We start from the raw sequence: 72,089 nt of genomic DNA, 5'->3' as shown, positions 1-72,089 counted from the left end.
AGTTGGATTGCGCAAATATGATCTGTAATCATTCAGTGCAAACACGGCCAATGATTGAACGAGAATTAATTCGCTTCTTGCTCATTGTTTATTTTAGGGCAGATTCACATGAGCGTTTTTGCGCGTGCAAAACACAGAGAAGAGAACCTATTGAGTTCAATGGATGCATTCTCATTACTTGTTTTTGCACACGCATTTCGCGGTCATGAAAAAAAAACGCAGCATGCTCTATTTTTGTGTGCATTTCCGCACCAAAGGTCCCCATCAAAGTATACGGGAGTTGCCCAAATGCGTACTCAATACGCCCGAAAGCGTGCAATACACTGCGCAATTCCGCAGGAAAAAACACATTTTGAGCTCATTAGGTTTAAATAGCGTTCAAAATCACGAAGGGGGTGTGTCGGCAACCATATGAAATGGCCAGCAAGTGCAAAAAGTACAGTATGAACAAAAACATCCACAAAAGTGCAAATACGTTGTGTTTACACAAGCGTTTTTGCACATGCGAAAGCGTGAATCCGCCCTTTGCAGGCATATTAATCATTCGCTCTTTTACACGTCGTTGTGTGTGAACAGTAAATATGAACGACTGAACAATTCTTGAGCAAATGGGTGAACAATTTATCTGCCTGTATAAACAGGCTGCGGGAGTGAACGAGCGAACTCTGTTATCGTTCACTTGTGCGAACGATAACTCACTCCGTGTAAAAGGAACCTGAGTCGTGCCGTCCCGGACAAACAGCGATTTGTAGATTAATATGTCTGAATTCATTTTCCATAGACAATCACTTCTCATTGTGCTCAATCCATCCACAGCGATCCAGCTTATGACATGCTGCCTGTTCTGCAGGTAGCCACTAGATGGCAGCAGGGGACGCTTAGACACACATATACATAGAATAGACTACACTGGAGTTGTATTAAATACACTGAACAGCCACCTTATTAGAGACCCCCATCTAGAAGCCTATTGGACTTTCTGTGGCCTTCAGAACTGCAACAATTCGTTGTGGTGTAGATCCCACAAAGTGATGGAAGAGATCATTTTGAAGGAATTTTTGCCCATACAAAAGCCCAGTGTTTTTAATTAAGTGGGCATTCAATATATACAGCATATCAAATACACAAACTGAAGTGAGACTTCACAATAGTGAAATGTGACCAGTAACCTATCTGCTGATATAGTTGAAAGTCCCGGAGATGTGACCTGCATCTATCAGACTTTTAGGCTGCGTTCACACAGGGCGGATTCCTGTTGGAAATCTCGCGGTTTGGCCGCAGCAAAAACCGCGAGTTTTCCGCTGGGAGAGCCGCCGCGGTTTAAGCCACGGCGGCTTTGAAGCGGCCCGGCCACTTGCTTTTCCGTTGCGGCCGGCGAAAATAAACAAAAAAGGAAAGGTAAATAGACATGCTGCATCTTCTGAAACCGCGGCGGCTGCTGGCGCGGTTTCAGCTGGATTTACTGCAGCGGATTGGCTGTCCCGTGTGGATGAGGTTTCTGAGAAATCTCGTCCACATGGCTGGCTAATCCCGAGATTAACGGCCGCGGCAAATCCGCCCTGTGTGAACCCAGCCTTATAGCATGTCCTGTGGATATATGATAAAAGTCCAAGATGGGAATACCCCTTCAGGGCTATATATACAGCATGTTTAGCGCAGAGGCGTAACTTGAAGCTCCCGGGCCCCAATGCAAAACCTGTAACAGGGCCCCCAACTATGATGCTTTTATTCATAGTACTGGGCTCCCTATATGGAGAAGAGAGGCCTTATGGGCCCCCTAAGGCTCCTGGGCCCGGGTGCAACCGCATCCCCTGCAACCTCTATAGTTACGCCCCTGGTTCAGCGTGCACATTCCAGTACCCGATGGAAACCAAAAAAGATTTCCTCTTGGCATCCAATGGGCAGGTAGATGTCCGTACACCTATTCGCACTGCATGGGGAAGTGTAGCCTGCTGTGTATTTCTAAATAGTCAGCCAGTGCAAAAAACACGGGGTCCATAGGGGATTATTTTTAACATAAGGGTCTATGGGTGATGTATGTTATTGTATAATGTACAGCAGGGCCGTAACTATAGAGGGTGCAGGGGATGCGTTGCACCCAGGCCCAGGAGCCTTAGGGGGCCCATAAGGCCTCTCTTCTCCATATAGGGAGCCCAGTACTATGAATAAAGCGTTATAGTTGGGGGCCTTGTTACAGATTTTGCATTGGGGCCCGGGAGCTTCAAGTTACCCCTCTGATGTACAGTGATGTAAATCAGGGCTTTACAAACATCAAGGGACTTCCCTAGTACATGCAGCCCCTTAACATGATGTAACAGAGCCCAACACAACATCCGATGGAGCATGACATCATAACCCAGGACATACTTGTCACTTGTGCTGTCCTGCAGCTCTTTTACAGGCGTCTGTTCAAGAGAGGTGGAGAAGATTCCAGTGATGCACAATGAGACCTTCATTCAGCCAATATATCAACCCTATCTGACGACGTGTCGGGGCCAGCGCACCTGCAGCACTTACAGGTGAGACGGAGTTACAAGCAGGTAGACATGGAGCATTAAGGCATCCTTCACATAATTTGGCCGCGACATATTGACTGAGTAATTGCTGGTATTTTCCGTAAAAATGGCCTAAGGGCGCCTGCAAACTTGCGTTTTTCTTGCACGTTTTTTCCTTGCAATTTTAGCACTAAAGTCAATAGGACTTTCTAATGTTAAAAACAGGTTGCGAGTGTGTGAAGGCGGCCTGAATGTTATGCTGTCTTTTACTTTATGTTCAAATGTAGCAAAAATGCTGCCGATTTTCATTGGTTTTTAGAAAATTCGGAGCACTAGACCAACTTCACATGGCCCAATATTGCGCTAACAACATGCGATTTCCCCGCAAATGTGAGGCGTTTTTATCTTAAAACCGTCTTCCATCACTTCAGGGAAGTAACAATCCTCTGGGATGGCTGACAGCCATGGTGGAGGATTGTGGAGTTTCTCCCATTGTTATCAATGTGGAGACCTCGCATTGCACCCTGTGCACCTAGCAAATGGTGCGCTGCCGCCGGTTCCATTGAAAACAATGGGCGATGTGAGGGTGCACCCAACGATAGGACGTGCTGCGATTTCTTTTGCAGAATGTGGTTCATATTCTCGCAACACATAAATCTTACACAGATCTGTGTGAAAATGGCCTAACAACCACAATTTGGAGGTCGTAAAAAATTCACCACAACTTGTTTTTTTTTTTTTTTTTTTTAATAATCTGCAGGTCGTTGAAACTTGTGACTTGCACTGCGACACAACTGACTTCAATAGCAGCGTTAGTTTGTAGGGCTACACAGCAGGCTGTGGTTACGCAGCCCCTGTCGTGGCCAGAGTCACTGAGTAGTTCTTGCCGAATACCGCAAACTTTCTGCGCATATTTCACCTCCATGTGTGAAGTCTGTCAAAAACAACGCCAAACTCTGCATGTTGCCTGTGAATTTTATCATGGATACACACAAAAATCTTTTTGCCTTTACGAAAAATCCACTACATGTGAAAGGCAATCTACAGGTCTGTACCAACTCAGATCTGACACTTATGGCTCAAACAGATGGGCACATGCGCTAATATGCTTGCCGCTACTGAGCGTATTAGCGCATAATCCGGGGGTTTTTTTAGACTCCGCTTTATTGCATGCGAATTTGAAAAAAAAGCAGGAGGAGGATGGGTCCTGCCCTATTTTTTTTTCTTGCACGTAGTAAAACTACATGCAAGGAGGAGAGGGCAAGTCCTATCTTTTCTTGTGCGTAGTATTAATGTGTAAGAATCCCACTAGTCAAAACATAATGGTTTCGGTATGTCCCATTTTGTGGCCGTGGTCTTCACGGCCACAAAACGTTACAAAATCACGCCCATGTGTTTAAGCCCTAAACCTGCAGCAGAAATCCAAGGTTGGGTCTCAGAATTTTGATGCAAATTGGTATGTACATCCGCAAGCAGACATAGCCTCATGCAATGATGCAGCTTCTGGTGGATTCAGCATCAAATCGACATGTCAATTATTTTTTGACATGACGCGGATATCAAAATCTGCACATTGAGAGATCTGCATTATATGGACTACGGCGTGGATTTACATTACAGTCAACATAAGGCTAAAATGGCACGCATTCTAACGTTGATTGTGCAAGGAATCCACTCTGAATACATGGCCTATAATCATGGCCTTAAAGTCCCGGATTAGCGATAAAGGCTGATTTAGACAACGATTCTTGCTCAAAAATCATTCAAAGGCCTCTTTTGAGTGATAATCGTTGTATGTAACTGTACTGACATCGTGCAGTTTTCGTTAAGCAGTTGCTAATCGTTCTCGATCAGCCTTATCAGGAGTTCACAGCGGGATACAGCTGATACTATTGTTTCAGCTGTATCCCGCTCCCTGAACACAGGCTGGGTATGAAGAACACAGTGCTCCAGCTGTGTTCTTCATACTCTACACGGAGTGCACAGCTGTATACCAGCTGAGTGCTCCGTGAGCAGCACTGGTATGAAGAACACAGTGGTCCAGCTGTCTTCTGCATACCCCCCTTGAGTGCTCAGCTGTATGACAGCTGAGCACTCTGAGAAGAGAACAGCGGGATGCAGAAGACAAGCGGCCCAGCTTGTCTTCTACATACCCCGCTCGGAGCACTCAGCTGTATACCAGCTGAGTGCTCCGTGTAGAGAACAGCTGGATGCAGAAGACAAGCGGCCCTGGAGCGCAAAGTGATCGCTCAATGTTTGAGCGATCACCTTGCCCTGTAAATGCACACAATGATTATCGCTCAAAAGTCGCTCAAAAGAAATCTTTTGAGCGATAATCGTTGTGTCTAAACCAGGCTTTAGTGTATGATTTTGTTTCTAGAAACAGCGCCAGTCTTACTTTTACAGGCTGTGTCTGGTATTGCAGCTCAGCCTCACACAAGTTAAGGTGGTGGAACAGCAGGACACTGTACATATCCAAGAGTACAACTGTGCAGGAGTAGATAAAGAACATTCTAGGATAGGTCATTGCCATCAGGAACACTATTATTAGGGGTACTGGGCACAGACCGTCTTTCTGAATTCCAGTTCTAGAGCTCTTTGCTCTTGCAGTCAGTTGACTTTGTGCCCAAGTCTTCACCAATGTCTTCCTCCGATGTATTGTATGTGTCTCTGTGTTTCAGGACAGTGTACTCCGTGTCAGTCCGGCAAGTCAAAAGGGAAATCTTAAAAGTACATTCCATATGTTGCCCTGGATGGAAGAAAAAGGAACCAAATTCTGAGTCCTGTGAGGAAGGTGAGACCTGGGAGGAATTACTGACGGTCATATAAAGTGAAGCTACGAATATAAATTTCTTCTAAGAAACCAGCAACACAAATCATTTGGAACATTTTTCTAATATATCTTGCACTGACATGCCAAAAGTCAAAGTGAAGTGCAAGAACCCAGCGTGTCATTGATTTCACAAGTGGACAGAAGACATCTGGAGGGAGGTTCAGCCATGCCATCTGGATTGCCAACCATAACTCTGTAGTATTAGTAGGTGCAGGATGTCTCCTCCACATCCCATAAATGTTATGTTAGATTCATGTCGGGGAAATATGCTGGCAACACCATTTGTAGGAACTCTCCAGAATGCTCCTTGAGCAAATTCTGGACAAATTGGGCCCAATGACACCAAGTATTATTCTGCTGGAATATTTCATCATTGTGACATGAAGTCCATGAAGGGCTGCAAACAGTCACCATACAGTGGGCATCAGTCAATGACATATTTAGACAGACCAATGGGCCCAACCTATGCAATTAGAACACATCCCAAACTAGTATAGAGCCACCACCACCAGTGTCTTGTTGAAAACTAGGAGCCTTAGTTACATGGGGTCTGAGCCACACACAAACTCTACCATAAGCCCAAAACAATTGGTACCATGACTCATTGAACCTTGCCACATGTTGCTAGCCCTCTGCGGTCCAGTTAGCTACCTCGAGAGCCCGGTGTAGTGGTGCTAACAGAGGCTCTCTGATGGGTCTTCTGCATCCATATACCATGGAAGATAAAGAACGCTGCACTGACCTGCAGGTTATACATGTGGGGCTCCTGCATTGAATGTGCATGTGATTTCTACCAGAGCCATTTGTCTGCTCGCATGGACAATTCTAGCCAAGTGCCACTGGTGGCAATCATTAAGCATCCGTGGCAGCCACTACACTGTCCCCTGTGGGTGATAATGTTTTAAACTATGGATTCGTGGTACACTCATGACACTGCGGATCGGGGAGTGTTGAATGCCTGCACTACTTCGGATATGGAATGTCCCATCTGTCTGGCACCCACTATCACGCCTCGTTCCAACTCCCCTTTTCTTCCCATGAGAATGCTGGCCCGGGTTCAACCTCATAAGATAACACCTCACAACTTCTACAGGTGTGAGCGTGCCCAATCCATCACCGGAGGTAACACCACTTCATAATCAAATTACATACTGCTATCCCAGGACTTTTGAGATCGCCCCCTAGTGATGAATGAGTGATAATACAACAGTATTCTGTACTGAAGAAACAGAACGTTGTGGCATCATCCAGTATTTGAGAAAAGCGTTCAAAATCATGTTTGTTTAGAAAAAAAGAATTGTAGAGTAGATTCACTTTAAGGGTGCATTCAGACAACTGTATATCGGCCAGGTATTCACGCCGTCCGATATACGGCGTCTCTCTCTGCAGGGGGAGGAGGCTGGAAGAGCCGGGAGCAGTGCACTGAGCTCCCGCCCCCTCTCTGCCTCCTCTCCACCCCCTCTCCGCCCCTCTGCACTATTTGCAATAAGAAGAGGCAGAGCAGGGCGGGGCTAAGTTTTGGGAATTAGCTCCACCCCTGTCCCACCTCTCCTCATTAAAAATAGTGCAGGGGGGGTGGAGAGGAGGCAGAGAGGGATTTGTGCAACCCCAGTGACTTCTATGGGGACCTTTGGTGCAAATGCGCAGTTTTTTTGTGTGAAATCAATGGGTTCAATTCTCTGCGTATTACGGGCACAAATTTTGCACGCACAAAAATGCGTGTATGATGCTGGTCTAACAATGGATATGCTTTAAGTCTTTCAGTCCTCTCGTGCGCAACTCAGACACATGGTACCTTAGGCCACTTGCACATTTGCCATCTATCCGAGTTGCACCTGAGGATTCTTTCCTGGATTTGGTTTAAAAACGACATCAAATCTGCATCTGTGAATCCAGTCTAAAAGTATTAACACAGAAAGCTATGAGCAGCTCTTATTAGAACTGCCGATCCCCGTGTTTGCTGCCTCCTGCAGGTTTTGTAGACTCTTGCAGGTTTTTATAAACTGATGCTTATGCTTCTTCTCTCACGCTTTATTGTTCTTTTTTGCATTCAGCTGTTTGCCGTAAACCTTGCCAGAATGGTGGGACTTGTGTCAAACCCAACATGTGTCGCTGCCCTCCGGGGTGGGGAGGAAGACACTGCCACGTGGGTAAGTCTCGGCTTGTAATCCTTCCTCATAAAGCCATTTCATTTTTATTTAAATAGAACTGGGACATGAAATGATTATAGCTAGTTCACATAATACTATGGCCTTTAGGGGCGCTGTTTAATCCAAAATTATACATGTTGCTACTTCTTAAAGGGGTAATACATGAAAAAGTCATCTTCCGTTTCAGACACAGGCTTTAAAATTTTAGATATGCCCAAAGGTCTATGGCCTGGAGATTTTTAACACAATATTGTAAACCAAGTGAAATGATACTAGCTGGAAGATAAACAGCAAAACGTAGCTTCACCTACAACAGTCACTTTTCCTGGGTGCTATTGGGTGTCTTCAAATATTCAGATACACTTAGGACTTACTGGAGAGCCGAACAGTGTGACAAAGAGACATCACAAGACAATATGAAGCAAGTCTCGGCACAGTGAAAACACAAATGCAACCAGGTGCTCACCATTAGATGACAGGGGCAGTGAGTAATAGTAACTGGATAATAAAGATGATGAAAAGTAATAAAACTGGCAGTGGATATGGGAACACCACTGTCCCCAAACAGCCATAAGGTGTTCCTATGGATGACCCTGTCTAAACACTATCCCTAAGAACAGGAAGGCATTAGCGCCTAGAAAAGAAGTTAATGAAGCACAGGTTGAAATGACCCAAGGCTAACAAAATAAACAAGGACAGTTAGACAAATTAGGAAACACAAACTGGACTAGAAAATGCAAGACATACTAAGTGAACAGACAATACTGGACTAGTACTAGGTACTTGGACCTAAAACAAGGAATAAAGGACAGAACACATGTTATCACAGCTATCAACTGCACCACACTGCTGAAGCTAAAAGTATTTATAGAGCCGCTAGGCAATCAGACACTGGTGTGCTGAATCTCTATAATAGGTCATAGCAACTAACCCAAAAACAACTTAAGGCGGCCTTACATGGGCGTATTTGTGCGTGCAATATGCAGAGAGTAGAACCCATTGATTTCAATGGGTTCACTCTGATGACACATTTTTTGCACCTGCATTTCGCATGCATGAAAAAAACCGCAGCATGCTCTAATCTTGTACACATTTGCACACCAAAGGCCCCATAGAGATCTATGGGAGGTGCGCAAATTTGCACATTCAATACTCACACAGTTGCACAATATGCTGCATAATGCCACAGGAAAAAGAACACATGTGGAACTAATTAGGCTAAAGAGCTTTTAAATCACAGCGTGGGTATGTCCCACGCCCATGTGAAATGGTCCTGCAAGCGCAAACAGTGCAGAATGCACAAAACGTTCACTGCGCAAGTGTGCTGTGCTTACACGAGTGTTTCTGCACATGCGTTCATGTGAGGTCGCCTCTAGCAGGAGATAACAATGCAGCAAGACACCTCCTGTTTCTAACACTAAGGCCGGCTTTACACGGCCAAGAAAATCGCGCAGGTTTTGTGCGTTGTGAGACGCACAAATCTCAACCCCACCGTGATGTGATGCTATGCAGGAAACAAATTGCAGCATGTTCTATCTTGTGTGTGATCTCACATCTCCCTGACCATTGTTTTCAGCGGAACCAGCGACAGCAGCGTTGGCCCCATGGAAAGCAATGGGCAGAACTCTGCGATCCCTCGCCGTGGCTGCGCCGGAAAATCACTGCATGCCCGAAGTGATTCAAGGCTGTTTTACCATGGAAATGCCTTGCATCCTCAGGGATTTCACATGGTGGGCAGCGCGATATGGGGGCGCAATTCACAGCCTCTTATCGCGCTCACTCGTGTGAATTTAGCCTAAGGCTGTGTTCCCATGCAGCAAAAAATACTTGCAGCTGAATATCTACTAAACCATAGCTACCAATTGCTGCACAATCTTGCCGGAATGATCGGCAAGGTCCTTCAGCCATTGGCTGCCATGATTGGACGGGGTTTCAGCCGCAAGTGTTTTTTGTTGTGTGGGAATGCAGTTTAAGGAGCTATTCCAATCAATAGTGCCATGTTTGGTCTCGTATGGCAGAGATCTTTAGTAATGGAAATCTCTGCTAATGGGATTTTGCAGATTTTTATCCCCTTTGCCCCTGTTGCGACTTCCAGTTGTCAGAATAAAGAACACCGGATCTTGGTTTTTTAATGCCAAACATTTGTGAAGTGTATTCCATAGTTGGCTATGTCTGACCATTGACATTTATTGTCAAAGAATACATTTACTTTATGTTCCAATTGTAAAGTGAATAGAGTCCGAACCCCCAATTGATTGTGGAGGACCTCAGGTGAAGGGGCAGTGTGGGGGAGGAAGAGAAGGAGATCACTGAGAGAAAAGTCTGATCATTTGTCATCTATATTTCTTTACAAATCTTTGGTACGTTCCAAAAATATCTGCAATTAGACTTAATATCTATCTCACGCTATGTAAGACAATTTGCAGTTGTCATCAATGTTCCGTCTTCTTCACTTAGATATAGATGAGTGTCGGCGCCCGACTCGTTATTGCCCCCAAGTGTGCATCAATACGAGGGGCAGCTACCGCTGTGGATGTAACACAGGCTATACTCTGGAGGAAGATGGCAGATCCTGTATAAGAAACAAGGAGTACAAGCCTCAAGTGTCTGTCCTGGCACAGCAACCTGAAGGTAACCAAGGTCATATTTTGATGGAGGTCCTTGTGGGGTGCTATGGCCAAGAGTCTATGAATAGTGACTGTAAAGATAGCTTCACCAGTGGACATGCTAGATATGTGTCACATCTGCTACGAACGTGCAGTAACTGTATTCCTGAAAAAAAAAGCTTGGGAACTGTTCACACCACAGAACCCAAAAAGTGGTAAAAAGAATACAAAGAAGAGAACTATCCCTATGGAACTCTAGCAAATGATAGTCCCTACCTAAATAATGAATGGATCGTCCTGATAAGGACGCACTCACGCTGGAACCTGTGGTGCTCACTATCCCTGACCTAGAGATGAATATACCCCAAAACCAGTGTACACACTCCACTATAAATTAAACACAGAACTTATATTTTAAGGTTGCTGGAAGGGACACAGAATCAAAACTCGGGATGAGCCACTGGGCACAGCAATTGCCTCATACACTGCCTGAGACTCCAATAACAATTGACTAGCACAAAACCATGGCTAAGGAGGAAATAGAAACCCTCCCTGATAGCGCTCAGGTGTGCTACAACGTAACAACCCACAACCACTTCCATCAGTGTCAGAGAGACACCAATGCACAGAAAAACCAAACCACCAGCAGAGTGCAACTCAAACCGACACAACAATATGGATCATCTCACATACATTAAGCGGATCCTGTACTCCATTCAAGTAGTGTAATTAATCATGAAACATTAGTGTCTAACTTTTTCTATAGGAATGCTCCTGGATAGACTTCTTCTATCATCAGGCAATCTGAGACTTTGAAAGAATTTCTTAAAGGGGTTGTCCCGCGAAAGCAAGTGGCGGTATACACTTCTGTATGGCCATATTAATGCACTTTGTAATATACATCGTGCATTACATATGAGCCAAACAGAAGTTATTCACTTACCTGCTCCGTTGCTAGCGTCCTCGTCTCCATGGTGCCGTCTAATTTCAGCGTCTAATCTCCCGATTAGACGCGCTTGCGCAGTCCGGTCTTCTCCCTTCTGAATGGGGCCGCTCGTGCAGGAGAGCTGCTCCTCGTAGCTCCGTCACGTGTGCCGATTCCAGCCAATCAGGAGGCTGGAATCGGCAATGGAACGCACAGAGCCCACGGTGCACCATGGGAGAAGACCTGCGGTCCACCGTGGGTGAAGATCCCGGCGGCCATCTTCGCAAGGTAAGTAAGAAGTCACCGGAGCGCGGGGATTCGGGTAAGTACTATCCGTTTTTTTGTTTTCTTTTTAAACCCCTGCATCGGGTTTGTCTCGCGCCGAACGGGGGGGCTATTGAAAAAAAAATACCCGTTTCGGCGCGGGACAACCCCTTTAAGTGAGCAGACAACTTTTCTAAATTTCTGATAAGAGATATAGCATGGAGCTCCTGCAGAGTAGATGGAAGTCCCCTTTAACCTCTTCCCGCCCCATGACGTAAGGGTACGTCATGGCAGGGTGGTACTTCCCGCAAAATGACGTACCCTTACGTCATAGGAATAGCGCGAGATCATGACTGATCTCGCACTATCCCGCAGCGGGAGCCGGCTGTCAGTGATAGCCGGCCTCCGGCTACAGCAGCGGGGGTGCATCGGAGATGCGCCCCCTGCTGTTAACCCCTTCCCTGCCGCGATCTAAGTAGATCGCAGCAAGGGAAGGGTTCACAGGCGCCCTGTGTTGCCAGAGCCTATGATCGCTGATCACAGCGATCATCAGTACAGTGTTGTAAATCTCTCAGAGGGACACAAGTTGTGTGAAAAAAAAAAGAAAAGAAAAATGTAAAAACAAGAAAAATACACAAAAAAATGTAAAAAAAAACCCTTTTTTGTGCTTTTTCTAATATTAGCATAGAAAAAGGTAAAAAAAAAAACTTAAAGGTACATATTTGGTATTGACGCGTCCGTAACAATGTGTACAAAAAGTTGAACATGCTTTTTTGCTGTACAAAATAAAAAGGGTAAAAAAAAACCCGCTAAAGAACAGAGGCAAAATGCTAATTTTTAGCATTTTGCCTCCCAAAAAATGTAATAAAAGTGATCAAAAAAGCCGTATATTCCCCAAAATGGTACCAATAAAAACTACAGCTCGTCTCGCAAAAAATAAGCCCTCATAGAGCTCCGTACATAAAAAAAAATTAAAAAGTTACAGGACTTTGAATGCAGCGATATAGAAAAAAATTTCCCAAAAAGGGGTTTTATTGCAAAAAAGCCAAAAAACCTAAAAAAAATGTAAGAATTTTGGTATCGTTGTAATCGTACCGGCCTGCAGAAAAAATGTATTGTCATTTATGCTGCATGATTAACACTGTAAAAAGAAAAAATCTATGGCAGAATTAATGCGTTTTCTCTCCCTGCTATCATAAAAAAAATAATAAATGTTTTACAATATAGTCTATGTACCCAAAAATGGCACCATCAAAAACTACAGTTCGCCACGCAAAAAACAAGCCTTTATACGGCCGCGTCGACGGAAAAATAAAAAAGTTATGGCTTTTGAAAAATGGAGATGAAAATCCGCCAAAAATCGTTGCGTCCTTAAGCCCAAAATAGGCCATGTCATGAAAGGGTTGAATACTAAAGTGACACTTTTGTTGAATGATACAACTGGTTCCAAGATTGCTGGACTCTACATGGCTTCTAGTTCTAATTCTTTTTGATAGTTACATATTTTTGGATGTTTTCTTTACAGATTCTTCAAACAAGCTTTCTAATGAGGTGCAGGATCTCCGCGGCCTTGTTACATCCTTGGAGCAGGTTAGTGTGGTGGACTCTTTGTCTTTGCTCCAAAAGAATAGGTCATAAATATCCGATTGATGGGGGTCTGCTAAATAAAATCTATATATGTGATAAGTGTTCCTAAATTGAACTGTAACATCCCAAATCAATTAGAGACTTTAATGTCCGGGGCCTGTCTCTCCGCTGCACCCATGCTTAGAAGGCCTGGACTCTGGGAGTGTAAGGCTGGGGTCACACGGGACCGAAATCCCGCAGAAATCTCATGGAATGACCGCTAAGAAATACCACAAGATTTCCGTAGGAGAAATGCAGCTTTAAAACCCACGGCCTTTCACCGCGGATTTTGGAGCTGCTCCGCCACCTGCATTCCGCTGTGGCCATCTCTCCCCATATAGAAGAGAGCGGCCGCCGCAGGCAGAAACGGGGAAAGAATTGACATGCCGTGTCTTTGAATTCCGCATGGCTTGGCCGCAACGGATCAGCCGCAGAGTATTGTCGAGATTTTTGCAAATCTCATCCACTTTGCTGCTTCATCCTGGGCTAAAAAGCCACAGGCGGAATTTCCGTGCAGAAAGTCTGCACAGAAATTCCACGGCAATTATGCCCAGTGTGAACCCAGCCTAGAAGCAGCACAGTAGAAAAATTCCAACATTGTTGTTCCTCTTAAAGGGGCAAATCACTGTTCTCTGCAGCCCATCTCCATGGCGGATGTGCTGCCGAGAATGAATAAAACACTCTCACCGTGCGCATATTTACTGGCATGTTATCAAAGAAAAGCTCTGATCCTGGGCACCTATTCATCATGTGATCGCTACATGGAACGCCAGTGCTGCGCTGCACGGATTTGCAGTAGACGTCACATGATGGATGGCAGTCGTGATTGGAGCTTTTTTTTAATAGACTGCCAGGTAAGTGCCCGGCGTTAGTCATTACAAGTGAGCCAAGACATCCCCTCTTCCAACAAAAAACTCTAAGTGAATAGATTATGCAATTGTTCATTCTCTGTATCGGCCTGTGCAAAAAGTCTGTTAAATAAACGCTGATTTCAATGACTGGCACTCATTTAAGAATGACATTGTCCCGTGTAAAGGGACCTTAGTTGCTGCCTTATTGAATTTTCTCGGCTGCATTTACTGAGCTGCTAGCCGGCTGTAGATAAGGTCAGTTCCGTTCTTTGGATATAATTGTGTCTACACAGCAGGTCTGTTCTCATATCAAAACGCAACAAAAACAATCAAATCTTCATATGCAATAGCAGATTGCATTCAGTGAAGGTGGAGTTCCCCTTTAAGAGTAATGCTAACAGGAAAATGAAGCCCGGCCAATAAATTACAGGAAGTCGTGACTGCAGTTACTGGAAGCTGATGCTGCTGAGGAGGTTTCCCTTCATCAGTTCTAGCTTTATATAGAAAAAAAAAATTTAAATAAATATATATATATATATATATATATATATATATATATATATATATATATACACATACACACACATACAGAGCCCAGAGCAGTTGGGGAAACCAAGACCAGCTTCACTTGGGCGTAAGCGCATTTACGCGCTCATTTATGTGATGAGTGTTGCGTCTTTTGAATGCATTTGTGCGTATTTTACTGTATTTTTTGCGTGCACAGGCCCTGCGTATTTGCGCGCACAAAAAAACATGCAAGCATGCTACCATTGATTTCTATGGCAAATTAAGTTGAATTAGTTTAATATGCGCTATTTTCGTGCTGCATTTTTTTGCGTGAATTAAATGCGCACCCAAAAAATTGCACGTGACCAAACCCATAAAAATCAATGGGTTCTATTCACTGTGTATTGCAGGCGCAAACTTTGCACGCGTAATATGTTGCACAAAGGCATTTGAAGAAGCCATAAGGGTTTTTATGCGGTTTTCGGCGCGGGTCTGCATTCAGAATTTGCCTTGTCAATGAGCAAAATACACATGCAGAAATCTGATGCAGAAAATCGCCTTTATATGCATTTGCTCATCAGTAAATGCACAGAAATAGGATTTTTCACATTGAAATTCGACATGCGGATTTTGCCCATTGAGGGGGCAAATTTTGCATGTGGATCCTTGTGAAAGATATGCGCTGAAAAGATGCAGAATTTGACATGAAATTTAGAGGTGGAATTCACCTGGTATTTTTCCCCAATGAATTCCATTGTGTGAACATACCCTAAATGCAGACATAGACCCCTGGAATTTGCATAGTGATTAAAGGGGATCTCTCTTTGAGCAATCCTTTCTTTTTAAAGGGTCTCTCTGTAAGCCGGTCATGTGGTATCCAGTAATCAGCTTAAATCTGCAGGAAAGTCTGGCAGTAAAGGCTCGTCACTCGGCCATATATGTGTGTTTCTAAACGCACAATTAGGACTCGGGACCTCCTGCTCCATATACAGTATCAATCCTGGCTCCAAGACTCCAAGACAATTGCCGCTATCGATCCGTTTTTAGAGCCAACACTCCACTTATTGTGCCTGTTTTACATTTTCTTCTTCTAGCCCACCCCTTCTGAGCAGGGGTGTAGCTAAAGGCTCATGGGCCCGGGTGCAAAAGTTTATCTTGGGGGCCCCCCAACTTCTCTTAACTCCTAAATGCAGAGGCGTAACTTGAAGCTCCTGGGGCCCAATGCAAAACCTGTAACAGGGCCCCCAATTATAATGCTTTATTCATAGTACTGGGCTCCCTATATGGAGCAGAGAAGCCTTATGGGCCCCCTAAGGCTCCTGGGCCTGGGTGCAACTGCATCCCCTATAGTAACGCCAGTGGTTCTGATCAATTGGTGTCATTAGTTTCAGCGCCTGATATGCAAATGAAGCCTTATACTGTCAAGGGGGCAGTCACTGGCATGAGTTCCCAAGGGGAACGGAACCTATCACCTGGAGCTCATGCCTGTGTCTGCCCCCGTTGACAGGAAATTACCGAATTTGCATATTGGACCCAAAAATTAAAGGGGTTTAATTGCTTCAACAATATCCAGCACTGACATTGAAGTGAATGGAGCACTGGTGTGCCTGCGTGAGCTCCGCTTCATTCAATTAGGGACATTAATATCTGAATCAAAGGCTTCACTCAGAGTCTTCGGCACAAAATCCTGGATGAAACCCCGCCTCATGCTATTTCAGTGGAAAAATCTTGGGCAGCTTTCTGAGATCTGGACGGAGCCCATTGTAGTCAGTAGGGTTCTTCTGGGACTGTTCAGGTCCAGCATGCGCATGATCCAGTTTTATTTCGTTTTTTGGCTTGTATGATAAAGCTTAACCATGGAAATTATCCTGGAAGACAAAAGCTGATGTGAATGTGGCCTAAACTACAATTTCCATAGAGTCCACAAAATATCCCAAGGTCTACGTCACCAACGCAGGACCAGTAATCCTACCAGGAGCAGCTGTCCTTGAGGGTGGAAGTGGTTGCCTTAGGACAAACCATCTGCAATAGCTCCCCTTACAGACCCATCTTGCTTCAGCAGTCTCACTGGCTAACAGTCTCCAGATTCAAGTGGTCTCTTAGTTTGCAGCTCTTTAGGTTGAGCCACAGGCCACCATTACAAGATGTCTCTATTCCACAGAAGTTGGACAGTGCCCTCTCCGCTCTGCAGAGACTCTTCCCCATTAAACTGTCGGAGATCCGCTCGGAGCAGGTGCAAGAATTCTGGGAGAGGATTCGTAGTTTGGATCGGGTGGATTTTCTGAGTGATCAACTGATGTATATGGAGGAGAAAATCGGAGAATGTAAGTAACCGTTGTCCATGAACCTGAAAGTCCATTGACTACTCTTCTTTTTTGTACTACACTATCCTACCAAAAGTAATTAGACACCCGAGTAAGATTCAAAAATAGTATTTATTTGCATATGTTAATACTTAGTGGGTTCCTTTGGCCCTAATGACATTGGATACTCTCCGTTACATACCTTCTACTTTACCATGTGATACGCTTCAGCTGGTATTTCCCCCCATTCACCCTGCAAACATCTGGCAAGTTCTCTCAAAGAAGATAGACGTTTATGTTTCCTGACTTGATGTTTCAGTCCATCCCAAAGATGTTCAGTAGGGTTCAGGTCGGGACTCTGCAGAATGGTCCAATCGTGCAATATCCATATCCTTAAACCAACAGAAAACACCACCGGATTTGTGACAAGATGCGTTGTCTTGTTGGAAGTATTGCTGTCTATTCCCAGAGTATTGTCACACTGTTGGCAGAACATTATTATCTAGAACGTCAGGGTACACCTCTGTGTTCATGGTTGTTGTCACTACAACCATCGGACAAAGACCATGGCACGTAAAACATCCCCAGGCCATACTTAATTGTTGGCACAACACACTTAAGTAAAAGGTGTTCCCAGCATCCTCCACACCCAGGTAAGTCCATCTGATGTGAAGATGTAGTAGTGTGATTCGTTACTCCATTAAACGGTCTTCCATTGCTCAACTGTCCAATGACGTCGCTCCTTGCACCATTGTAGATGGCCAATGCTTTGCACTTTTTGATAGCCGGCTTATATATCTAATAGCATACAGTCCCCATCACAAACTATGGCTGACACCTCCAAGGGTCTTCATCTTATGTAGACTGGTTTAGGTCAGGTGACATGCTAATAGGACACAATCCATTCCACTGACAGGGGTGTCAAAATACTTTTGCTAGGACATTGTATGTTCAACCCAACATCCGTCACCTAGACAGTCATTGCATGTTTTTCCTCCCACCATCCATTGTATCCTATGATTGCCTATTGTCTGTTCTGTTTCCCCAGTGCGGCTCTATCTGATTTCTCTCTTGTCTTTTCCAGGTTCCTGCCGCAGTAACGACATTGAGATACCTGTTGATCTGAAGCGCTGACCCTTCAGAGTCCCCAGAATTATTTATATTCCCCCTGTGGAACACACTTATTTATAGTCCCTTTTTCCTATTTATAACCCTCATTCCTTTACATCATGCCATGATAATCAATAAAATGCTATTTGTATATAATATGGATTTCCTACAGTTTCTGGAAAGGGATTCATCTGATTGTTACAAATGATGAAATCTCCCATAATGCATTGCACCCTTTGGAGGAAGAACCAGCTGAATTTTGAAGTAGCTTTGAATGTGAATGGAGTATAAAATAACTCCATATCACCATCATGCAGGGAACATAACACATATGACACCTGTCATACAGCTGCAGACACTTCGACCAGAAGCAATGTCTTATGAATTGGAAATGCGTTGCTGCCAATGCAGTTATTTTCCCTTCACCCCTGCTCTCTGGTCCTGCTCAGCGCGCCTGATCCAATTTTATATGTGAGAACAATGCCACAGAATATAGCTTGTATCTTTGTGAGCTGTCTCTGTTTGGCAGAGCATAATTGAATTCCCCAAATCCCATTAATAGATGTATAAAACCTGCAAATAATTTGTAGTGGAGAGTGGAGTCACTTGTGACTGTACAACGTCTAAGGCAGCCGACACGCACTGTGTGTATTTGCTGTTTCCCTGTTTGGTTTTCCTTTTGTTTTATATTAAAAGAAAAACACTACCGCCAACTAAATAAGCTACAATCCGAAGGAGGCAGGATATCTGAGAACAGAAGGACACACCGTTCAACTGCTAGCTCTGTAAGGCCACCTGCAAATAATTCCTAGTGGCTGGACTAGTGCCTTTGAACGCTTGAGGCCACAGACAGAGAACTGCAATATTCCCCACGCCAAAGCATGGTTTGTCTGTCTGCTTTGCTGCTATATATGTTGACAGCAGAAAAAATATATCCTCTCTCAATGTACAGACCACGTTTCATATAGGCATAAACACGATGCAGCTTCTTTCTCTGCTCCCTCCTATAGAACCCTGTTTAACTTCTCTGCTGGAAAAAAGCTTTCACACCCAGCAGCAATATATCCTCTGTAGAATATCTGTCCCTATTAACAAAAGACCATGTGTTACATAGGCATATAAATATGATGCAGCTTCCTCATATCCTGTGTAGAATATCTGGCCCTAACAACAACATGTTATATGAGCAGTTAAATGTGATGTAGCTTCTCTGTCCTGTGCTCAACTCCAAAATGGCTGCTGGTTACATTGTGCTTATGCTATATATGGCTAGGTCATGTGATGCAAGTGTCCAATAAAACTACTGCCAAAATGCAAGATGGCGGACACATTTGGTGACAGCAGAAAGGCACCCTAGCTGCCCCCCTGACATCTGCAGCAGGCATTATGGGAAATTTGATTGTCACGTGATTTTTGCCAAAAAATTGTTTTGGAACTACCAGATTTGATTTAGCAAAGACCTGGACTATTTTACCACTCTGTAGATCAAGACAAGCAACACTACCTACGGCACCCAGAAGAAGGGGAGGTGGGTGTCACTTTAGATCTATCATTAATGGTTATTATGTTTGTGTAACCTTAAGACCCATTTACGCGCAAAGATAATCCTTCAAAGGATTGAAAATTTTAGCCATCTTTTTGCATAAAGTATTAATGGACACTAATGTCCATTGTAAATGGGCCTTCAGGAGCTGTTTGCAAAGCTCAGGATGGGACTAGTCACATGCCCTGCTGTGCAAACAGCTGCATTGTTCCCCTCGCGACTGACGGCAGAATACAATGTAATCTCTCGGCTCCTATGGAGAATACAGCATTGAGTCTGTTGAGAGACCCTTTTTTTCTCTCTGCAGCTCAAAATCATCGTTCAGATGAAAAGTGCACAATGGCCACATTTACATGTAATGGTTATCGCTCGTTTTCGGTCGTTTGAATGAATTTTGTGCGATAATCTTAACATGTAAATGGGCCTTAAAGGGGTTGTCCCGCGGCAGCAAGTGGGTCTATACACTTCTGTATGGCCATAATAATGCACTTTGTAATGTACATTGTGCATTAATTATGAGCCATACAGAAGTTATAAAAAGTTTTATACTTACCTGCTCCGTTGCTGGCGTCCTCGTCTCCATGGTGCCGACTAATTTTCGCCCTCCGATGGCCAAATTAGCCGCGCTTGCGCAGTCCGGGTCTTCTCCTGTCTTCAATGGGGCCGCTTCTGCAGAATGCCGGCTCCATGTAGCTCCGCCCCGTCACGTGCCGATTCCAGCCAATCAGGAGGCTGGAATCGGCAATGGACCGCACAGAAGCCCTGCGGTCCACGGAGACAGAGGATCCCGGCGGCCATCTTCAGCAGGTGAGTATGAAGACGCCGGACCGCCGGGATTCAGGTAAGCGCTGTGCGGGTTGTTTTTTTAACCCCTGCATCGGGGTTGTCTCGCGCCGAACGGGGGGGGGGTTAAAAAAAAAAAAAAAAACGTTTCGGCGCGGGACAACCCCTTTAAGTATTGTTGACTCTTCTGCTCGGATGCAGTTTAGGAGCAATAAAATGAGTACACAGCTATCTGTGTGCTGATAACATCTAGAGTGGTTGTACAGAGGTCCTAGCACAGAAGTGTGCATGCCCTCCTTGCTCTCTGGCTTTTGTGTTCTGCACCACAGGGGTAAAGGAGAAAAAGTTCCCATACATACAGGGGTCTAGCCTTCAAGAAACAGGCAGATATGGTATGTTAGGGCGGAGGAGGGAGTGCAGTGTACTGTACTGTAGTTTGTGCGCTCAGTATGTGGATGTATGGTTGTGTATATATGCATTTGTTTCTGTGAGCAAAGCTGCATCTACATATACATTTGTGTGTGTAAATATGTGTCTGCACTGTGGGTGACATTTTTAATGCCAGACTTCTCAACTCCCCTGGAAAGTCTATAAAAAGGGGAGACCTCCTGGACTCCCTAAAGACCGGGCAAATCTTCTGGCTCCGTTCTCTTTGAAATATACTCAGCTCTCCTGCAGACCTCTTTACTTCTGGGTGCCATTCCTGCACCAGGATGGTGGCTGCGGACCGTAGTGGCATTAGAGAGTGAAAAGCACTGCAGGAACAGGGAGGTGTGAGAATATCTGGTTTGGAGTCTATTTTAAAGGGGACTCTGGAGTCTGCAGTAATGGCATCAGGTCTGGAAGTCTGTACTTACGGGGCCTAGTATCAGTGTTTGTTCATCATCAGTCTTACTATATCTGTCATTGTTGATTACTGTGCAGTCATAGAATGTTAGCTCAAAAGAGAAACCAGAAGTGCCTCTCCAAATCCAAAATGGCGCTTTGTGAAGCCCTGGGGCTGCTAAGGAAGAACAACTGGTAAGGATAATCGCATGGAGGAGGGGTAGGGATAGATATAACATGCCATGTGTTATTAATTCCTATGCATCATCCGCAAGAAAAAAAAGAATGAAGAGAGCTCTGCTGGTATCTCTGCGGTCCAACGTCCAGTCTGTACTCCACCAGCAGGGAGAACAGCTGGTCCAGTCTTGGCCAGTACCTAGATAAAGAGGGGATAACCGACATCAAGCCCAGGAGTCCCCTGAGTAACCATTGATTCTGGCAGGATGTACAGGAGGAAGATCCTTCAGCTTCTGGGTCATCATCCAAAATTGATAGAAATGACGAAGAACATAACACCAGAGAACCTGCCCACCATTAAGAAATGACTACTTACTATTGTTTGGGGGCAATATGGGTGGGAAGATTGTGTAGAGATGTGAAACTATAGGAAAGGTGCCGGAAAAGTAAAACAGTCAAAGATGTTTATATGCAAAACTCTGCAGACACCTAATGGCTAAGAACAGTTGTCATAGTGGTCTGGGCTAGATAGAAATGATAGGAAAAGTGAAGATTCTTGTTAGAGAAGATATCACCTGGGTATAACAGCACTGTACTGTAATCGCTTATATGGCCTGCAGAGCGTATGTGTAGACTTGGAATCATCTGCTCTATGGTCAATGCTCATGCTCTAGGCTGGGTCCATTCAAAATGTTGCTCTGGGGCTCAGCCTTAGCTATGCCACTGCTCAGCACTGTTCACACATGGTAACGATAGAACATTATATACTGTTCTTGAGGAGGCTCATGATTACATATTTGACTCTTTATCCGTAGACAACTCCAGGCTTCCATTCATCCGTGCCGCTTATCTCCATGTCCAATCTCTCATAAGACAGAAGGGTTATATGACTGACCAGTTACAAGTCTCTTCTTTCTGCTCATGTTCCCTCTTCTTGGATTTCGCTTCAGTTCCTTACTTTCCCTCTCCCCATGTGCTGGCCGGTGATAAGAAATACATCCAGCATTACTCAGCCCTTCTCCTCCCTTCCTGAGATGGGGGAAGGCTGGGTGGGCCCATGTAAGGTGCTTATCCCGATCCCACCCTTCCCGCTGCGGTAAACACTGCACAATGATCACAACTCCACGCAGATCCTTGGGAAACAGACGATCTCTCCATCCCACACATCCCGTGACAGGTGCGCAGTCCTCACGAATCACAACTCAAAGTGCCAAGTTTTATGTGACGGGCAGGAAATAAAACATTTACACAACTTATTTTAGAAACACAGCTTGTTTCTTAATGACACAATGAGGTAAAAGCGACATCCTTTTTCGCAAAGAGGAGAGTTGGCAGTTATTTAGGTGCCTGAGGGGCCGTGAACATGCCATGGACCTCCGCTGCAAACGCATTTGGATGTTTATTGATTGCCGGACAGAACTTGGCTTTGTCATTGTTAACAAGTCCAGGTGCTACTTAGCATTCAGATCTGCACACATTTGCATCCCCAGTGGGTACAGTCACCGTTAGGGCTTATTCACACAGGGGTGTTTATTAAAAATTCCCCTGACCCACTTCCTGTGGACTGAAAGCAATGCAACTTTTGTCAGTTATTAGTCCTTCTCTACATAGATGCCACCTAGGGGGCACACATCTCCCATCTCTTTACGCAACTGTAAATGCCTCGCTTGTAGAAGTCGACAGGTTGCTCCAAGAGCCATGTTGTGACTTCGGAAATCAGTCTGATCATCTGGAAAATGCTAGCCCTTCAAAAATGACTTAATTGTTGGAAAGAGGTGGAAGCCCGATGGTGCAAAGTCGGGAAAATAAAGGGGATGTGGTGAAAGTTCATACCTACAGCAGCGTGCTTCCATCTAGGCAACATGGGAGTTGTGAACTGGGGCATTGTCTTGAAGATGGCGGACATCTTTGGTGGGCATACCACATTTCTTGGTTTTGATGGCCTCCCGCATTTTCCGCAGCAGTGAAGCATAGTATGCCGCAGCAATTATGGTACCCTTTGATAGAAAATCCATCCAGACTACTCCATGCTGGTCCCAAAAGACTGTGAGCACGACCTTGCCTGCCGATGGTTGGGCATGTGCCTTTTTGGAGGCTGCGAGTCTGGATGCTTCCATTACATTGACTGGACTTTAGTCTCCGGATCATAGTCATGGATCCGGCTTTCATCTTGTGTGATTAGTCTGTTGACAAAGTCCTCCTGGTTTCCATAGCGCATGCTCAAAAGAGCCTGGGAGCATTCAAACTTCTGGAAAGCCAGGAAACCCAGCGAGCGGCTACCTAATGCATATGAAGATGGTCTTGGATGATTGTTTCCACGGACTCCACACTAATCTTGACATTTTGAGCCAGGTCGCGAATGGTTATGTGGCAATTTTCCAAAATGCCAGCCTCCACACGCTGGATGGTGTGTTCATCGATAGTGGAGTGGGGTCGCCCTAGCATTGGAGCCATTTCCACCAAAGTCCGACCAGATTGAATTGCCGATGCCAGTTCTTGACTACATCATATGATGGGGACTCCTCCCCATAAACCCCTTTCATCTCATCGAACGTCTCCCTTGGTGTGCGGCCTTTCAAGAGAAGGAACTTCATGACTGCTCTGTATTCCACTGCATCACAGAAGGGGAAATTAAAAATTAAAAACAATCACAGAAAATGGCCGTTACTTACTGACTGAGGAGTGCATATAGATGCATCCTCCTCTCACCCTGCAGGTAGCTGACTACCAAATGGAGGAGCAAATAACACTTGTGCAGGACACCGATTAGACAACCACTCACACTGCCTCTTGATATAGAGGGGGGTGGGTGCTTGGTGTATACTCCCACACATAGTGGATACAAAGTGCCAGACCATTCTGATATATGTAGTGCACCATGCAGACCAGCAACCTATTAATGACGCCATGATAATTCGGCGGGTTGCCCTGCATTTCCATCAGTGAACCACATTGGTACTGCCACCCTGGGCTCTCCCTGGAGTCTTAACGCCACGCTGACTCTGTGATTGCATTGTATTCCACTGGGTCTATTATCCGACCTCGCACCACTTCTGCACATGTAAAAAAAAAGACCGTTATCAGTTGCAAATTGGCACATAACCTATAGAGACTTCTATTTATTGCAGGGTGCTGAAACTGCAACTCACCACTCTCCCCCACCGGCACCCGAATCTTTAGAGACAAGCGGGCAGTTACTCGCATAAGGCACTGCTCGCTCGAGTAGTTTGCCTTAGTGAGTATGCTTGCTCATCTCTAGTGTCTAGTATACAAAATGGGTTCATTTGTGGTGGTTTCTGTTGTTTTGGCCACTCAAGGGCTCTACAAGTGTGGTTTGGTTCCAAAAATGCCTTTAAGCAAAATTTCAGTTCTGAAATCCACCGGCTGCCCCTTTCGGTTTGGGCCTCATTGTGCATAGACACATATTAGTTTACCATTTTCTCCACTCCCACCTAGACTTTTTCCCTCCTAGTTGTGGAACTGTCAGTGATGAACACAGAGAAAGATTCTGTAATGGAACAAAGATATCAGGGCCCTTGGAATGAAGCAATGCTTGCGGATTACTGCTGGTCTGTGTGTAGGGATGCTCCGGAACTCACTTACAAGAGGCAAGCCAAAAGAAAACGATCTCATGAAGTCACCACATGATTCTCTTCACACCGAACCACCCACCAAGACTTCTTCCATCAATTTAGAACTTTTAGAATGTAACAGTCATTAAAAAAAATTTCAAATGCACTTTTAATGTTGTTAGCATATGTAATTAAAATGTATCATTTTCTCTTAATCCATTAACCCCTTAATGACATGGCCTATTTTGAGCTTAAGGACCAAGCCTTATTTTTCAAATCTGACATCTGTCACTTTCTGTGCTAATAACTTCTGAATGCTTTTACTTATCAAGGTGATTCTGAGATTGTTTTTTCGTGACATATTGTACTTTATGTTAGTGTAAAAATTTCATCAATAAATTTTGTCCTTATTAGGAAAAAAAATCCAAATTTACTGAAAATTTGGAAAAATTCACAATTTTCAAACTTTGAATTGTTTTCTTTGTAAGATAATTAATAACTATGTTGTGGTGTTTGACTAACATTTCCCATAGGCCTACTTTACACAGCAATCATTTTTTAAGTGTTATTTTACTTTTTGCAGACTCCACAAAGTATATAAATTTAGCAGTAATTTTTCACATTTACTAGCAAATTTCAAAATCTAAATTTTTTAAGGACCAATGCAGTTCAGACATAGTTTTGCCGAGCCTGTATATCAGAATCCCCCATGAATTGCCCCATTTTAAAATCAGCACCCTTCAAAGTATTCAAAATGGCATTTAGAAAGTTTATTAACCCTTTAGATGTTTTACAGGAATTAAAGGAAAGTGCATCAAAAATTAGAACAGTTCCTTTTTTCTACTGATTTTCAATATAAAACCTTTTTTATATATAAAACAGTAGGAGTTAGCAAAGAAACAAAACTTGGAATGTATTACCCAGATTCCGCAGTTTTTAGAAATGCCCCATATGTGGACGTAGCCTGTTGTATGGGCACATGGTAGGTCTCAGAAGGAAAGGAGCGCTTCTTGTCTTTTTGAATGCAGATTTGGCAGGAATAATTTTCAGACCCCATGTAGTGTTTGCAGTGCCCCTGAGGTAGCAGTACATTTGAAACCCCCAATAACTGACCCCATTTTGGAAACTACACCCCTCAGGGAATTTATTAAGGGGTGTAGTGAGCGGTTTGAACCCACAGATGTTTGAGGAATTTTTTTAACAGTTTGAGTTCAATACGAAAAAATCCAATTTTTCACATAATGTTTAGCTTTAGGCCCAGATTTTCATTTTTCACCAGTGGCAGAAGGAAAAACGTACCCCATGATGCGTTACCCAGTTGCTCTCGAACACGGAAATGCCCCATATGTGGACGTAGCCTGTTGTATGGGCACATGGCAGGACTCAGAAGGATAGGAGCGCTTCTTGGCTTTTTGAATGCAGGTTTTGCTAGAATAATTTTCAGACCCCATGTAGTGTTTACAGTGCCCCTGAGGTACCAGTGCATTTGAAACCCCCAACAACTGACCCCATTTTGGAAACTACACCCCTCAGGGAATTTTTTAAGGGGTGTAGTGAGCGGTTTGAACCCACAGGTATTTGAGGAACTTTTTTTAACAATTTGAGTTGAGAACGAAAAATTCACATTTTTCCAATAATGCTCAGTTTAGGCCCAGATTTTTATTTTTTACCAGGGGCAGAAGGAGAAAACGTAACCCATGATGTTACCCAACAGCGAAATGCCCCATATGTGAATCTAAACTGTTTTTAGGGCGCAGGGCTCAGAAGGGAAGGACTTAGCATGTGGCTTTATGTACAAGCTGTGCGAAGTACATCAGGGTAAAACGTCAGGGCAATAAAAAAAATTAAAATTTCAGGGACGTGTGGTAGATCTTAAAACACTCATTTATACAGAGGCCGGGTTGTGTGGGGCACGTTTCACACTGGTATATGGTGTCTTTTCTTATCCCCTGTTTGTAGCACACTCTGCACCTCTTTTGGGCCCTTTCCTTCGTCGCAGTGGAGGGAATTTCACTGAGAAAATGCTGCCCTGGTACAATTCTTGTGGCCTCGCTTCCAGAAGTACTGGGCCTCTCCCCCACCTCCTGGTCCCCAAATATTAGGTCCTTGATAACTTCCTCTTGAAATTCAAGGAATGTCCCCCTGTGGCCTGCACCTCGGAACAGCACGTAGGCGTTATACAGTGCCATCTGTACGAGGTGCACGGCCAGTTTTTTGTACCACACCCGTGTTTTCCGCATGGCTCTATAGGGCTCCAGTACCTGGTCTGATAGATCGACCCCTCCCATGTACTTATTATAGTCGAGGACGCAGTCTGGTTTGGGGGTCTCTGCACTGGTACCTCGTACTGGGCAGGGGGTACTGCTGTGGCCGTGTATTGTCGTCAACATAAGGACATCCCTCTTGTCCTTATATTTAACGCACAATACATTGTCGCTGCATTGGGCCCGGCTCTCACCCCTTCTGAGCAGTTGCCAAAGCAGCGTCTTAGGGAGGCTTTTTTGATTTTTCCGAACAGTGCCACATGCCACTGTTCCTCTGGAAGCGAGGCACTGAAACAGGGGGACACTGGTATAAAAGTTATCCAGGTACAGATGGTAACCCTGGTCTAATAGTGGGTGCACCAGTTCCCACACTATTTTCCCTGCTACTCCCAGCACGGGGGGGCATTCTGGGGGCTCAATTTTAGTGTCCTTCCCCTCGTAAATACGGAACTTGTGGGTGTACCCTGATGTACTTTCGCACAGCTTGTACAACTTCACACCATACCGTGCCCGCTTACTGGGCAGGTACTGGTGGAATTTTAGCCTCCCCTTGAAGTGTACCAGGGACTCGTCTACTGCAATGTTTATCTGTGGGGCATACGCCTGGGCAAACTTGGCGTTAAAATGGTCTATTACGGGCCTGATCTTATACAACCGATCGTAATTGGGGTGATCGCTGGGGGGGGGGGGCACAGCTGGTTGTCATTGTAGTGCAGAAATTTTAAAATACACTCAAAGCGCGTCCTCGACATCGCCATGCGGAACATTGGGGTGTGGTACAAAATATCGGTAGACCAGTACGCCCTGATTGTTGGCTTCTTTATTAGCCCCATGGTTAGTATAAGCCCCCAAAATTTTTTTATCTCTGGTGCATCCACAGGGGTCCACTTATCGGGTCTGGCATAGCTGGAGGTGGGATTTTCTTCTATAAAATTCTGGGCGTACAAATTCGTCTGGGTAACAATATGGGCAATGAACTCTTCAGAAAAAAAAAACTTGAAGAAGTCCTTCCCTCTGAGCCCTTCCGTGTCAAATTGAATCCCTGGGTTCCCAATAAAATCAGGGATCTGGGGTCTGTAATCTTCCGGGGTACTCCAGTGAGCATCTGATGCATTGGGGTCAGTGGCGGTCCTTGGACGCCTTCTCGGGGGTGCAGGGAGCTCAGACTCGCTGGATGAGGATGAGGATGAGGAGTCGGAGAATGCCAAAAAAGTGGGGTTGTCATCACCACTACCTGAGTCCGAGTCTGATGCAATGATTGCATACAGTTCCTCTGAAGTGTACGTCCTGCGGGCCATATTTATATAAAATGGGGCACACGGGGAAAAAGTTTTATTAGATGGGACACTGCGGGATAGGGTGACCACGGGACGGGGGTCGGAAAGAACGCGGAAACTTATGTGGTGTATTCACGTAAGTGTTTTTTTTTTTTCTTTTTTTTTTTACACAGACGAATACACTGACACAACACGGACTAACGACACACTACACACTAGACGGACTAACGACACGCTACACTAACTAATGACGGGTGACGGGACAGGTAACGAAATGGGAACAACAGGAACTTTTTTTTTTTACACAGACGAATACACGGACAGTACACGGACTAACGACACGCTACACACTAGACGGACTAACTAAACGCTACACTAACTAATAACGGGTGACGGGACAGGTAACGAAATGGGAACAACAGGAACTTTTTTTGTTTACACAGACGAATACACTGGCAGTACACGGACTAACGACACGCTACACACTAGACGGACTAACTAAACGCTACACTAACTAATAACGGGTGACGGGACAGGTAACAACAGGAACTTTTTTTTTTTTACACCAAGGGATACACTGACTACACGCTGCGCTACACTACACTGCTGATCGCACGCTACAGCTCACTCACTACACTTCTGATCACACACTACAGATCCCTCACTCACTACACTGCACTTCTGATCACTCACTCCACTCTGCTACACTACACTGCCTGATCAATCACTCACTACACTACACTGCCTGATCAATCACTCACTACACTACACCACACTGATCACTAACACTCACTCCACTACACCACACTGATGACTAACTCCTCTCCATTACACTGATCACGCACTCCCTGCCTAATCTACACAGTAATCGCTCTTTTTTATCACAAATACCACAGTAGGTGCTCTATCTACAAGCACCGGAAACACACTGCGGTGCTTGCACATGGAGCCCCTACTGTAAACAGCGCGAAGTCCGCTGCTGCGCTGTGATTGGTCAGGGAAAAACTCCCTGACCAATCACAGCGATCGTGGGGGAGGGACCGCTCTGATTGGTCCCCAGCCCGGACGCAGCACTTGTCTGCTGACTGTCAGCAGACATCACTGCTGTGTCGCCGCGATTGTCACCGCGGCGACACTTTAATGACATGACGTACCAGGTACGTCATGTTGCGGGAAGTATCCCGCTACCATGACGTACCAGGTTCGTCCAGGAGCGGGAAGGGGTTAAAGGAGTTGTCTCGCGCCGAAACGGGTTTTTTTTTTTCCATAAGCCCCCCCCCGTTCAGCGCAGGACAACCCCAAAGGATGTGTTAAAAAAAAATAATAATTTTATTACTTACCCGAATTCCCGCTCTGCGACGTCTTCCTTCTTCCTTCACCAAGATGGCCGCCGGGATCTTCACCCACGATGCACCGCGGGTCTTCTCCCATGGTGCACCGTGGGGTCTGTGCGGTCCATTGCCGATTCCAGCCTCCTGATTGGCTGGAATCGGCACACGTGACGGGGTGGAGCTACGAGGACAAGCTCTCCGGCACGAGCGGCCCCATTCACCAGGAAGAAGACCGCACAGCGCAAGCGCGTCTAAAAAAAGCAAGAAGACATCAGAATTAGACGGATCCATGGCGATGGGGACGCTAGCACCGGAGCAGGTAAGTGAATAACTTCTGTATGGCTCATATTTAATGCACGATGTATATTACAAAGTGCATTAATATGGCCATACAGAAGTGTATAACCCCACTTGCTGCCGCGAGACAACCCCTTTAAAATAACATACGTCCACCTATTGTATAGAACAGAAACTTGAGCTAATAAAAAATTTTCTTTGTCATATTTGTTTTTCTCACCCCAAAATTAGTAAGATTTAACTCCTAAATTAAGGAAACCATAAATATTTTTTTTTGTTGGCCAGTATAATCAATGTTAAATTTGTACACCTCCTAAATGGTTAAAAAAAATAATGAAAGTTTTTCAACTGTGCATCCAGAATAAACAGAAATATATATATCATCAAAATTTTGAGATATTGCAATTCAAAATGTGAAAAAACCTCACATTTTTTTCAAAATGTTCCCAATTTTGGCGCTTTTAATAAATATACATAAATTCTATTGGCCTAGTTTTGCTGCCTAAATGAAGTACAATATGTGGCGAAAAAACAATGTGAGGATCACTGGGATATGCAAAACCTTTACAGAGTTATTTTATGTTAAAGTGACATGTCCGATTTCCAAAATTTGGCTCCATCACTAAGGTGTTAATGGACCTTTCACATGGGGCAGATTATCATCCCTATGGGCTTGAATTCCTCATCTTTTCAAATCTGCATATCTTTACTTCAAAACCGCAAGATTAAATCCCTCAGTGGAAAAGCTTTCTGCTGCGGAATTAAGGACGTTAGAATCATTGTGGATTTCTAACATAAAGGAGATTTAATTCCACTAAAAGTCTTTGGCAAAAAAAAAGAAAGAAAGGGGACATTCCGCAGATCACACTCCTGTTAAATACATAACAAAATCTGCAGTATTAGACAAAATTTGCATCTGTGCTGTGCTCTCTGGCCATTAGCACTTTATCAGCTTCATTTGTGTGAAAATGAGCCTCCAGTTGCTGACTGCAAAACCCAGCATGTGGTCTGAACTTTGAACTCAGCTACATGGCCTATGAATGGGCTGCTGCAGGCTGACAGCAGAATCCAATGTAATCAGCTGCTCCCGTTGAGAACACAGTGTGTGGTCCCTGCCCTCTCTCTCCAGATGAACAATTGATTTTATGCTCACCTAAAAATCATTGTTCAGCTGAAGAGTGAAAGACAATTGTCACTCAAAAGCAATTGTTTGAACAAATTTTGAGCGATAATCGTTGCCTGTAAATGGGTCTTTAGGCTGGCTAAACACGCTCGGGTCAGATTCTGCATGTGGGAGCCTGCAGCGGAATCCAACCCTGTGCCCAGCCAGTATCTTCTGTACTATACTGACGGCGGCAAGCCGTCAGACATGCGCAGTACAGTATTTTTTAAACCTCTGCTTTTCCGTAAGGTTGACTTGAAAGCTGCAACCTGTCCACAATGTCAGTGGAAGCTGTCCCTGTGGAATCCGCACAAAAGTAGAACATGCTGTGATTTTTCCTCCGCACATGAAAAAAAAAAAAAAAAAAAAAAAATTAAAAATCGCATTTGATTTCTGCTCGTCTGGAGGAAAAAGCGTTTTTCAATAGCTGCTTATGGGCAGTATTTGCTGCGGAATCCGGAGGCAGGCACCCACACCGGATACGCACTGCAAATATGCCTGCGTGCAGCCGGGCTTAGACTGGTGTCTATATATAGTGATAAGTAAACCTGTAGAAGACAAACACTGCAACATTTTCAATTAAACTCTATTGTAAAAACAACTGACTGCCGAAAACACATGTATTCAGGTGAAAAAGAACTGCCCTTTAAAATGTGTCTTTAACCCCTTAAGGACCAGACACGTTTTAAGGATTTTACCCATGTGGCAGTTTAACTGCCCTATTTTTTTTCCTTCAGCTACAAAATTTTTTTTTTTTCGTGACATATAGGGATATTTTTTTAAATATCTTTTTCAATGTTTTTTTTTTTTAGTTTTATTGGGGGGGGGGGGGGGGTAAAAAGGTAAAAAAAAGATTTTTTTCAGCATTTATCGTTTATTTTTAAATTAGTATATTTACGCTAAAATAAAGTATGGGAACGGGTTCCTCATTTTGTTTCGGACGTTTTGATAGAGAATATGTATAGTTTTGGATTACAGAGTGCATACAGTGTCTGCTTTGGGTTATTTTCTTTTTTACGTATATATTTGTATTTTATTTGGTAATTTTGTTTTACTTTATGTAATTATTCTTTTTTTTTTTTTTTTTTTACTATGTCCCCCATGATGTCATATAAGACCTCTGCGGGACATTTACATATTTTTTTTATATTTGACACTTTCCCACTGTAGCTGGAGCATCCATAAAAGCCTCAGTTACAGGAGAAACCATCCCCTGTAGTGACAATAGTCCCTGGCAGAGCTGATCAGGGTCTGCTTTGACCCTGCAGCTTCACTGTAGCAGGGAATCCCAGTGGTCACGTGACTGCCGGCTCGTGTAATGGAAGCTACACTTCCACTTTTTAGTGCACAGCGCTGATGGAGGCTGTGTACTAGCGAAAGGAGAAGGCAGAAAGGGTTAAAAACCACTCCTGTCTTCTCCTTTGTGTTATTAGCTGTGACTAACACTTGACAACCCAATATGCTTCTGATTGATTACAGAAGCAGTGGCTTTAAACCCCCGCCTTATTTTTACTACTGGGTTAAGGTAATGATCTTGCAAGCGGTGGAGTTTACCCGAGAGTGTCACTGCACATAAGGATCCGGGTGCAGAGGAACGTTTTCATTGCCAGTCACGAAGACTATTCATAAGAAATAAGGAAAAACAAACAAACTACTTTAGTACTAGGACTGCGAAGTAACACAACAAGCCCAAAACACAAATAATTTGTAATTCTCATCCAAGCGAAATTCATATAGAGCAGAGGTCCACAACGCCATTCTGGCCTCAAATGCTTGTGGCAGTCAACAGGAATGCTACAGAAGGTGGAAGGGGACTTGTTATATGTCTAGTGCCAACGTATGCTGCAGCTCTTTCAGGTAATGTATTATGTAATTTATTTATTACCCCCCAGCAAGCTCATTTTACCAACCTCGGAAGGATGGAGTGCTGAGTGAACCTTGGGCCGGCTACCTGAACAATGTGGGGATTTAGCCTGCAACCTTCAGGTCGTGAGCAAGAGCTTAGGACTGCATACTGCTGCCTTAACACTCTGCGCCACACGAGGCTTCTTATGTGCCATTTTACAGAGGAGTGTATCTGTTAGAGGTGACCATCTATGCATGAGGGTCTCTCTATTGTAGTGTACGGCAGTCGTGAAAACCTGATACCACAGCACTCATTATCTACAATACAGAGAGTAACATATAAGGGCCCCCCATGCTCTGGGCTGTCCATTAGGGGAAAAAGGGGCCCCATTTTCAAAAGAAAGTGTGAATATCTTAAAAGTGAAACCTGCTCCTATCACACATTTAAAGCATATATTTTAGATATGCCATAAATGCTCAGAGGGTAATACCCCATTACCACTTCATGCAAAAGGACAAACAGGTACGTCTCAGGCAAGCTTCAGCAACCGTTAACCATTTAGATGATGTGATAGAGGAATCTCCCTTTGTCTGCCAAATACGACCACCTCACCTACAATGACATCACGGGGTGTCATGGCAGCATGGGGTCTTGTAAAATGGTCCCCAAAGCTGCTAGGTATGTCAGTCTATTAAGCCCTACCTGCAGTAGGGCTCAATAGAATGCATGAAGCAATGCAATATAAGCAAATCAGACGAATATTAGTTCACATTTCCTATGGAGAAAAAGTTGAAGTTTAAAAAAAATAAATTACAATTAAAATTTATAACCCCCCCCCCCCCCCCCCCCCACAAATATTTAGTATTGTAAAAGTCTGAGCTATTAAAACAACAGATGTATGAGACATAGTACATGTATAGTGGCCAGGCATTGACAGGGCCCCTCCATAATGTATGAATGCATTTGTCTCATGCCTTTGTGTTGTCAGTGTCTTTCATGTTGCATGAATATGGTGTGTGTTGCACTTCTGCAGCACTGAATGGGTTAAGTGTCTGGTATGTGAGAGGTCTGAGAAATGTATCTTGTAGTTTGTCACGTGATCGTGCTTCTTATATGTGTCTGCAAGGTGTTTTTGAAAGGGTCTTCTGTTCTGGACTTGTAAGCGTGAGGAGTATTGGTGGAGCTGCAACTAATCCACACAGACACCTTCAGTTCAGGTATCTTCAGCCTTCCCTGGGTCCACTTTACCCAGGAGATGCCAGCGGTGTCCTAAGCCACTGATGGATGGAGAGAGTAGAACAGTCATGCCGCGTGGAGTGCCTGCCGAATGCGAGGGCTGATCGGTAGAGAACTGGCGAGTGTAAAGGAGTTGGTACCAGGAACAGAAGCCTGCAGATAACCTGGACTGTAGATTCTTCTGTCAACCTGCGATTTCCTCCCTGTCGCACCACTTTGTGATGTCAGTTTTCTACCAGGAAAGAAGCTCTGCCAACTGTTCATGGCTTTGCTATTTAAAAATTCCCTGTGAGTGTGGACCATTTATTTCATCATCCAGATTCACCACAGCGGAAGGAACGGTGGCGTCACCCGTGACAACAGACTGCTAAGGTAAACCACGTATTGGCTTACCCTTTTGAAAGGCCTCAGTGACGGGTCCCGTGCTACTCTCAGGGTAGGAGATGGTAGAGCCCCATGATAAAGCCCAAACTCTGTCTCCTAGTCTGAGAGTCCACTCCTCAGACGCAGCACACGGTGTCCATGAAAAAAAAAAATACACAATGCCACGATTAGTTTCGAGGGGCAGAAGTTGGTGGGAGAAAGCAATTTTCTGAAATGGTATTTTAAAAAAACCCCTATAACTTTGTTATTGCTGTCATTGTACTGTCCCACGCAAAGTCAACATTTCACTTTTGCTGTACCATGTGTGCTACAGAACCCCCCCCCCCCCCCCCCCATCCAGATGGCAAGGTTGCTTTCCTACACCCCCACACATTTGCAAAATACACGTTTAACATGGTTATGTCAATAAAAAAAATTTTTTTTTAAAGTTGTGATTTTAAGAGAAAAAAAATGGCTCAGGAGTAAAGAAGGTTTTATTATGGTCCTTGGATCACAAAAAAGGTATGCACTACTGATAAAGAGGAACAATATGCATGTACTGTAGTAAGTGTAGAGGATCTAAGTAACTCTGGTGTGTTGGTGCCCTCACATGGTACACATAGGTACTGCAGTGCCTCAAAATTGGAACATCCAAAACACTGTATATTACAGACATTTATTTGCATATAATTCCCAGTAAAGCATGCATGGCCTTAGAAGTCTCCTTACTCACCTTCTAGGTGCTTAAGGCCCAACATGCACTGGCGAATTTGCTTTGCGGGATCTGCAAATCAAGTCGCCCATAGGGAAGCATGGGCATCCACAAATTAATTAATTAATTAATTAAACCGTGCGGATTTGATTTGCGGACCTTTTGGTCCGGAAAACTATTCGCAGCATGCTCCATTTCTGTGCACTTCCCGCACGGATGGCTTCCACTGAAGTAAATGGAAGCTGTCCGATATGCGGTCCGTCCGCAGCTGACACTGCAGACGGCCTGTGGATTCTGTGGGTAAGCAGATTTTTTTTAAAAAAGAAAAAAAAATAAAAAATAAAAATCTGTACGGTGCATGTCTGATGGCGAGCTGTGCAGACCAGCCACAGTACAGAAAACCCAGAAGTACAGAGCCCCGTACAGAGCCCCGCACAGACGCCACCGCCCTCCTGCACAGGTATGCAGGATCATAGGCTGCGGGCTTTTGCACGCGGAACCCAACCTGCCCGTGGACATGAGGCCTTCGGGAGAGAGGGTACCCCTCCCAACCCACGTCACAGATCTCTCACTGGCCAAGCCAGGATCCTACTGCACAGTGATGAGGGGCAAACACGCTGGAACAGCTGTCTGTGTACAATTCCCAGTCATTGTTTTAAAGACTTGTTTAAAGGGTCAAGCACTGATTTGAAGGAATGTTGCCATCCAATAGGTGGCGCTGTAGAGGTATTGTTCCATCTTCCTTATTTACAGACATTTACTAACATACCAGTGGAAATTGTGTGCAGGTAAGAAGAATAACTAAACTAGCTGTAGAGCTGACAATCTAAATAATGTGGAGCTGACAATGCAGTGGCCAACACACGGGGATCCTCTTTAAAAGTGAGGGTCCAGCACCATTTTTCTGTGGCGGCTGGCACTGGCTAAATTATGAAACCCTAATGCATGGCACACTGGTGATATTCCTTTGTGGATGTACAATTTTCGCCATACTGGGATACTCTTAAATTACGTACAGTACACATGATGAACCTCAGGGTGGCAGCAATGAGACCTCAGAGTGTGCCGACTGAGAGCCAACTGGAAAGCAGCACAATTTTCTATGTCGGGATCAAGGATCGCGAACGAAATCTCTCCATGCACGAACCACTCATACCATCATCTATCTACAAGGCATTCAAAAAGATGGCGAAATAAAGACGCACCAATGACCCAGAAAAATTTGTGCAATGCTAATTCACATATACAGGACAGGAGATTAATATGCCCCTCCCGCCCACGCAACATCCCACCCCACGTCATACCCACAAGACATCCTCTTCCCACTAATTGATAGCTATGAACACATTGGCACATGTAACGCTTCCACGCCTCGCACTAGTACACGAGAAGCACGTGGAAAGGGGGAGGCAGATATGAGGACGAAAAAGGGATCAGGCCGCGGAGTGTAACAAAACGTGGATATTCTCAGGCCACAAGACAGGAATCCGAAGAGAGTCTGAAAGTTGTGGGTCGGTGGTTGCGGAGTGATGGGAGCATGGGAAGGCTTCCTTAGAGGAGGGGGGTGGGGAAGGAAGAGGCCACAGTTGGGGGCTTATCAGTTCCATGGTTCCTGCCCCCATTCCAAGTCCGTAATGGTTTAAAGAGATGGAAGGCTGAAGAGGGCAGTTGAATAGGGCAATGCCAGACACCCTCTACCCTATATAACTGGCCTACCCCATTCCTGGTAAATTAGAGAGAGCCGAGGAGAGAGAAAAGAGAGAGGGAAGATGTTGAGGACTGTGGAGTCAATGAAGAGAGAGGTGGAGAGCGCAGTACCAGCCTCACATAAATAAATATAAATACACGGTTAAGGCACCCCCTCATAAATATCACTAGCGGCTCTATGTACTGACTACTCCATCTCCCTCTCGGTAATGGAATGTTGTCCGATCCCCTCTCCCAAGGTTATACCCTTCATATAACCCCTGGTATCAGATTACCCTACGTAGTGGTCATTCACCACTTCCGACTACAGTGCACCTCTGTGTCTTCATACCTCTACCACTAATTATGTAAACCTTAACGCTCTACGACAGTCCCTATCCTCCGGGTACTGTTCCTACATGAGGCCAGACCAACATCCTGCTCTCAGTACCCTCGGAGGTCCTTCACCCTACTGGAGTCTTCATCTTGCAGGTGACCTTCTACATCCTTTTCAGGTTGAAGGGAATGTCTGTTTTCTCCTGATTCTCAAGAAGAAGCAAAAAAATAAAATACTATCGTCTACGAAGCCTCTCCTTCCGAGGAAAGATGCTGGTTCCTCCTCAAGTATCAGAACTCTCTGATTGAAGCAATGATCTTTGTTTTGTGGTGTAATGGGATCCTTGGATGGTGATCTTGCTCTCTCTTCTCTCTCTCAGTATTGTACCCACTTTCGGATTTCTCCCAAATGGGGGTTGGGGAGGTGTTACCCTGGCCAAGGATGACAAGAGATGGTGGAGGAAGGGGGATCAATGTCCACCGCCAGGCTCTTTTCCTGGGCTTTCATTTGAAATGTGAGTGAGTGTCTCAAGCATCAGCCCTCGGACTTTATCAGCAAGGTCGGGAACATCATCAGCACACAGCCCCCTGGTGCTCACCCCGGGAAGAATCTGTACCGTACACTTTCCTGAAAGAGAAAGGGACAGGTTACTCCAGGAAAGGGAAGAGTTAAAATAAAAAAAATATTAGCAAAACCACAGATCAAAGGTCTTCCACTTTGTACAGAAAGGGTCTTGGGTTTTAAAGGCTATGGACACCTTTGAGCGGCAATTTTTTCACTTAAATGCATGCCTTTTGAGCTGACAATCTTACGACAAGGTTTAATTAAAAATGTTGCAGTTGGTCTTCTGCAGCTTCTACATCTCTCTGTATAAAGACACTGCAGTCTAAGAGTACTTTCACAAGGACAAACTTTTTGGCCGTAAAAAAAAATTTTTATGAAAAAAAAAAAAAAAAAAAAATCAATCACTCAAATTAGCAATTTTGACCTATTAGTGGTCTTGTGTAAATGTGGGACTTGACAGGGTGCTTAGCGAGAAATTGCTCAGTAGTCACTAGTTGCTTTGCTTCAGCTCAGTGAAACTAAATGACTAGTGAGCGCCTCTTCACTCAGCGTCAATAGGCAGTCATTTATCTTTGAACGACTGCCTGTTCCCAATGAATGGAGGCAGGCGGCTGTAAGAGATCTCCGGCGCGCTCCATCTTCATCCACTGAACAGCTCATGCTCCAATGCTTTCACACAGGGTGTAGAAGTACCTTAAAGTCTCAGTAGGAGATCAGTCAACGAGGCTACACTGATGCCGCTTTTACACGAGCAGAGAATCTTAGGATTCTCGTTTGCCCGTGCTGGTGACTATTTTACCAGCCAGTTTGCGCTCGGCCAGTGTGTTTAAACTGCACAATCCTCATTGAGAATTGCGCAGTTCTAATGCACTAAACGTTTAGTGTTTCACACAGGAATGCAAGTCGGGAGGGGTATCATCCATTCCTTAGGGAGGGCACCTAGGGGGTGAGTAAAGAGACATAAGGCTATGCATGCTCCTCTGGGAAATGTATGCAAATAAGGAAAGTGGAACAATACCTCTGTAGCACCACCTATTGGATGGCAGCATTCCTGCAAATCAATGTCCGACCCTTTAGGCCTCATGTCCACGGGGACAGATCCGCAGCGGGTGTCCCGCACGCGTGATCCGCGCCCCATAGGGATGCAATGGACACCTGCAGGTACTTAAATACCTGCGGATGTCATTTTGACTCTGAGGCACGGATTGCGTGTGCCGGAAAACACCTGCTGCATGCTGCATTTTAAGTGCGGGTCTTCCGCGGGGACGGCTCCTGCAGGCTTCTATTGCAGCCTATGGAAGCCGTCCGGATCCGCGGCACACCTGCAGCTAAAGTCCTGCTCTCCAGCGCGGGAGCGCGGCAGGGCAGGAGTTCAAAATAAAATATGCAGTGCCCGGCACACGTGCGCGGCACGCTTACGGCGTGCCGAGCACTTCCGCCAGGCCGAAGAAAGAAGATCCGGCCGCGACGGAGGGAAGATCTGCAGCGTCCGAACAGGTAAGTAAAATCTTATTTTCAGGCCTCATGTCTGCGGAAAAGGAGGGACCGCTGCAGGATTCTGCATGGAGAATCCACGGCGGGCCTGATTTTCCCTGTGGACATGAGCGTTCATTTGAAGTATTTTCTGTGTGATAATCGTTCAATGTAGACACAGCATAACTGCTTAAGGCACATTTACGAGTGACTAATATCGCTCAAAATTTGTTCAAACGCATAAAAAAGTGCTAGTCGTTACATGTAAAACGCGGGCATTGTGCACTTTTCGTTTGAATGATGATTTTAAAGTGAACCTAAAATCCATCATTCGGCTACTGAGAGATAAAGCAAAACACATTTATTGCTCAATAGACTGCACGCGGTTATCTCCACAGGAGCAGGCAGATAACATTGTAATCTGCTGTCAGTCTAAGCACGACAATGCAGCTGTGCGCACAGGTGGCTGTGTGTTTAACCACACATTGGGCTCTGCAAACAGCTCCTGGAGGCCCTTTTACATGCAAATGAAGATGAGCAAGTGTTAATGGCCATTAATACTTTATGTAAATAGATCACAAAATCTTTCAATCCTTTGAAAGATTTATGCGTGTAAATGGGCCTTTAGTTTCCCTCTGAGCTCTTCTCTCCTGCTTCTTATTAGCTAATTTATGACCACAACAAAGTTTAATCTTTGTTGTGGTCATAAATAACCTGATAAGAAGGTACAAAAGGAGACAGAGGGAAACTATAGACCCTTTTACATGGCTCAGTTATCATGCAAATAATCGTTCCATCGATTAGATTGCATGATAATTGTTAGGTGTAAACGCGTGCAGAAAATGAATGATCAGCGATAAATAGTTAGATTATCGCCGATTGCATCATTCATGCAGACCTGAAAATAACTATTCATCTGCCGCTGCATCGTTTGGTATAAACATGCATTGTGCAATTTGCCAAACAGAAAAGAGTGGCAGAAGGGTTAACTAGAGGCATGGTTATGATCCAATGAACGATCAAAACTACTGTTCTTGTTCAGTGTAAATGTATGTCAACCGCACAATAAACGATCACCGCTGGTTGCATGCTTGTTCCAATTTATCTTGCAGTGTAAATTGGCCTCAAGCCATCAGTCCAGCCTCACAGACAGACCTTCTATTGAGACTTCGACTGCAGATTCTACGTATAGGTAGAAACTGCAAGACAAACCATACATTTTTAGTTAAACCCCACTGCAAGAAGGATTGTCAGTCCAAATACATTCACTTAAAGGGTGAAAAAGCCCCCCCAAAATGTGTACATAGTCTTTAAAGCAAGAACATGTTTACTGCTGTCAGAACTCAGAAAAAGCCTGTGAATTTTGCTTTTCCTGTTTACAAACAGCTATTGATAGCTCCCAGTGAACATACATAGAAAATCTGTCAATTGCTGTGTATGGGTGGGAACGCCGGACTCAGTCGCTATGTAATGCATAACGACTGAGTCCGGCATTCCCTATGGAATGCATAGGGAACGCCGGACCCACAGCCGCTATGGAATGCATAGGGAACGCCGGACCCACAGCCGCTATGGAATGCATAGGGAACGCCGGACCCACAGCCGCTATGGAATGCATAGGGAACGCCGGACCCACAGCCGCTATGGAATGCATAGGGAACGCCGGACCCACAGCCGCTATGGAATGCATAGGGAACGCCGGACCCACAGCCGCTATGGAATGCATAGGGAACGCCGGACTCCTAGGCTTTTTCTACTAGCGAGTGGAGGAAGCAGGAATCTTATTCTGACAGCAGAAAACAAAATTACTTACTGATAATTAGTTTTCATTGAGCCCATGATGGCACCCATCCGGACAGACAACAAGCACCTCCCAGATCTCTTTAGAAGCGGGAACACCCTTCACCTTTTCAGTTCTGTTGCCCGATCCATGGATTATTTAAGTCCCTTTTCTATTTTATTTATACTTAAAAATAAATATGATTAAATAATGTTTATCAGAAACACCAGTGGGAGGGGGGGGGGGGGGGGGGATTAGCAGTGCGGTCATGGAATACAGATTACCAGGAAGTAATCTTATTGTTTCCCCTACACCCATGACGGCACCTATGAGAGATTAAAGTAGATTACAAACTAGAAGGTGTTGATAGCCTAAAGTACTATTCTACTGCCAGCTAATAGCCCCTTGGATTGGAGAATGCACCAACCAAGCACTAGCGAAACTCCAAGAAGCTGACTAATGTATATTTTCTATTTCTACTGCTGAAACTGTGCCGCAGGACCAGACAGACGTTTCAACCCTACAGAAGTTTATATATCAGCTAGTTAGTCCCTAGGATCCAACTGGTCCTTGCTGCAGTGAATTTCCCACTATGGCCATCCAGACTATGGAACTTGCTTCTTCATCATTCCTGGGATCTTGATAAAAGGGAGAAGATTGATTACAAGAAAAACATAATATCACAGCAAGACATTGGGCTGGTCATAAGGACGTATTATCCCACAAACAGTGAGCCCAAAGACCCCTAATGAAAAAGCCCAGAGCTTAAAGAGGCAATGGCCAAAGCCCAGTGTGTATTCAGCTGCAGCCATAGGTGGAGCACTGAGGCTAGTAGTCATAGACAAAGGCCATCAGGTCCCGAGTCCCGGATATTGAGCGCACCGAGAGCCATCCCCTATCACTTCCTTTCTTGTGAAGATAAGGGAAAGGTGGAATCCAATCCCTTACTCATGCAAGGTTATACAAGGCAATCCACTGAGGACTAGTTGGAGATCCTCTTAGAAAGCGCTCATTTCTCTCACCAGCTCCAATTAGTGGTGGTACTAGGCGTCACCCAGATCAGTCCACACCTGAACTCTATCACCTGATGGAAACACTAGATAAGGCAGGAGGTCACATACAGCAAACCTCTGGTCCAGGCAAAGCAACACAGGGAGCATTTCCATCACTGAAGGATCCAATGAGGCCTGAAAAAAAGAAATCTTCCCTTCCTAACCTCTAAAGACAGGGGAGCACAGCATCCACTACAGGGAACCAGAGGACGATTCCAGGCGTACCTGGGGGCGCCCCGTGGAGACTTACATTGGACTGGTAACCTCCCATGCCACCAAAATTGGGAGTGAGGCCCTGCAATCCATACCTTTTGAGATCTAAAGGAATCCTTGAAACAACCGCAGCATCTTCCAACCTGTTCTACATGCAGAAAATGGGAACCAAGGAGGTAAAGGGTGTTCCCAACAAAAGATCTGGGAGGATCCCATTCCCTGTCCAGATGGGAGGTGGACTCTCGTGGGCGTAAGGGAAAATATCTTTTTACATAAATTGCATCATAAAAATTTATGTATCCCTACCTGCAACATATTCCTTCCTGTCCCATGTTAATCATTAGACAGTTTAATTGAGACATGTCAGAAGAGGTCAACGGTGGGTGTTTATACCCTGGGACCTCCTTTCCCCATCCTCAGGAAGTCACTTTAGTTTTCTAACTCTGTTTCACCTGAATCTCCACACTGAATTCGGTAGAACTATAATTCACACACGCTAACCGCCTTATTTACTGAAGATCATAGTCGTCGGTCACCTTACATTTAACTCCAGCACCTCATTAGTGCAGATTGGCTAGATACCCTAGTAGTAAAGCTGGCACCACACACGTGTATACCCTTGAGCTGACCAGCAGACTATTTGGTATTGGAGCACCAACTATTAAAGGGGATACACATCCAAGTCTGGAGTAAAATGTAGAGTAAACCAGTTATGGCTGGGAATAAATTCCAGCTGTTAGAGGAGACATTCCCACAGACATAATAATGATAAAAGGACACGTGATAAATGAGTGACTGCTGGGGATCAGACCACTGGAACCCCAGAGTCATTCATTGAACGGCTATGATTGGTTCATTGAGCGCCGACTCGGATTGGTTCACACATGCCGCCTCAGCCAATCAGAGCAATCTCTTGCTGGAGGCAGGGCATTCAAGCCCCATTACCAGCAAGAGATGATCTGTCAGCGCTGACAAGTGCACGGGAAGCCTGCAGGAGCGCTGGGGACCTTGTTAGGGCTTGTTTTCAGGGAAACATAGTACTACAGCAAAAACAAAAACAAAAAACCCACACACTATATAAATTTGGTATGGTAGTATTTGTACTGACCCATAGAATACAGTTATGTCATTTTTGTTGCAGTTTGTACACCATAGAAACAAGACGCACCCAAAGATGGCGGAATTTCACATTTTTTCCCATTTCACTCAAGATTTTTTTTTTTAAGTTTTTCAGTACATTAAATAGTACCTTTGAAAAATACCACTTGTACCACAAAAAATAAGCCAATCAGACATTTAGGTCTATGGTGAATTTATGAAAATGGTAAAAGGGAAAAAAAAAAAGGATAATGCTGCACACTGAATTCAGTCGGGGGGGGGGGGGGGGAGGGGAAGAGTTATAAAGTGTCAGAATTACACACTCTTTTGGCCACCCTGTCTCCAAGATAATAAAAATAAATTACGGGTCGGCCCAATAAAAAACGCAAACAGTCACACAGCAGCACTAACAGTAAAAGAAACTATGTGGGTCAACACATACATTATATGACACATTAATTAGTACAACTCAACCCGCAAAAAACACGTCCTCATGTAGCTCTGTAATCGGAAAACTAAAGTTATTATCTTTTAAAACTGGGTAGAAAAAAATGAAAGGTATATAACAAAGAGGGTGAAAGGGTTAAGTAACAAAATTAGTAGGATTGCCCAAAAAAGGTTTGTCAGCTTGAAATCTGTATATATGTGTGTGTGTGTTATATATAGCACAGCAGGCCAAGCCAAAACCAAAACCCCTTCCTTAAGACCACCTCTAACTCTTGTATACGTGGTAGGGACAGCAGTCCATAGTGAGGTTACCATATCGCCAGTATGATGAGATGTCATTGTGTCACTTTTTTTTAACCCTTTGCAATCCAATTTTGGATTAAGGGTTTCCTAGGGGCCTCTTTCTGCCATTATACAATGGCGCCATCTGCTGGCTAGAGCCAGTACTGCTGTATGTGACATGCTGGAAAGGCCCCGGGCAACAGAGCAGGACTGAAATATACAGTAAGAATACCCTGCCGGACGTCTTCTGACATCGGAGCTCAACAGCCTTCAATCAGAATGTCTTTAGACATCAGACAGTGGATTGGAAAGGGTTAAGACTGAAAATAATGTATATTTGGGAGAAATTAAGAAAGGGATTAATGGATCAGACAGAGTTCAGTGTCTCACCTGTAGTAAACTTTTTGTCTTTCTTGCTGTAGAAATCCTTATAGGAAGACATGATGACTGGAATTACTGGGACCTAAAATACAGACGAAGAGGTAAAAATATAGAGTGTGAGGCAACAACGCTCACCGTTTGTCTGCCAGCGCTCACACAATGAATCACACGACTGCCGAATAGGGGATAGCAGACTGTGCTATTCCATACAGAGGAATCAGTAAAAGAAAAAAAAAACAGAGACAAAAACAAACTATATTGTGCAGCTTCTTTTTTTTGCTGTCAAGTTGCTAAAACAGATGCACAACCATTCCAAAAGCTGAGCGTGATAACAAACGGCTCACAATTCTGACTCCCCCATGATCACGTCTGTTCAGCTGGGAAGAAAAGGTGGTGGGGGTCTGCCAAGAAGCTTATCAGCTATGACCAGCCATACATTTCTCTGGAGTGGCTGCTTCTTACCTGTGCTTGTACGGCGAGGTGAAAGGCCCCTCGTTTGAATGGCAGCAGTGACCCACTGTGATTTCGAGTCCCCTCTGGGAACACCCATACACGCACCTAGGATCAGGCAATACAGAGAGGCTTCACAGAACACAGTAATGTGACAGACATCACAATCTCCAGGTTTTACTATTACCAGCTCATCAGATTTAACTTTCCTTACATGTAAAGGTTACTGGGAGTGCTAGCAACATACAGCTTCTCCATATTAATATTTGATAAGACTGAGTCATGATCCTAGCACTCAAAACAAAGGTCTATACTGAAACCGAAAGCCGCGGGAGTATACGTAATAAGTGTCATTTACAGTTTATATATAGCGTGAATCTGTGCAAAAGTAGAGTCACTTTAGAAATACATTACTTGAATTAGATCCTGAATTATACCCCAGAGCTGTACTCTCTGTTCTGCTCGTGAGGTTACTGTGTACTTCCATTACTTATCCTGAACTAATCCTGTACTATACTTCAGAGCACTGAAGTATAAAGTATACTCTGTGTGTATACATTATTTATCCTGAACTAATCTGGAGTTACATTGTGTATTATACTCCAGAGCTGCACGCATTATTCTACCAGTGGAGTCTCTGTGTGTATACATTATTTATCCTGAACTAATCCTGTGCTACATCCTGTATTATACTCCAGAGCTGCATTCACTATTCTGCTGGCGGAGTCACTGTGTACATACATTACTTATTCTGTAGTGATCCTGAGTTACATCCTGTATTATACTCCAGACCTGCACTCACTATTCTGCTGGTGGAGTCACTGTGTATATCAATTACTCATCCTGTACCAACCCGGAGTTACATCCTGTATCAGGGGCGTAACTATAGGGGATGCGGTTGCACCCGGGCCCAGGAGCCTTAGGGGGCCCATAAGGCCTCTCCTCTCCATATAGGGAGCCCAGTACTATGAATGAAGCATTATAGTTGGGGGCCCTGTTACAGACTTTGCAGTGGGGCCCAGAAGCTTTAGGTTACAGCTCTGTCCTGTATTATACTCCAGAGCTGCTCCTAGTATCCTGCAAGTAGTTACTGGAAACAGTCAGCAGGCTTATCGACACACCGCTAAGTTGAGTTCTAGTAATGCAGGGGGGCAGTTTTTACTAAAACACACTTTTATACAGTGGCAGGTTCAATGATGAAAAGCCCCAACTCTGTGCAGGCACTAATTAAACAAGAAGCCCAGAAAGATTCCAGCTCTGAAGTTATAGAATTGCGAATACAGCCCTAAAATAAGAAGTAACGATTTTTCCCCTCACATCTTCCTTCAGCATCGTCTCAGCCGCCTCCGTCATCACACTGATGGCATCATCTGTTTTTTTTCCGGTTGATGAAGATTACGCCAGCAAGCCAGCATGCCAGCCCGGCAGTGCCAGCATACATCAGCTCACGCTTGGCAATGGGCACACAGCGACCAGGCAATATCTCCATCATCCCTGGAACGAGTGGAGAAATCAGAACACAATGAGTTAACCCTTCACAGACTCTCCAATATTCATATAACTATATATTATATATATATATCACTGGAAATTACATGTTGTAGTGACCCACAGACGGTGCCAAATGCCAAGTTGGGACCCAACTGTCCGATCACCCGCTGACCCCGGCATTAGCAACCTAAATGACTCTACAGCTGTACAGCTGTGTGTTTCTTGCACACTGAGTCAATCAGTTTTACCATGGAGGCTCCATGTAATGGATGATACCACCAACATGCAGAAGGGCCCAAAATGACCATAAACCACATTACGTACCCCCAGCAAATCCTATCTGGTCACCCCTCTCCTTGTGTCAATTCGCCCCGATCTCTGCCCTCCTTACCCAGCAGATCCAATGAACTCTGGTGATTTGACACAACGACATATGGCTCCTTAATGTTGAAGTTTTCCCAACCACGGACCTCAATCTTAATTCCATAGAGATATTTAATATGCAGCAGCATGAAACGCAGTACTCTGTAACCGCAAGAGAGATGCATCAGTACAGGAGCAATGACCGAAGAGAGAGCAATGTACAAACATGAGCCAAAGGAACCCTCAGATATCGGAGAGCAACCAAAAAAAAAAAAAGAAAAAAAAATGGACGCAACCTAGTTTAGTACTTAGGCTGCCTTCACACGGGCGAGAAAGTTGCGTGAGACACAAAGTTGAATCCCATTCTTTTGAATGGGGGTCATACACATCAGGAGGCTGGAATCGGCACGCGTACAAGGGGGCGGAGCCAGAACGCCGCTGCTGCTGCCGAGCCGAAGGCAGAAGACCCTTCTGCGCAAGCGCGTCTAATCGGGAGATTAGACGTGAAGTTAGACGGAACCATGGAGACTGGGACGCCAGTGCAGGGACGGTAAGTGAATAACTTCTGTATGGCTCATATTTAATGCACGATGTATATTACAAAGTGCATTAATATGGCCATACAGAAGTGTGCTTACCCCCACTTGCTTTCGCGAGACAACCCCTTTAATGATGCAGCGATTTTTGGGGGTCTTCCATCGCCACATTATAAAATCCAGAACTCACTTTTAGAGCTCATTCACACGACCGTATTTTCATCACGTATTACGCACGCAATATATGGCCGCGGATACACTGTGGATGGAATTAATGTAGGTAAATGGACTTTCATTGATGTGTGCGTAGATTCGCGCGAGAAATAGATCCCAGCTTGCTCTGTTTCTCTGCGTACTACGCAGCGTAAGCCCTATTCTATGGGCAGCGTAGTCCATACGCAATACATTGCGTATGGGCGGCAAAACATATGAGACCCCGCTGAAACAGAGTGGTAGAGTTTAAAAAAAAAAAAAAAACGCCACACTGCGCATGACGTGAGATACATAGTCATGCGCAGTACACTCGCCGCCATACGGAGTCTCTGCCAGCATCACACAGAACCGTAAAACACTGCGGGGACACCAATAGTTTCTTACTGCATACGCAGGCAAGGTAAACTGAGGTCATCATTCCCCCCCCCCCCCCTCCCGTTGGCAGAGTAAGCAGCGTTAACTCTGCAAAACTCTGTACACACGCCGTTTTTAACGCACCCCATTCAATGGGTGATGCAGGGCATCAATAACACGCTGAACGCCCCAAAAAAGAACATACGGCGTTCGTTTTAGAAGTTATAAATGCTGCGCTAAGATGCTTGTTTGAGAAGTCCCATTGAAATCAAGGTGCAGCGTTTTTAACATCAGCTAAAACGCTGTAAAAACCGCCTGCGTGAGAGAAGCCTAATCATGGAATCATCCTAGAAAAGAAATACTAAACTATACACCCACAACTAAAATAAAAAACAAAACCTACAAACTGCAAGAAAAGAAAAAAAAACAAAAACAAAACTACAATAAGGCCGCCTGCAGACGGGCGGAAATTCTGCGGCGGGATTTCCCGTGAAATTTCCAACCCTGGAAGCTGCCATAGGCTTACGTTAACAAACGCAATCCTATGCAGACGGCCGCGCGAAAGGTCGGAATCCGCGACCTTTCCGCTATGTCAATTGTGTAAAGGCCAAGGGTTGGACGGCTTCCACTGACTTCAATGGAAGCCATCTGTGCAAAAATATAACATGCTGAAATTTTTTTTCCATGAGTGGAAATTGCAAGTGCTGCCCGCTCGTGTGAGCAGACATGCGAATGTTCTATCCTTGCTTATGGATGAAGAATGCCGCAGGTGACGATCGCGGATCCCATAATCCTAATCTGGCCGTGTGCAGCGGTCTCTTGCACGGGACGATTGTCGCTCCTGTGCTTTCACATAGGGGCCATTATTTGTTGAGTGACTGGAGATCTTCCGGCCGCAGGCAGGCGATTGCCCGGTTATATAGGCTGATCGTTGTTTGAGTTTTACGCTTTCCTAAACTTAACGACGAATGATGAGTGAATTAATTCGTTTGGTCTCACATGATCCAGGTCTAAACGGAATGATATCATTGTACTGTGTAAATGGGCCGTAAGACAGCAGTGAAAGAAACCACTGGGGAGCGTTAGATCGTCTCCAACACCCTCTCCCAGAGCGGATAAGATGCTGGAGGGTCGGACACTGATGACAATGTACCCTCCACATTCTGGGACCGTATGGTGTATGAACCACAAGGACCGGCATGAGGGCGGGTCGCCTCTTCTCCCTGGCAGCGACAGGATGGAGATCTAGGCTGCGGCTGGGAACACACATCTTTACAGGTAAAGTCCAATGGGAAAAAGCGGAGGCCAGAGGAGGTGGTGAGGACGGCACTTACTTCATGTTCTCCACATTGCGCCCCCTCACGGCACATATAGGAATGGCCAGAATGGCCAGCGTCAGGATCCAGCCGTTGTAAAACGCCATCTTGCAGAAGTACTTGAAAGAGACGCTCCATTCGTAGAGAAGCGGGAACGCCACCAGACAGACCACGAGAAGCCACTGCGCCACAGAGAGCTCCATCGCACCTACGCAGAGACAGAAAGAGACAGCTGGTGAAGCAGAGAGCGTCCTGATGTACGAGAAGCCTGCGATCAGAGGAACATCTCAGAAGACTAAGTGTTCTCTGTGCACTCTGCACTACTCGGCTGCACACACGGCTAATATGGCATTACTTCTCCCCTTTATACACAGTTCAGCCCCGCTATACAACCCCATGACCGCTCCTCCCAGCGGGCCCGACTGCTGCAAGCAATGTGGGAAACTACAACTCCCAACATGCCCCGACAGCTTCACGCAAACCGTAGTCCACTAGTCGTTGCAGAACTACAATACCCAGCACACCCAGACAGTCAAAAGCAAGCTGCAACCCTCAAGTGATTGTAAAACTACAACTCCCAGCATGCTGCAGGCAACCAGAAACCCATCAGCTGTTGTCAAGCTATAACTACCCGCATGTCTACAGTAAAACGCTTGGCTAGCGATACGATGCGTCTATATGTGGAGGATTTGCTGTGGACTTTCGGCAGCTGAAGAAAAAATAAATTTACGGCAAAATCCATACCATTTAACCCCTTGAGTGGCACGCCCGGAAAATTTCCGGGACGAGCTCCACTGCTCATAGCAACATAGCCCGGAAGATTTCCGGGCTATGTATCACTATGGGAGCTGCAGAGCACACTCCACAAGCTGTGACATTGTGCTCTGCCTGCACAGACCCACACAGAGCAGTGCAAGGGCTTTGAAAAACCAGCAGAAGATATTGCCGATCTGCCGGCAACCTCCTGGTTTGTTTACAGGTTGCCATAGAGACCATCGGCTTGTCAGAAGCAAGCCGATGGTCTCTGTGGCAGGGAGAGCTGGTTGTTAGCTGTCAGAGGACAGCTAGGTTCTAGCTCTTATAGCAGAGATCAGAGAAAACCTCCGATCTCTGATGTGTTAACCCTTTACATGCTGCAGTCTATGTGACTGCAGCATGTAAAGGGCTGTCACTATCGGACCCCCGGAATGTGATCAGGGGGTCCTAATGGGTCCCTGTGGAAGTCCCCTAAAGGGACCAAAAAAAAAAAAAAAATTAAAAAAAAAAGGAAAAAAATTATTAAAAAAATAAAAACACTTGTCTCCCTTTACTTTGTAAAAAATCTAAAATACAATCACACATGTGGTATCCTTGTGCGTCGTAATGACCCAGAGGAGGAAGTTTATACATTATTTAACCCCTTAATTACATGGCCCCTTTTTTTCTTTTTTCCCCTCATTTCTTTTTTTCCTCCCCCCCCCCCCCCCCCTGTTTAAAAAAATCACAACTTGTCCCGCAAAAAACAAGCCCTTATATGGCCATGTCAATGGAAAAATGAAAAAGTTATGGCTCTTGAGACGCAACTGCAAAACTAGTTGAAATTCAATGATTAGACCATTTTAAAAAACCTGCCCTGGTGGGCACGACAGGGTGGTAGGAAACCCACCACTCAAGGGGTTAATGCAGATTTTGTTGCCGATTTCACCCTTTCAATGGATTTTATATTAAACAGGAGAATTCTGTTGCTGATCTGCGCCAAAGTTCACACTGAAGGGTGCAGATTTTCTCAGGGATTTTGGTGCAGATTTTTTTCAGCTACGGAGAATTACGTTACGGAGGTTCACACGGTGAAATCTTCCGGAAAGATTTCTGCCACGGTTTTTGGTGCGGATCTGCAGGTGGAATTTGACCTGTAAATTAGCAAAAATCAGTGTGCGGAATTCTGGCATGGAAAATTGCGTTTCCACATCAAAAAATGAACTGTCACTTCTTAACGTGGAAACACTGGTTTCCACATCGGAATCCCACATGTGGATTTTCTCCACTGACTGGGCAAATGCAGATTTGTGCCAAAAAATGTTATGTTTTTTCTCCTTATAGACTAAATTGGCCACAGAAAATTCTGCCGCAACTCCGCTGTGTGAACATACCCCAAGGGTGGTCAGCCAGGATGCAGATTTGCTGTGGGTTTTCTGTGCAGCATTTACAGTAGCAGCAAGGTGGATCAAATTTTGTCCACATACTGTGGAAGTGTGGAAGAAATCCACAGCAAGTCAACTAGGCTGCTTCACTTGTGGAAAAAAATCGTGCGATTTCCACGCAGTGTGTGTGAAAACGCAGAATTATGAAACCAATAGTTTTCAATGGCTTCCTTCCCATTTGTGACATTTTCACTCATGCAACATGGAGTGTGGGGGGGGGGGGGGGGGGAAGAAAAGGGGAAAAAAAAATTTTTTAAATCGCAGCATGTTTTATCTTTCTGTGCGTTTTTTTTATGATTTTTTTTTTTTATCTCCCACGTTTCCCTCTGGAGCCTCCTTTTTACCGCATCGCAAAGCATGAACTTGCGATTTTCATGCAATGAGATTTTAACATTAGAAGCTCCTATTGTCTATCACAAGAAAAACGTGCGAGAAAAACACAAGGGGCCGCCATGTTTTTGCAAGAAAAAATAGCCGACGCTGAGACATCTCATGAGCAAAGTTGCGATTTTCTCGCGGCGATATTACGATTGCAAGTGTGAAGGGGCCCTGATAGCACCGATTTTCAATGCAGATTCCTCCTCTTCAAAAGGAGGAGGTGAATTGGTGTCAAAATCTGCACCAAACAGTCTGGCTTTTCATGTGGATTTCACCCTGCGGAATGTCCACAGCAAATCCAGCCTGTGTGAAGCCCCCTAAGGCCTCATTGTTTAAAGTGAGCCAGTCACTCACTCATGCTGCCCAAATCACCCACTTGGCACATGTGTGTTTTATTCTAAAACCCGGCTGTCTTAAAAAAAAAAAAAAAAATACGCAGCGGCGTTTCAGGATATAACACACACATCTGGCAGATGGGCATCTACGTCTCGGGTTCACTTAAACTATCAGATCCACATCGAGTTTTTCCGATATAGATCTGCCAGTTTAAATCCCAGCAGATCTCTGAGGCCGGGCATTAGGCGCTCGGACGCGGATTCAGCTCATCAAAAGGGGAAATGTTTTTGGCGGCTTTGTTGTTTATCCATGGAAAATTTATGTCAATTTTTTTTTTCAAAAGATCCGGGCGCGGAATCTGCACCCAAATCCACAACGAAATACTGCAGTGTGAACGGAGGCGAAGGGTATGTCCACACGTGGCACAAAGTCCCCACTAAAAGGTGCGGATTCACCATGGATGTCACTCCCTCGATTGAAAGTGTGAAATCCACAGAATCCCCACCAAAATCTGCACCATTTGGGGAGGATTTGCTGTGGATTTTTCCAATATACAATCATACCCCAAACGCTCTTCTGCTTCAGCTCCTATGGACACTAGGACTTTCCAGCAACTCGACCTACGTCTCCATCCACTGCTTCTGTATGGCTGCAGAGGTAGGAAGCTTTGCCATTCAGGAGCCTAGGAAAGCTGGGTGACCTTCCGCCATGGGAGCTAAAAATACGACAGGTCACTCCACATATTAGAGAGCTTGTGAAAGAGGAAGAAAAAAAACAGAAGGTCTTCTATTTTCTGGTCCATGCTGGTCTACATCTATACTGGCTGTCAGGGCATGCTGGGAGTTGTGGTTTCACAAGCCTCAGGTTGAAGTGAGCGGCCCACAGTGGAGCAGTTGCATTATGATCCTGAGCGAGCACCCATTATACCGTGTATATGTGCAGCTATACACTCGGAGTATGAAGTCACTGCCTGTCAGATCGGATTCTAAAAGGCAGAATTCTCCTTGTTGGGATCTTACAAATTAGTTGGAAGGAAAATCTACTTACAGAGCAGCCAAGAGTGACTCCATGCACACGGCGAACAGTGGGACCACGCCTGGGCTGCGCTCAGATAAGTCCCCTTATCTCATCGCTACGTAACGAGGCCACTCCGTCAGGTCACCTGCGATTCGCCCCGTCCTCCCCTATAGGTGACACCCGGCCTCGTCCATAGCATTGTTCTATTGCTGCAGTTAAATCCCCTCCACCAGCCGGGGGCCTCAGTCAAACCCTCTTTTGTGCTTATGTGTTAGCTCATTGTCTGACATTTTTCTGCCGCCGCTCCTGGTGCCCGGACTGCACTGGGTCATGTGAATGCCGGTTGGCATCTGGCCAAGTGCTGCTATACCCGCACCTCAGAGATTCCAACCCTGGGGGACCTCCGGCCGCACATAAGCTGAAAATTGTTTCTCAAATTACATTTCATTTCCCATTTCATAACCGGAGGGGGCCATAAAGTACTAAAATTCTCCAACTTGACTGCAATTAACCCTTTAACGGATACGATAACCTATTGTGGGCGGGCAGGAGCTAAAGGCTTGGTCACTGTTTTTGCGTATGAGACAGCCGCAGAGGTGACTATTCTAATGCAGGCAAGATGCGCCTTATCATAAACGGGTTGCATCTTACTCTGGCGGGTACTTCACTACATGCCGGTCAGAGTAAATGCGACCCAGTGTTTACATTGCGCAACGCTTCTCCATTTGCGCTGCATCCCGTACCCATTTACAGAGCGCCGTGACATCAGTACCAACATCACAGGATTCCTTGTGCAAGGGGGGGGGGGGGTGAAGAGAAGAAGCCATGTGCGTCTTTTTTGTTCTGTATATAAAAGGCAGCAGCAAACCTAGTAGGCCTCTTATATCACCACTGTCTAATAGCAAGATGTCTTTGTTGCCCCTAGCAACCAATCAGAGCTCAGCTTTCATTTCTGAAGCTGCTGTGGTAAGGTGAAAGCTGAGCTCTGATTGGTTGCTAGTGGCAACAAGGACATCTTAGTCTTAGACAGTGCTGATAATTGGCGCCTAGTATTCCCGGATGACCGTTGCTGCTATGGCGAAGAAGAAATACATTGAAAATGAATAAAAAAAATTAAAGAATCTCTACCCCCAAATAACGCGTTTTAGACTTTCTGCGTAACAGGACTGCCTAGAGGTTAATGGCTTCCTGTCACGTAGAATGTACATTACCCCTGGCCACCAATTTTAGTCTGTTTCAGCCTAACTATCTGCTCTTTCCCTTTTACTTAAATATTTCTATACTTGTATGATTATCCCCCACGTACAGCGGCCGCGACTAAGAGGGGGAGAGACGGTCGTAGCTAAAATAGGGTTTTTGTTTTGCAACTTTAGAACTTGGTGGGAATTTATGATGTATTTTACGCCAGGTTCTGGCATAAAGAGTCACAATATTTTGCACAACCTTGAGCAAAAAAAAAAAATTGAGATTTTTGGATCGTTCTGCAGGTCTACACCACTTTCCCAAGAGGCGACATGACTTTTGAGGTGTTCTGGCCAACCAGAAACTCACTACGCAGAAACGTACATCAGGTCCGATGTTGTGTACGTTTCTGCGTAGGCGCATGGAGGAGCCGGGATGATCCTAATATAGACGGAAATATTAAGACTGGCCTATGAAACTGTGGCTTTAATTAAGTGATACACACAGTGGGAAATATATCATCATTTTCAAAATCTCTGCTTGCTGTCAGAGAACGGGAGCATTCTGCTTTACATCCAGAGGCCGAAAGTTGTATAGACCTGATACTTCTCAGAGCTGAAGGTTTGCTACAATTGTATCGACTGCAGACAATCCTCTATGAGCTAAAACAGCCAGTCTCCAAACTGCTATAACAGTATCGTGTGGGCGACGTGTAACAATGCCGCAGCACTGAGCTGGTTCATTGCAATGAGCGCAGTCAAGATGCCACCACGGCATCCTGGCACATGTCCAATGGTTCTAGCAGTCCTAGACCATATGCTTCAATATGCCTCCCAAAATGGCTCGTCTCCAAGATACGGTCCGTCCATATATCCCAACATCAAAAACATGGTCCCCGCAGCTGTGAGACAGAGAAGAGCCACTAGGTGAGAGCAGATTTATCATTACCTGGCCGGCTGGCACATACTATACATCCCCCAATAGTGGCGCTTCATCCTATCCATGCAGAAATGCATCATGAGGAACTATACAAACGTCACACCTACATGGAAATTTACTAGGCAGCTTCACGGGAGGGCAGAAGTAAATGAACCCAGCCTCAGATCCCCTAATCTACAGGGGCCTGTCCTGGTTTCTAATAAAGGGTTACTCGCTAAATCCAGGGCACCTGGTGTCACTCTGACCGGGCACTGTCCCTCTCCTGATAAAATAATCCTTCCTGCCAGATCACACAGCAGCTATCAGCCTGGCATATCTGAGTGGCAACAGCTGCCCGTCTGCCAGGCTCTTCTGTAATAAGTGAGTCAGAGGCCAGACCGTGAGGGGCACATTGCGAGCACGGACTACTTCCTTATAAATGTGTGTGGTAAGACATTCGCTGGAAACAGATTGGAGGGAGGAGGTGAACAACAACATCTGTTGGGTCCTGAAGATAGATCTGCCGCTGCTATTAGGAGTGTTCAGCTGACGGCCATTTCTACAGATTCTATCATGCACATAAGTGCACCGTTCAGATGGAGAGCTGCCATCAGAGTGGTCTGTAGCTTTTCTCCAGGGGAGGACAAAAGGATCCCCATACATGTCCGATCCGGACGATTCTTTGACTTTTGTGTAATGTGTATGGGGGCCTTAACCCTTAGTGACAGATCTTGTTTCTTAAGGACCAAGCGTTTTTCATCATTGCATTGCAAGAGCCACAACTCCTTCACATAGGGGGATGGTGGGGAAGGTGGAGAAGGTAGAGGTCATTTTTTATTTTTTTTAATGACACCACTCTGGGGTACATATAATGTGTTGTATAACTTAATAATCCAGGGATTGCACCATTGCTTTTTGGGATTTGTTTTTATAGGGTTACGCATTCAGAAAGAAAAAAAAAACCTTATGTAATTGCTAGAATAGTACACTGCATTACTTATGTAGTGCAATCTATTAAACCCATGACAGCGGCCTATTAGACTCTGCTAGAGGGGTGGTCTAGTAGACTGAGTTACATAGTAAACATGGAGGCCTTTGTCAGGCTTCCAACTGCCATGAGAACCCATTGGTACCTTGCGATCACATTGCAGAGTACCGATGGGTGCAGAAAGAGCCCGCTCCCCTGTTATCTGCGTACAAGCTGAAGTTGCTATTGACTGCAGCATGTAAGGGGTTAAACTGCAGGTTTCTAAGGTTTCTCTTTTCCTAGTGGTTAGGGCAGGAGTCTGACTGTCAGTAGCCAGCCACGCACTGCCTTAAAGAGACGTATGTGCAGGTTTAAAGCCCATTAGTGGGATCAGTGAAAAGGCGTACTGGCCGTCACTAATTGGTTTAAACAATTCTGTGGTCACGGGGCACAATTCTGCCTATATGACCTGCCGTGCACCGTCCCCCAGATCCAGCGGGCTGCCAGGCTGGTCGCAACAATCTTCTGACTACTTAATGCAAGCTGTACATTAGTAATGTGAGATCACCAATGCATACAGCTGCTTTTGGATTGGCCACCGTTGATAACGTGAGCAGCGCTGGCCAGAAAGCCATTCAAAGTAGATGGGACTACCAACGCTGAGTGTATTAGGCAGGTGGAAGATTGCAGTGGCCAATTTTAAAGACTGGGCCCAAAACCGGCGTATGTGAACAGCAGTGCAGAAGATGAACGGAAAGTGAAATAACTCCTCCTGGGACTGGATGGTCGCTTTAAATCCCTAATCTCTCATTACAGCCAATTTCATAAGAAGCCAATTAACACATCGGTATGTTTCTGGTACATGGAGGAAACTCACATATAACTAGCACAGAGAGAACATATAAACTCCATTAAATGTTCCACCGAAACCCTGGTATGACAAGCTAATGCTACAAACCACCAAGATATGATACAACAGATCGGCTTATTCACAGCAGCCAATATGAACAAGTGAAGCTGCAGTGTAAAGCATGTGAGAGATGCAAGGAGAGAGTAGCAAACTGAACCTCTGATACAACAGGTGGTCAATCCGCAGACTCCTACAGACAATGGAGCAGAGCTAACAGGCAGTAGAAAGTTACGTTACATTAAGTTGGACACAACACTGTTACTGGTGAACCCCAGCAAAAGGATCGGATTTACAATTTTTTTGACCCTTTGGACTGGAGCATTAACATTTATGGATGGGGTTGCAGTTAAGCGAGACAACACTCATTAATATGTTGGTACTTACCTGTCACAGCGCTAGCCAATGGAGAAGCAGCTTTGACGACATTTGATGACATCACACAGAGCTTGACAGAATACCTGGATATAGAGAACACAAGGACAGGTCAGCCGAGTACTAGAACACACATGCAGGCTTCACATATAAGAGGGATTCTTCATCTACATCCGTTTATACAAAAATCTGATTGCTACGGCTGCCCATGATTGGCATACACCATGCCCCTCTCATTGTGTGCAGTCCAGAGATGGATGCGGATTCTGGCTTTGAATACGACGTTACCAGGTCTCACATCCCCAGTAATTGGTCTGTCATTACTGCTGAGGACACAAAGGCTCGGTAGTATTGAGACCAAGACCCCTTTTGCATGGGCCAACCATCGTGCACAAACATTCATTTTTGCCAATCATCGGCCTTTGGGAATATAACAATAATAAGCCAACGAACACTTTTTTTGTCGGCTGAATTGATATTTTGTGCTGCCGAAAAAAAATCGTTTTCAGCAGCACATGCCGTTGCGTAAGCGGGGAATGTAATGCATACAAGGACGATACTGTATAAAATAACAAACGTTTTCACAATCATTCCTCTGCCATACAGATAAGGTTAATTGATGATGGTCACAAGGCAGGAATTGGTCAGCTAAGAGGAGAGGGATGATGATCGGGTATGAACAGTCGCTCAATCTAATATTGGCGCATCCGAATACACTGGGCAACGTGCGTCAGCTGATTAAATCTTTCATGGCAGCATACAAACGGTGGCTCATAAGCAGCAGATCTCCCTATGAAAACAGGGGGAAGCGCACCCAACTATACGAGGCCCAACAATTCTAACAATCATTCTTCCTCATACATGCATTCATTGACCCACGGAAAAACCCTTCGACTAATGACAGGTTGATTGGTGCTTGTTACAATCGGATAGTGCAAGGGGGCTCCAGTTTTAGGACAAACTTCTGTCCAAAGACCAGATAGGTAGGGGTGATATTATCTGCGGTGGGTCTTTAGCGCCATGATCTTTCAATCTGCCGGTTCTAGGTGTCATTTTTTGGCCTTGCAAAATGGCCGACGCAATCTTTAGACTACCTAATCCCCACAGTGCACTGGTAGTGTTAGAAGTGTCAGAGAAGAACAACGGCAGGTAATAAACCCCTCCTCATTTCCCAGTACAGGATGTTGTCCTAATACCAGAGAATCACTTTAAAGTCCTTTTACATGGCCCGATTATTATTAGGTATGAAGGTTCACCTAAACATTCATTCATCCCATCATCGGTTTAGGTAAAAGGCACAACAATCATCATCAGGCTAATTCTGGCAAGCTTAAAAATTGCTTTCTGGTCAGCTGTATACCTTCCTGTGTGAATGAGGCGTCTGTTGTACAGGGACGGACGATCCTAGTAACAATCATTTGTCCCCACTGCAGCAAATGTAAAAAAAATCTAAACTAACGCTGATGGACCTGCTTGGGCAATCCGTATTTGTTACATAGGTCAGAGTAGAAGGACCCTTAACGCCAGATGATTTTTGTAAACTAAACATAGGTGCAAAATCCCTTTAATTAGCTCTGTGCCTACTAGTCTTGAGTGTTAAATCATTCACTATTAACAGAAATTTTTTTTTTCAGTATTGTGTATTTTGCAGTGAAGCTGCGTGATAACCAATATGGTCTCCCCTGCAGCTCCAGTACAGATTGTAAGTCGACTAAGGGCTGAAAACTAGTTATCCAGCGATACATCTCCAGCTCAAGTATAATCGCTATTGAGGAGTCTGGGAAAGCGAAGTGATGGGCCCCTGCGACCAATCTGGCTGTAACTACCCAACTGCGCTAGAAGGTTGCAGCCCGCACAGGCTGAGACTTTTAGTCCCGCAGCAGCTAGGACGACGCACAAGTGTTCCACAATGACAGATGACATGATAAATCTATTTAGGGCCCAGGTTGTCCTGGCACGGTATGGCGGTGTCAGCCGCTGACTGCATAGAACAGGTGCGATCCTCACGGGACAATCTCCTCCGGGCAGGAGAATACAGGCCGCACCACATCCTGCATTACATCGTTAACTTCTCTCCTCTCCCTCGTATTCTTCCTCATCACTGATTGCTTTGTCTCCTCTCAGTTTTCACCAACTCTCCCCCCCTACGCATTTTCCTCCTCCATTGCCATCAATGACTGAGGCCTTTTCTCCTCACACCCCCTTCTCCCTCCTGTCTGTCGCAGCTGCTGACGTCTTTCCCAGCGCTAAACATTGTCCTATTTACTGGATAACTCACCACTACACCCCAGGACGCCTCCATCGCTCAGCATCGCCTGCGCCATATCCACCCAGCCAACAGGAGGCGGAGGGCTAAGCCACAATACAGACCATGTTTAAGGGGCAGACATTAAAAGAAAGTTTATTAAAGAGAGGACAGGGTGTGAGGCTATATAGTCCCCAAAATCAGATGTAGGACCCACATCCGCTGGAGAGGCGTCAGCGACTATACAGCTAGATGTATGCCAAGAGTAGGGGGAAAAGTTTGCAGACTTCCGCCCTCTTAAATCTGACTGTGGGACTACAGTTCCCAGCATGCACGTATTCCGCATGTGAATTTCCACCGCGGATGACCTGCGAGTCATTGCAGAAAGTAAAGTGCTTGCAGGCAATCACGGGTTTGATGGCTTTTCCACACAGATGTATGCAGATGCACAGCGGATCATCCGTGCGGAGAAAAAAAAAAAACGCAAGTCAATTGTGCCTTCCCCGTCTTCCTGCCTCGTGTCCAAGCAATCTGCGAAGTATCCGCCTACAAATCTGCAATGCTATTGCGGATCGAATGCTTCCATAGAGATCAACGGCGCCCATCTGCGCGGAATCCGTGCCGATCGCGGATTCTGCAATTCAAATCCGCCCGTGTGCATGAGGCCTTACTACAGGTAATGAACAGATATCAAATCCTCTTTCATATATTATTACAGCTATAGTTGTGTACCTATATAATGAAAGCGATGGGAGGGGTAGATATTATCCCATTGAAACGGATAAGGACAGAAAAAGCAGCACCCATAAAATCCAATATGGTTGACGGTGGTAGGTGTCAAGCAACTACTTCCTGTCCATTGAATGTAGGATCACGGCTGGCTTTATCTACGTGCAAGCCATGCGGTTGCAAAGGGTGCCAGCTACCAGCTATCGGGGTGGCACCAATGATGTAGGTTGGGGTGATCGCCCCGTTTAGGTCCACAGATGATTTTCCTTCATGTGGCAGCATCTCGTGAAGCTACATGTATCATCAGCCTCCTTCCTGACTATCTCCCCCCCCCCCCTCTGATGTTCTGAGGCATTGCTGTCAGCCAAGTTGTACCCCGAAACACAATCGCTTAGTTCTGCTACTGTATTTACAACTTTGGTTCTGGTACAATATTCATTCACTGGGCTTGGTTCTGGTGCTGTATTCATTACCTGAGCTGTTCTGATGAGGTTATGCAGCTATCTTGCATAATTATGCCGCTTTCATGCTCAGTTCAGGGAGCAGGAAAGGCGAACCCCTGAGGCTGAACGGTTCCATCTGTGGTCGGGACAGAACACCACCGGGTGGACCCCCACTCACTATAATGGGGTCTGCCTAGTTTCCACCCAGCTGCACAATTTTGGGATTGAAGAAAAAGCGCTTTTTCTTCCAATATTTGTAGCCAGATCTGCGACGGAACCTCCAGCCATAGGTTCCCACGCAGATTTGAAACTGGCCTTATAGTATTTTGCCTTATGATTTGGGGAGGGGATAAAAAATTCCATAGAAGGTGTCATCTAACTAAGGGCCAACACTGTTTAGGATTACATCGAACCCGGTATCATTGTATCTTGTCACCACCATGAAGAATGGGTGGAGACAAGATGAACGACCACCAAGCAATGCCCACAATTTTATTGGCTGGCCTGTAGAATGGGTGTGCATAATCTCCCCTCCAGCCTCGTGTCAGTCAGCCCTCGGGCGCTGTGCCTTGTGCCCTGTAAACGACTTGTGCACAGTGAATGCCAGTGCTCCTGTCCTTCGCTGACAGCGGTCTGTGCCTCTGTCCCATCTGCGCTCCTGCTGACAGCTGTGTATGCCTGCGCTCCCATCCCCCGGAGACGCTGTCTGCCTCCATGCCTACCTAGTGTCCGGCGATGCCCTCCCCCAATGGCCACTGTGTCTGGCTGCGCTCCTGTCCAGGAGCCGCTTCGTCATTGCCAGAGTCGCATCCAGGAGCTGTACTAGCAGGAGCGGCCGCAGCAGGACTGCCGGAGCAGCTTCCAGGAGCTGGCGGCATCCAGGAACAGGAGCAGTGGCAGCAGTCCTGCCGGAGCCGCTTCCAGTAGCCGCAGCGCTCGCAGCGGCAATGCCGGTTCCAGGAGCTGCCGGCCAGGAGCAGGAGCGGGCGCAGTAGCCCTGCCTGAGGCACTTCCAGGGGCTTGCTTTGTTGCCAGCGTGGGGGGGGGAAAGTGTGGGAGAACACAGGAGGGAACGTCTGCGGGAAGTCCACAGTGCAGAAGCCGGTTACAAGGCACAGCGCCGGAGGGCTGAGTGACACGAGGCTGGAGAGGAGATAGTGCCCACCTATTCTCCAGGCCAGCAAATACAATTGTGGCCGTCGCTTGGGGGCATTCATCTTTTCTCCACCCATTCTTCATGGTGGAGACAAGATACAATAATACCACTGAACTCTATGAAATGACTGGGTGACTACTGAAGACAAGCATTAATTCCAAAGAAGATGTTCTGTGCAATCTGACGCTTTCGTCGTCAGCTTGGGACATACAGAAAAAAAAAAAATTACAAAATGGCCTAGAAAATAAGAATATTTTTGAATTCAATCATAACGCAACACTTGTCCATTGCAGTAAAATAAGGTAATCATCTGACATGTACACACAACTTGAGACTTCCCACTCAAGGGTTTCTGGTTTTGGGACCAGAGTTTTCTTGGCGACTCTACAGATAGGCATAGCCTCAAGACTGATCAATGGTGTGGGAAGGGTGAGTGATAATCAGTCCTATGGTCAAGTGCCAAGTTCTACATTGACTAACACATGACAAATATTTGGGAAAACATGGTCGCCGTCAACATAAAACCGGGCCAAGAGATTCAAGAGAGAAAAAAAAAAAAAAGTTTTAGGACTTCACAACTTAAGGACCAAGTAACTTTTTGTTGCAGGACAATATATCAACCACCCCCAAGACTTTTTCCCCACTATACCAACCATGGAACCACTTCCATCAATGCAGATATTTGCCACCAGTGATGCCCCAAAGATTCATGACCCCAACTACCCAGTGACCCCCCCCCCCTCCCCCCCAATTCCATGACTTATTCAACTCCAAGTACTTTACTTGACAATGGAAGCTCAGAAGATGTCTAGAAGAGTCACTTGGCTGCACATACAGTTTCTTCGAGGCCACACTGTGGGGGCTCAAAAGCAGCAAAGGGTAGAGTAAGGCCAACACAACACTGAATAGAAGACGAGGAACACATCTGTGGCACACTTAGCAATAGCAGCAAGAGACAAGGGAGAGCGAGGTCTAGATTTTGGTGCAATCCAAGTCAGCTAATATAATGCGGCACACACTCATATGCACATATTTCTCATCACTGCGCCTCTTCATGGCTGCTGAACATTGTATACCAGTGCTTTATATTCAGTAATTATGGAATTAAACACAATGCACACATTTCATTTGATAAAACACAGGCCAGAGCTGCATTCATAGTTCTGATTGCGATCATTAGAAGCAGTCTGGATAGACACACCCTTTACAGCTTAGTTGAGGTCCTATAATTCAGTTTTCTTTCCTGTACTAGAGTACTGTACAGTGCCTGGTGATAAGACAATACATCCCAGAATGCAAATCACCGGGAATGCTGGGAGATTTCAATTTGAAAAAATAGAGAGTGCAGCTCTGGAGTATAATAAAGGATGTAAGTCAGGATCAGTACAGAATAAGTAATGTATGTACACTGTGACTCCACCAGCAGAATAGTGAGTGAAGCTCTGGTGTATGATCCAGGATGTAACTCAGGATCAGTAAAGGATAAGTAAAGTCATAGAATCCTAGAATGGTAGAGTTGGAAGGGACCTCCATGGTCATCTGGTCCAACCCCCTGCTTAGTGCAGGATTTACTAAATCATCCCAGAGAGATATTTGTCCAGCCTTTGATTGAAGACTTCCATTGAAGGAGAACTCACCACCTCACATGGTAACCTGTTCCACTCATTGATCACCCTCACTGTCGAAGTGTTGTCTAATATCTAACTTGTGTCTCCTCCCTTTCAGTTTCATCCCATTGCTTCTAGTCTTTTCTTGTATGTACACAGTGACTCCACCAGCAGCAGAATAGTGAGCACAGCAAACCTTTAAGACAATCTGCTTGGCACAGGGAGGTAAACAACAATTGCCCATAGAGTTACCTAGACAGTTAAAATTCATAAGTGGCCCTTGAGTTTAATTCCGAACTGAATTAATCTAATCACCAAGTCCAATGGCACCTCTGGAGTCTAATACAGGACATAATCTGGGATCGGTACAGGATAAGTAATGTATGTACACTGTAACTCCACTAGCAGAATAGTGAGTGCAGCTCTGGAGTATAATACAGGATGTAACTCAAGATCAGTACAGGATAAGTAATATATGTACACTGTGACTCCACCAGCAGAACCGTGAGTGCAGCTCCGGAGTATAATACAGGATGTAACTCAGGATCAATACAGCATAAATAATGTATGTACACTGTGACTCCACCAGCAGAACAGTGAGTGCAGCTCCGGAGTATAATACAGGATCAGTACAGGCTAAAGCGATTCAACTTTTTACAGAGTCATCCTACATAAAAACTATAGGTGATCCTTATGCATTCTCAGTAGCTTTATGTGCAGATATGTTTATTCCAACATGGTAAATTGTATAAGGAGCAAGTGACGTCTTATACAGTTTGGTTGTGAAACGTCAGGTCATAACGGCATGCTGGGAGTATACGGGCAAGATATGAAGTCAATGATGTGAGGACAACATATATTCAAAAATATATGAAGAAACACTGTTCCAGGGACACTAAATCAGAAGTCTACCTATATCTCCACTTGATGGGTAGTAGAATGCGCTACTGTTCCATGTTATCAGCCCTTATAGGCCAGCATGATGCTGGCTGTAGGTCGCAGGTCCCTTTAACAAGCAAGAACGTTTGCTATGTATCAAGTAATTGCTGTGACTCATCATTTAGTGATCGTTCCATTGAGCTGTAGGTACGTGGAAAGTGTCAGACCTCAGTCCCAGTGGTAATTCTTGGTTGTGTAACGGCGCACAAAAAGCGAACAGAGCCGTCCGCTATGACTGGCACCACGAGCCAACAATGTATCTGCCTGTATAAACAGGCTGCACGAGTGAAGGATGACACCATTCGCTCGTTCAAACAATACATGGGCTTGTCTAAAAGGACAGCCACAAATAGCCAATCAGAGATCAGCTTTTATTTACAAAACTGCAGTGGAGAATAAAAACGGATTTTGATTGGCTGCCATGAGGCAGCAAGGACAAATTCTGTCTCAGACCATCGAAATAAAGTCTGGCAAAAACCGGTCAATGAATTTGTGTTCGTGCGCCATTATACTAAAATCCACTGAAAAAGTGGTATGTGTTAGAAAAATCGTGCAAAGTGTGCCGCAGGTATACGCCAGTTTTCATCCCATTCTGCACCGATTTTCAAAAATACAGATGCGTCAAAGGGGTGTGGCTAAACAGCTGACAATAACTTGATTGGTGGGGGTCCAGGTGCCGAGACCCCCACGGATCGCTAAAACAAAGAGGCAGAAGTGAAAGGGATCGGAAAGCGTGGTGTACAGGGAGAGCCAATCAGAAACAAAGGAACGGAGGACTCCGCTCAGTGCTTCTACCCCTTTATTATAGCAATACTTACGACATGTCAAAAGAGGCGTTTCCTATAACGTAGGTGTCCGTTAAACTTTTGGCGAAACTTACACCAGCCTTAAAAACTTTTGTCCCTTCGTAAGGCCTCATTCCAATGACACGGGGAGCAGCTGTCCTTAGCAACCAAAAGGTTTCTGAAAGCTACAGGCAGCGGCTCCACAAAACACAAGACAACCTGCTTTTAACACAACCTGGGTCAGAGATCAGCTGATCATACGCATTCATCGATCAATAGCTTTGACACCCTTCTCCTCCATATACATGCATGCTCGGCGCTGCCAAGCGTTCATGCGTTTTCCATAGGAACAACACCGAAATCCACCACCAAACACCTCTGGCAGCGGCTTATCTCCAGGAAAAATTAAAGAATTGGGTTTTGAAAATCAATGTACCCAATCCTCCTCCTTCCACTCTGAAATCATTTGTTGGGCGACAGTTGGAGGTCCACACACACATTGTAGGGAAAGTTGAATCTGGGAGGAGGGGATCCGAATCACTTTTCCTTAAATAGGACCTATACGGTAAGGTCTGTTCAATGTGGAGAAGTTATAACAAACTGATGAAACCAAACAATGGCCCCTTAATCCAGCAAAATGAAGTCTATAGTTCCCACTAGTATGGAATCCAACAAAAATAATTTCATTGTTGCATTAAAGGGGTCCTCTCACAACTTAAAGGGGTTATCTGGTTGAAAAGTATTGATGTATCCTTAGAGTAGACCATTAATGGTAGATTGTCCGGGATCCTGGGTGGCAGATTCCAACTAAGCAGCTGATGTGCTCATGCACTGAGCTGATATCTGCAGGAAGCAGACAGCTCCATTTTCACTACAGTGGCCAGGCTTGGTATTACACAAAGTTTCAATAGAAGTGAGTGGAATCTTTGCCATACCAAGCCTGGCCACTGCAGTGGGAACAGAGCTGTCTGCTTCCTGCAGAAATCAACTCAGTGCATGAGCATTGCCTGCCTGGTGAAGAGTTGATCAGCAGTGATCGCTGGTGGTAGACTCCTGCCAATCTACTATTGATGGCCTACCCCAAGGACAGGCTATCAGTAGTTTATAAATGGACAACCTCTTTAAGATTGCTTCACAACCACTCTGTCCTTTCTGGTTGGTGCTCACCAGTACATTGGTTTAGAAAGTTTATGCTGTGACTGGCGATTGGCTGCAGAAGTCACATGTACTGGTGAGGGGCAACAACGAATGACCGTGGTTGTGAAGCAAATTTAAGTCATGGGAAAACCCCTTTAAAGTGACCCTCTGGGTCTGGAGAAACAAAGATGGCTACACCGCTTCTCTGACTACTACAAGCACACTGTGCGATAGTATGCATTTACAGTCCGTATTACGTGCAATACAGACAGTATAGCGCACCATTGGTTTCTATTGGTGTATTCTAACATGCAGATTTTACGTCCCCCATGGCATAAAATAACAGATGAGCCGTTACCTCTCCCTGCTCCCCGTTCATCCACCACCGCCGGCTCCAGTCTCCGCTGTCAGTTTACAGACAGATGCGACGTCCTAGGAGCAGGGAGAGGTGAGCAACTGCTCAATTGTTATTTTGTACTATGGGGACCCGGTGTCCTTAACTCAGACAACCCCTTTAATAAGGAATTACAAGTGGATTTGATAAGGGATAAACATCAGAGTCAGCAATCTTGTCAGCCATGACAGATTATTGGCGGTATATCAGTAGGATACAGTGAGCAATACACTTCATGAAGGTTGCATCGAGGGGCTGATCAGTCACCTCCTTATACCAGGAACGGAAGCAGAAAAGAGAAAGTGGGCGGAGCAAACCCAAATTAGTGCCTAGAGATATGAAAGGGTTCAATGGATCTACATGGAGTTTGCACAGAGGTGCTGCCAACCAGTTGGATGCCTCGCCTTTTAGAAGGTGGGCATAGAGTACTGCGTAGGACAACTGCAGAGAAGAACCAGATACATGGCACAGCCTTTCAAAGAAGATTTTTTTGAGCAGTTCCATGAAAGTCAATATATTTTTATATTGTATAAAAAGTCCAGCGATGAAGCACGCTTCGAGGCAGAGATCCTCTTCATCAGCTAAGCTGGGATACGGCAGCATATACTGCAGTTGATCTGTGGCTCAAATTGGAAAGATATTGGAAAGCGGGCACCAATAGCGCAGCCTCAAGTTTGGATCTGTAATGTCCAGCGATCAGATCAAAAAGACCAAATCATAAAGTCCACGGATATCAACAGCGTAAATTACACAAAGGGGGACATAAGCAAAGTGCAAACCTAAAGACAAAAAGCTGGATGCCGCTTGTCAGGCAGGTTAGAAAATTAAAGTTGTGATCCGATTGGCTGCTATGAGCAACAGTTGTCACCCTCTGCACTACTCCTTATACAGACGGCCTACCTTATGGCTCTACTTATGGCCTTAAAGGGGTTCTCTCAGATTTTACTGTTCAAGACGTACGCTTAGGAATTCCATCGGAGCTGTGCCTGACCGGACCGACAGCGCCATCCCCTTCCAGTACTGACAGCAGGCCCAGCAATCATCTGATCCCGAGCGGCAGACCCCTGACGATCAACTATTGATCAACTAAGTCATCACTACTGATAGTCCCAGACAACCCCTTTAATAGCTGTAGAACCAGATGGTCCGTATGTAGCAACCCCAGAAATGAACTGATGAACGAGACATAATTACTAACAACCTGGCCCAGGATACAAGACACTTCTCAGCAACCCACCCGCCACGCCAACAAGCACTGTACCGCCCTGCCCCAACACAATGGGATAGTCTGCTCATTAGCCACAGCAGTAAACCGGCAAAAGTGAAAAGTCTGGAATCTCCATAACGTTTTTCACATTCTTTCATTAATTCCCGCCCCCCCAAGATGTGAACTGCAATAAGCTGATACTGCGTGTAACAATGGAGCCCTGATGGCCTGACCTGTGGTAGTACACAGCACACCCACGTCAGCTACAGGTCTGCAGCCAGATGCTATCCAGGGCAGAGCGATACTCCATCCTCACAGCATGCTGGAAGTTGTAGTTCCACCCAGCTGGAAAGCCACAGGTTGTAGACTCACAGCTGTAACATACAGCACAGCAGTAAGAGGCCTCATTCACACGGGAGTAGAAAATGTCACACTCTAGAAAAACGGACCGATTTCACTGCATTTTATCGCGCAAATGTCTATTCTTCACATGTGCAAAAGAGACAAGAAGGTCCAGTTGAGATCACTTTGTTTTCACGGTCTCCTGGCAATATGCATTAAAAAAAACGCAGCGCACGGAACATTCACTGCGGGTTTTTTTCACTCACCACAGACTTTCATAGCCAATGTTGTTGGGTGAATACCCGGACCAAGATAGGACGCGCTGCAGGTTTTTATTTTTTTTTTAAATACGCACTACTGTACAAAAAAAATAAAACTCCAAAAAACATCTGAATTTACCAATTTAATTCAATGTGTCCGTGGGCTGTCCATATTCAGGCAGCATATGGAAAGAATATACACCCGTGTGAATGAGCCCTTCATCCCCCACACAAGTGATACATTATAACATGGTAGATACATATAGTGGTATACACTATCTAACATATGTGTAGCAATATGCATTGTATCCTCCATGTTATGATATACATTATATGTGGCAGATAGAGATATATATTGTATCCACCATACATTGTAATCCTATACATTGTTTCTGCCATATGTTATTATACATAGGTAATACATTGTATCCACTATGTTCTCTATAGGGATATACACTGTATCCCCCACGACTCACCTGTACACAGAGGGTCCCTGCAGGCTCCCAGCTTCCTGTTGTGCTTCAGCTGCCCCTGGTATGAAAGCAGAGAGAGGATTGGAGCCCCTGGCACATAGTAGCCTTCTAGCCCTGGCACTATGTGACACACTCTCTGCCTATCCCCCTTGCTCTGAATGCTTCTTCACTTCCTCCTGTGCCCCCTCCTCTCCTAAAAGTGACAGTCCCCTCCCCTGTGTCAAGCTATACCAGACTTTCTGCCCCCCCTCCTTAACTTTGTACACTGCCCCCCACACCATGGCTCTACCCCATATGCTAGCCTCCCTGGCATTCTGCCCCTTTCCAGGTTACCTCCTGTACCAATACCCCCAGGGCTGCAATCTGCCTGCTGCACAATCAGGTACCATCTGCTCCACCTCTTCTCCTCCTTCTCTGCAACCCCCCCAAGATGCTGATGTAACGGTCCACGTCTATTTTAAAAGTAATACAATGGTCAGTACTAACTGTCTAATGGGGGTGATGGAAGCCAGGGCACCCCAAGTATGGAGAGCTGGGGATGTCAACGCCAACAGCTGCTGCAGCGCTGAGAGAAGAGGCAAGAAAGGGGGAGATGGAGGACAGAGAAGGGAAGCGAGAAAGACAGGGGAGCACAGGAGGAAACAAGCGGGGAAATGACGGGGATACAATGTATCAGCGGCCGCACAGGATGACAGCGGGGGGAGGAGGGAGGGGGCAGCGGAGGGAGACGGCGGGGAGGAGGGACGGGGGAGGGGCGCAGCACGGAGCGGGAACGACAGCCAAATAACGGCAGATCCGGGTAGCGGAGGCCGCGGAGGGGGCAGCGCGGCAGGAGGACGGAACCCCGGTGCCCACTTCAGTCTGCAGATGGAGAGTGACTGAGACAGAAGGAGGAGTCCAGGCAAGGCATGATGGGCAATGTAGTTCTCAGCCCCCTGTATCCTGCAAAGCATTGTGGGTCCTGCATCCCTGATCTCTGCGCTGTGATCTGTGCAGTTCTGATCCCTGCTCATTCCGTTGCATTAACCCTTCCTGCACCTGTTCAAGTCAGAGCATTAAGCCTCCCTGTACCACAGATGTGCAGGTGCTCATCCTGGAGCATTAACCCTTTGTATACCACAGATGTGCAGGTACTCATCCTGGAGCATTAACCCTTTGTATACCACAGATGTGCAGGTACTCATCATGGAGCATTAACCCTTTGTATACCACAGACGTGCAGGTACTCATCCTGGAGCATTAACCCTTTGTATATCACAGACCTGCAGGTGCTCATCCTGAAACATTAACCCTTTGTATACCATAGATCTGCACGTGCTCATCCTAGAGGATTAACACTTTGTATATCACAGACCTGCAGGTGCATATCCTGGAGCATTAACCCTTCCCCTACCAAAGATCTGCACGTGCTCATCCTGGACCATTAACCCTTTGTATACCACAAATCTGCAGGTGCTCATCCTGAAATATTAACCCTTCTTGTACCACAGATATGCAGATGCTCATCCTGGAGCATTAACCCTTCCTCTACCACAGATGTGCAGGTGTTCATCCTGGAGCATTAACCCTTCCTCTACCACAGATGTGCAGGTGTTCATCCTATAGCATTAACCCTTCCTGTACCACATATCTACAGGTGCTCATCCCAGAGCATTAACCATTCCTGCATCTGCTCACCCTGGAGCATTAACCCTTCCAGCATCACAGGTGCTCATTGTGGAGCATTAACCCTTCGTGCACCCGCTCAGACCACAGCATTAACCCTTCCTGTACCACAGATCTGCAGGTACTCATCCTGGGGCATTAACCCTTCTGTACCACAGATGTGCAGGTGTCCAAAACTCTTCCTGTACCACAGATGTGCAAATGCTTATCCTGGAGCATTAAACCTTCCTGTACCACAGATCTACAGATGCTCATCTTGGAGCATTAACCTGCACCTGCTGAGCCCAGAGCATTAACCCTTCCTTACCCCAGATCTGCAGGTGCTTATCCTGGAGCATTAACCCTTCCTGTACCACAGATGTGCAAGTGCTCATCTTGGAGCATTAACCCTTCCTGCACCTGCTCAGTCCAGAGAATTAACCCCTTCCTGTACTACAGATGCGCAGGTGCTCATCCTGGAACATTAACCCTTCCTGTACCATAGATGTGCAGGTGTTCATCCCGGAGCATTAACCCTTCCTGTACCACAGATCTGCAGGTGCTCATCCCATGGCATTAACCTCTCCTGTTCCACAGATGTGCAAGTGCTCATCGTGGAGCATTAACCATCTCTGTACCTGCTCATCTTGGAGCATTAACCCTTCCTGCACCTGCTCAGTCCAGAGAATTAACCCCTTCCTGTACCATAGATGTGCAGGTGTTCATCCCGAAGCATTAACCCTTCCTGTACCACAGATCTGCAGGTGCTCATCCTGGAACACTATCCCTTCCTGTACCACAGATCTACAGGTGTTCATCCCATGGCATTAACCTCTCCTGTTCCACAGATGTGCAAGTGCTCATCCTGGAGCATTTACCCTTCCAGTACCACAGATCTGAAGGTGCTCAACCCAGAGCATTAGGCCTCCCCCACACAGAAGTTTGCAAAAACGCTGTGTTTTTCAACGCCAAGTTTACTGCGTTTTCAGCAGCGTTGGTATGCGTTTTGACAGCGTTTTGTCAGCGGTTTGCCTGCGTTTTCAGCATCTGAAAATGTAGCCAAGGAAGCTGGAAACTTTTTTTTCAGACTTGCTGGCATAGCAACCTGCGTTTAATGCTATAAAAATGCAGTACAAAGTTGTGCCACGTTTTCATCAGTGCTGGAACCGCTGCCCATTGACTTCAATGGGAGAAATACAGTTAACATTGGTGAAGAATAGGACATGCAACGCTTTCAAAACGCTGCATTGGAAACGCTGCATTTTCAGCCCTGTGTGAGCAGCCCCATTGAAATGAATGGAAGTGTTGTACAGCGTTTAGCGCAGCGCTAAACGCTGTACAAAAACACCTGTATGAGGGAGACCTTAACTTTTC

General features: G+C 45.4%; 2 protein-coding genes across 3 annotated transcripts in view; one reads left to right on the top strand and one right to left on the bottom strand.

The window, feature by feature from the left end:
* EGFL8 (EGF like domain multiple 8) overlaps positions 1 to 17,826 on the top strand; it is a 23,039-nt gene extending 5,213 nt beyond the window's left edge. Inside the window, exons 3-9 of one of the 2 annotated variants that reach the window (XM_066581041.1) lie at positions 2,391 to 2,519; positions 5,177 to 5,289; positions 7,383 to 7,478; positions 9,936 to 10,109; positions 12,799 to 12,863; positions 16,419 to 16,581; positions 17,645 to 17,826. In XM_066581041.1, coding sequence (XP_066437138.1) covers positions 2,391 to 2,519; positions 5,177 to 5,289; positions 7,383 to 7,478; positions 9,936 to 10,109; positions 12,799 to 12,863; positions 16,419 to 16,581; positions 17,645 to 17,694 — 790 coding nt within the window. In that variant the 3' untranslated portion in view covers positions 17,695 to 17,826. The remainder of the gene's footprint in view (positions 1 to 2,390; positions 2,520 to 5,176; positions 5,290 to 7,382; positions 7,479 to 9,935; positions 10,110 to 12,798; positions 12,864 to 16,418; positions 16,582 to 17,644) is intronic. The other variant, XM_066581042.1, reaches the window with a different exon arrangement.
* A 16,996-nt stretch (positions 17,827 to 34,822) lies between these two features.
* Positions 34,823 to 69,952, bottom strand: AGPAT1 (1-acylglycerol-3-phosphate O-acyltransferase 1). The gene is given in 10 exon segments (XM_066581040.1): positions 34,823 to 37,708; positions 44,381 to 44,453; positions 44,834 to 44,929; positions 46,139 to 46,201; positions 46,203 to 46,315; positions 46,704 to 46,837; positions 49,113 to 49,302; positions 57,367 to 57,440; positions 69,075 to 69,129; positions 69,558 to 69,952. Coding segments are annotated over 8 exon segments (879 nt in total). The 5' UTR covers positions 57,419 to 57,440; positions 69,075 to 69,129; positions 69,558 to 69,952; the 3' UTR covers positions 34,823 to 37,550.
* Between the last annotated feature and the right edge of the window lie 2,137 nt (positions 69,953 to 72,089).

Source organism: Eleutherodactylus coqui, chromosome 10 (assembly GCF_035609145.1).
Source record: "Eleutherodactylus coqui strain aEleCoq1 chromosome 10, aEleCoq1.hap1, whole genome shotgun sequence".
NCBI lineage: Eukaryota > Metazoa > Chordata > Amphibia > Anura > Eleutherodactylidae > Eleutherodactylus > Eleutherodactylus coqui.
The sequence above is the reverse complement of the archived record's forward strand: the minus strand, read 5'-3'. Positions and strand labels throughout refer to the sequence as shown.